Here is a 72089-nt window from a genome sequence, read left to right on the forward strand (position 1 = left end):
ACTCCGTAAATATAAAGGGTAACTTCAACTGTGACTCTGCTAATGTCGCATACCTTCTAGAGTGCACTGTTTGTAGGCAGCAATATATCGGCCAAACTGAAACGCCCTTCCAAATACGATTCAATAATCACCGCTCTCGTGCAAAACGTTGCCCTTATTTGCCCCTGTCAAGACATGTGAACGGTGCCGGCCATGCATTTGAACATCCTAAAACAACAAATGTAGAAGGCGCTTTCAAAACCCTCCACCATCGCGAGGTTCGGAAATCTTATCTCATTTACATGTTTGGGTCAGCGACGCTTGGTATTAATAAAAGTTACGGAAAACTAACGAGCTTATTCCTCGATTAAAATTGGCGACTTCATAATTTTTATCACATTCTTCATTAAACCTACCCTTTACTTTCCCATCGAGTTCGCAGAAACTTCCCAAATACCGTATCTTTATTAGCCTAATGCGACTCAACAATGCGATTGGTCTTTGGGAAGGAGGCCGCGTTCCCCCACCACTTAGAAACATTTAAGCCTTAGTTATCTATGGACCCTACCTATTTCCTGCTCAGTTGCTATCTCTTGTGCAATGCTCTTTTGTGTACCGTGTCTATTCTATCTATCCGCGGTGGGCACAACCAAAACACATTCTTTGTTCATGCCTGTATGGATCCCTCCGAACCAGTCTCCCCACCCACTGAATAATTATTGTGCACTTTTTTCTTCCTTTTGAAACCGCGATTGCAGCCCATGCCAGGTACGTTGCCCCGTCGTGGAGCAACCTTGACCGCTGCCTTGTAAATAGGACCCCTTCCTCTCTCTCTCCCTCTCTCCTTTCTCTCTTTTTTTTTTGTTCTTGTTGTTGTAACATAGGCTTAGCCCCACCACTTAGAAACATTTAAGCCTTAGTTATCTATGGACCCTACCTATTTCCTGCTCAGTTGCTATCTCTTGTGCAATGCTCTTTTGTGTACCGTGTCTATTCTATCTATCCGCGGTGGGCACAACCAAAACACATTCTTTGTTCATGCCTGTATGGATCCCTCCGAACCAGTCTCCCCACAAACTGAATAATTATTGTACACTTTTCCCTTCCTTTTGAAACCGTGATTGCAGCCCATGCCACGTACGTTGCCCCGTCGTGGAGCAACCTTGACCGCGTCCTTGTAAATAGGACCCCTTCCTCTCTCTCTCCCTCTCTCCTTTCTGTCTTTTTTTTGTTCTTGTTGTTGTAACATAGGCTTAGCCCGACTCCATACATACTCTCCGTTTACGAACATCTTCCAATCCTTCTCACAGTTTTCTGCAAATCTATATAAGAAATGTATATTATATATCTGTATATATAACTGTACTCTGTCCCGTTGCCGCTACGGAGGTAAACGTTCTTTGTTAATGTTCTTGCGGTGTATCGCACTCTTTACTTATACTAAATATATATATATATATATATATATATATATATATATATATATATATATATATATATATATATCAACACACTAATTCCGTAGCCATAAGTTTGTCAAAAGCTGTAGGAGCCCTTTTTCGGTGTCATGGCATTCTTGAAGTTATATAAAAAAGCAGATATACGAATTATTATTGTTATCTCATATTACATATTGTCATCCTGTATGGGGTACCGCATCACACAATAACATTGGTACAAATGTCAGCCTGCAAAAGAAAGCGATTTCGCATCGTTGCGGGCGAGCAGTACTGTGCTCATACTAAACCACTCTTCATTCGCTTGAAATGTCTACCCGTTCACATGATGCTGCAGTACATTATTGTTTCACTGTTCTCTTCGAGAACCTTACTCCGCACTACTTTCCTAATCAAAATGTCAGCATTGCAAGAACGCATACCGGCCTAATACTCGAAACACAGAAAAGTGGCTTCATCCCAGAACGCGCACGAACTACGGTCAACAAATGTTAATATATATAATACCGTACCCCTTGAACACTAATATAACCTTTTTCGATGGTCCCAAAAGAAATAAATTTTAAGCACAATTTCTTAGGGGTAGAAGATAGCAGCGAGTTCTCACATGGCGGGCTACACTGTTTTACTTTTTATTAGTCCGAAGCGACCTGTCGGATTTGCCTTTGAGTTTCATATATGCGCGTGCGGGTTGTTTTTTTTGTGTGTGTGTGTTCCCAGCGTTGCGTGAACGTCTGGATCTATTGGTTTTATTTTTTCTTATTTCGGTATTTGTCATTGTCTCTGTAGGTATGCATGCGTGCACTGAACTTTTGCGAACGTCATACGCGTGTATACTTCTTTATGCCGGTGTATATATGATCACACTTGTTCAAAATTTTTGCGCCTGTGCATGTGTTTATACTATGTGGGTTGCTGTGGTGTTATATTTATGCTTCTGCGTATGTAATTATTTCGTGTTATTTTGTTGTTATGCTTGGTCACAGGACTTTGGGACAATTTCTTTTTCTTCTCTTTATCTCCTTTTATTTTTTTCGAGTCCGCATAATATCTTGTATTCTGCCGCGGCCACCGTGTGTGTAGGGCCTCGGGCCTCGTCAAGCTACTGAATGAGAAGCTTTTGGTCTGAGGTCCGTTTTTCCTCAAAGGAAAATGAAAAAACATTTCTGTGCGTAAATATATATATATATATATATATATATATATATATATATATATATATATATATATATATATATATATATATATATATATATATATATATATATATTGGAAAGGAGACAGCCCACGCCTTGGTAGCCGGTTAGAGAGGGGTTTATTCAAGGTCGAGACGCGCACACTCGAGGAACGAAAGCAGGGTTCCGCGAGACAAGAGGCTGAGCAGTCTTCTGCTTCTTCTCCTTCCTACGCCGATGTTCCGCATACCCGCATAGGCGGATAGCGCTGCGTTAGGTCAACTTGCTCTGAAGCATCCGCTCATACTCTTCGGTACAATATCTACGTATATATATATATATATATATATATATATATATATATATATATATATATATATATATATATATATAAGACATAAAAAAAGCGTTGGCAGTCAAGAAAGCATCGGAAAGCAATGGGGAGGTTGTGGTGGGTCATAGAAACCGATGAAGAATTTTTTTAGTCAGAAAGAAAGTGGTGAAAAAATGCCCGCCGGGTGGGATCCGAACCAGAAAAAATGCCCGCCAGGTGGGATCCGAGCCCACGATTCGGGTTCGGATCCCACCCGGCGGGCATTTTTTCACTACTTTCTTTCTGACTCAAAAAATTCTCCATCGGTTTCTATGACCCAGCACAACCTCCCCTTTGCTTTCCGAGGTTTTCTTGACTGCCAACCCTTATTTTCCGTCTTATTTCACCGAGCCCCTCATTTTTCATTTCTGATTCGCTACATGCTTAGAGAGGGCCTCTGTTCTGGCAGTCTTGGTGCCAAGGGTAGCTTAAGACGGTTCAACGCTGGTCGACCACTCTCGACATGTCGTAGACAATCGAGTCACGGCCCGGGGGTTAAAAAGAAGGTTCCCTTCACACCGAGTAGTCCGAGTGGTGCTGGCTACCACCCCAAAGTGCAGGAATAAAAAAATACCTTAACATAAATACCCGAGAAAGTGGTGGGGCAACAGCCCCGCCGGTAGCGTAGTGGTTATCGCACCAGACCGGTATTCTGGAGGTCGTGGGTTCGGATCCCACCCGGCGGGCATTTTTTCACCAATTTCTTTCTGACTCAAAAAATTCTTCATCGGTTTCTGTGACCCACCACAACCTCCCCTTTGCTTTCGAAGGTTTTCTTGTCTGCCAACCCTTATTTTCTGTCTTATTTCACCCAGCCGCTCATTTCCCATTACTGATTCGCTATATATATATATATATATATATATATATATATATATATATATATATATATATATATATATATATATATAGCGAGAGAGAGAAAAAGAGAGGCATCATGAGGTTCGATGGGCCAGTATAAAAATAGGGAAAGAAGTCAACTGACACGTTTCCCATTTTTTGTTGCCAACAGTTATAACTCCGAAAATGTTGGGAACAAAAAACGGGGAACGTGCCAGTCAATTTCTTTCAATATATATATATATATATATATATATATATAGGTCGGCAGTCTACAACGCCAAAAAAGGCACAGTGGTGTTTTTAGGCTACTTTTTACTACGTTTAGTGAAGTTGACATTTTTTTAAATATACGTAAGAAAGAACGAAAGAAACAAAGAAAGAAAGACACGCGCCCAGAGTGGGGACCGCACCCACAACCCGAACTCACGAATTCGGCTATCTGGGCGACTGTGTTCTTCTTCACTTTCTGGGATATTCATATTTGCTTGAACAGTATCTGATTCTTGAGGCCGGTAGGCAGCGCCACTTTGGCTACACGGTGAGTAGGGGACCTTTTTTTTTAACCCCCGGGGCGTGACCCAAACGTTTACAGCCCGTCATGAGCGGGCAACTGCGGGAAACCCTTTTATGCTACCTTGGCGTCAAGGCTGCCAGGACCGATCCTCTCGCTGGGCTTTCACGGAATAATATAGTTTGGAAATGAAGGGCTCGGTGATTAAAATACAGAAAGATAGGTGGGCAGTCTACAACGCCAAAGGAGGCATAAGGGTGTTGTTGGGTTCTTTTTTTACTTCGGTTAGCGAAGTTAACATTTTTTAAGTATACGTAGGAAAGAAAGAAAGAAAGAAAGAAAGAAAGAAAGAAAGAAAGAAAGAAAGAAAGAAAGAAAGAAAGAAAGAAAGAAAAACACGCGCCCTGAGTGGGGACCGAACCTATGCCTTTCCATTTGATCTCGAATGCCTTACCAATTCGGGTATCTCGGCGACTGTGTTCTACTTGACTTTCTGGAGTATTTATATTTACTAGAACTGTATCTGACGCGTTAGGGTGGTAGCCCGCGCCCCTCTGTTTACACGGGGAGAAGGAGACCTTCTTTTCAACTCCCGGGGCGTGACTCAAACGTCTATAGCCTGTAATGAGCCGGCAACTGGCGGGAAACCCTCTTTTCATTCGGACGTACGGACCGCGTAGCGCATCCGAGAAGGATCCTTCTGCGAGTGAAAACGTGTGCGTGCAGCGTCCAACTGCGGCTTTTCTCTCCCCCTTGTTTCGTTCTGTTTCGTTCGTTTTTAAAACGGCGTTTGTTTCGTGGCTGCATGCCAAGCGGCTTGCAACTTCCCACAGCACATCTTTTTTTTTCCTCCGTGCCAGTGCGCGACAGAGCGACGTTGGGAGCGCGTTGCACGCCCTTTTGCCGAAAAACGAAGCTGACCTGGTGGCCTTCTGTCGAGCGCGCTCCTCGTAAAGGTACGTGCGTCCCAAATTCTGACAGCGTGCGCGCCGTGACAGCGTGCGCCAATTAATCTTACACCTGACATCTGCACTAAATTTATGATATGCGTTTGCGTAGGGCAGGAAAAGGAAAGAAAGGAAACAAGCCTAACATACCAAACCTATTGTGTCGCTGAAATCGAGCTGTTGAACTTGTTGAATAAATATAAACTGCCAAACCATTTCGAGCTTGTTCATGCTTACATGCGTCACATTAACGTTCGCAGATATAATGGACAGCGGGGCAGAGATAGGAGCTGGATGTCTGTAAAGACAGGCACATGTTATTCTATGGATGCGATGTGTGTCAGCGTCCATCGGAAGTGTCTGCTGCTGCCTATGCTGCAGCAGCGGAAAAAGTTTAGACGCCCTGGGAACCTCGTACGTTAGTAATACAAGCCTAAAATTTTGACACAGCGTGCCGCTGGAGCTATTCTGCGGATAGCCCGGAGGCGTTTCTCCTAGCTGCCTTCGTTATCAAACGGCCGCCGTGTGTTTTATGCGCCATTCAGTTACGCCCCCCGGATGAGCGAAGCGCCGGGAGAGGGCAAATCAGGTTTCGGCTGCGCGTGGCCCTAAATCCTGGGCATGTCCGCAGATGTGGATTAATATTCTATACATTTTCATAATCATCATCAACAGCCTAGTTAGATCCCCTACAGGACGAAGGCCTCTCCTAGCTACCTCCAACCGCTCCTTCACAGCGCTGCTCAAGTCCATTCTTTACCCTCAATTATCTTTTGTTTCGTCACTCCATCGAGTCATTGGCCTCCCCTTCTTTCAGTACCTCCTCTAGGTATCCACTCTCTTACCCTGATGTCTTCGTTTTGTCCCTCAATCGAGTTACTGGCCTTCCCCTTCTTCTATCCCTGTTTCTGGGTATGTAATATTCTACCCTGGTGGCCAACCGGTTCTCAGTTCGCTCCTCAACGGGGCCAGCCCCAGTTCATTTCTTTTTTTTTTTATTTCAACTATTATATCACCCACTCGTATTTATTCCCTCATCCAGCAAGTTCGCTTTCTGTCCCAAGTTTTACTCCAATTCTTATTCGTTCCGTGGCCAATTGGGGGCCTACTTATTTTGCTTTCCGATTGAGTGGTAAGGCGCCACATTTTCCCTCCCTATGTCATCACCGGCAGCACAAACTGGTTGTATAGTTTTGTTTCAAATGATAGAGGTAGCTTACTTTTCATTGTGTGGGCATGTTGGCCGAGTGCGCCCCAACCCATTCCTATTCTACGCCGAATTTCTGTCTCGGGGTTTGGGTCCGCTCGGACAACTTCTCAGAATAGTTACATTTTTCTGCTCGTTCTAGCGTTGCGTTTCCTAACATGAAGTTGGCGCTTTAAGCATGTTTATCTATAATTACTTTATGTTCATTAGTGTTGTTTTTTTAACCCATGGCCAAGCTTTCTTATTGGAGCTCCTGAAGCTATTTTTTTTCGAATTGTCTGCCGACGCATTGAGCATATATGTGTTTCCCGCAAATTTCAAATGGCTCAAGCAATCACCTTTTATTCTTAGTTCTGCGTTGTCCCAGTCAATCTTCCTAAATATCCCCTCCACACACTCTGTAAACAGTCTTGGCGAGGTGGAATCTCCCTGTTCTACTTCCTTTATGATTGCGAGCTTTTCGCTTTCCTTGTGAAGGATTATTCTATCCGTGTATCCTTTATATATGTCGTCACGCATTCTTATGGAAGTCCCCTCTCATTCCTGGTCTTTCAATGCTGGAAGCACAGCCGCGGTGTTTACTGAATCAAACGCTTTTTATTGTCTATAAATCCCACGTAAAGGGGCTTACTGAACTCCGCAGATTTTTTTATTACTTGATTGGCGGCATGATATGGTTCATTGTAGAATTCCTTTCCTAAATCCAGCCTGCTGTCTGGGTTGATGGAAATCAAGGTTATCACTTATGCTGTTAACTATTACATTGGCACACAGTTTTCATGCGACTTAGAGTAGGCTAATGGGTCTGTAGCTCTTAAGATCCTTGGTTCCTCCCTTCTTGTGAATCAGAATTACGTTGGCGTTTTTTCAGGTGATGGGTACTTTTAAAGTCATTGCGCATTCGCAAACTAGGGCGGCAAGCTTGTTTATACCGTCGTCACCTGCAGCATTCCCTCCTTTCATGGCCCTTAAGAGCCTTTTCAACTTTGTCTTTGGTCATTAGTGGGACTTCTCGAGCTAATCGTGTTCCCTCAGTACTTTCCCCTGATCTATCGTCGCTGGCGGAAAGCCTGGTGTAGAATCGTTCTGCTACTTTTTTATCTCGTCCACGATGGGCGTGTTGTTGCCCTGATCGTCTCTGAGTGCGTGCATTCTGTCTTTGCCGAATATAGCTTTCTCTGAGTTGCTTGTAAGCTTCCCCCTCTTTTCAACGTGTACTGATCACTGTCACTGTCATGTCGCAAGCACGAATGTCGTTCGTTTTACTTCTCTTACTCAGGTTTGACAGTTCTGCTAATTCGATCGCATTCGCTCTACTAGAAAATTCTTACGTTTCGCAATTCTTTCCTTCGTTTTTTCGTTCGTTTTCCAGTTTGTTTTCTCCATGGTTTATCTCCCACAGCTACTGCAGACTATGTGATTGCCATTGTTAGGTGTTAATTTAGCCTACATAAACCCTCCTCGTTCCCTTTTTTTAGAAGTGTGAATTCGTTTTGACGGGCTGTTTTGAGTTTCCGTGGCTCTACCTAATGTCACGCTGAGTTCCATACTTTTCACAAGTTTTTTTTCTTTCTCTTTATAGACTCAGCCTTCTTTGCATCTAACTATGCTATCATCGTTGGTCCGAATCTTGCTTCTTGCGGAATATCTGGGTCATCACTTAAGCAGAAGTCAATTTCATTTTTTGTTATACAATCGGGACTTTTTCATGTTATTTTTTTATGTAAAAGAATGCGTTAAACAACTTCAGGTTGTTTCTTCACGCAAACCCCACCAGTGTATCCCCTCTACTGTGGCGACGGCCTATCCCACTGACCTTTAAAAGCTCGCTTTTGCTTTTCACTTACTTTTGCGTTAAAGTCTCCCATCACAATCGTGAACTGCATTGTGGCCTTCTTCATTACTGATTCGACTTCCCCGTAAAAACTGTCTACAGTGTCATCATAGCTGGTTGTTGGCGCATAGGGTTGTACTATCTTTAACCTGCATCCCTTCTTTAGCTTGATCACAACAGCCGCGACTCCCTCGTAACGCTGTAAAACTCCTCCACGTTTCCTGCTATTTCTCTGTGAATAAAATATCCCACACCGTGTTCTTTCTTCTCTTAAAGGGGCACTGACACAAAAAATTTGCATCTTGTTTTTTTTTGTTGCGATAAGTAGCTAGTGACCTACTTATAACCTGTAAAAACCTCATTTGCTTCAGCGTGCGACGGTTGTTTAATTAGAGGCATTTTAAATGCGGCCAGTCGCAGTTTCGGTTTCAGCGAGTGCCGCGAAACGATGGATTTGTGGATTTTGTGTGCACAAAGCTGACCACGTGACCATCGGAGGGATATCACAGAGCAGAGCCGCCGTAGCACTGTCGAATCCGCATCGACGGCAGTTTCTGCGAATGCCCCCACGTACTGATCTCGTGAGGCGCTTAATTAAAAAGCGACCGTGGATGTGACGCAGGCGCTGCGAGTGCAAATGCTACCGCGGCTAAAGAACGACGGGCGACGCTCGAGACGGTGAGTGGCAAGACGCGCGCTGGGAGCAGCCGGCCGGTCTGCCTACAGGTCCGCCTACAGATGTGTTCGGCTTAGCACTGCGGCGGATATTCGAGTGCCGCTCTCGTAAGCGGTGCAGATGACAATTTTTAATGCAACCCGCCATCGCACCATTAACTCCTTTCTCATGTAAGCCACCATGGTCGGGACTTGGGGGCAATTTCGTGCAGCGGTAACAAGCTATCACTCGAGCTACCTGCGCCGGCCTGGGCCACTGCGCGGCCGTGGCCGCCGCGTGCACAGCGACCGTGCGGCTAGCTCAGTGGGCTTTTCGTGCCTCGGGCGCGTGTTCGCATCCAATGGTAATAAACAGTAATAGAAACAGAGTGCCTGGAATCGCTGTAGAACTTTGGTCGCGGCCAGCTGCCCCATGAGATGACGAAATCACGGCGCCTCCGCCGCAAACGATCGGGTCGTTCGTTCTCGAGAGCAGAAGCTCCGCCCTCCGGCCCTCCGATTGGAGTGGCGAGCCGGGCGAACCGGCGTAAAACACCGGCAGTGCGGAAGCGGCAAACACAAACTCGTGGCGTATTTGGATATTGTTTATTTACACGATATCCTCGGGATGTCGATTGCGCGTGGTCTTCTGCTGGCAGGTCGGTTCAGTTTCGCACACTTTAAAATTGATTTTAAATATGTTCTAGGCTGTATTCGCCGCTGATATTTTGCAGATGATGTATATGTGTTCCCACCAATCTATCTCCGAAGTTATCTCGCCTTCAAAATTTTGTGTCAGTGCCCCTTTAAGGTCCACTGCAGCACAGAATAGGCTCGCTAGTCAGATCCATGAAGCCTTCTCCTGTCCCTCTAACTGCGCTTAACCCTATAATGTCCCACTCGATGTCCGAGAGCTCCTCTAGTGGACGGCTAAGCTTCTCTCGCAAAACAGGGTGCGTGCGTTTGAACGTTGCCAGGGTGAAGTTCCAATGGCGGCCAGCCCGGACCCAGAGATTCTTAGCACCCTCTGCTGTATAGCTGTTCTGACCCCCGGTCGCGAAGGTGCTCTACTGCTGCTGGGGACTGAGGCCCGAGATTTAAATTGGTCTGTCATAGGACGGGAATCCCAACTAGTGCACCAGGGTGGTCAGAGCTTTCTCTAGTGAGGGATTGTTTTTGTTTGTTTTTTTTTTGTCCCAAAAAGCCTTTATACCAAGGTTGCAACTGCCTAATTGGGCCTCTCAGGTACCCGAGACGTTGGTTACTTCCGGAACAGCCGGCCCTCCATACCTGTATGGTTTGTGCTCGGGGAGCACAACAAAAAAAGCAGAAGAAAGAAGAAGGAGGAGAGATAGGGGACAAAAAAAAGAAGAAATTTCCTTGTCGCTAATACGCAAAAACTCAAGACAGGCAATGAGGAAAGCCATACCTGTCGAAATGCGACGTTTCCTGCGCGACGGACCACGCAGCCCCAGTCGTCGGTGACCGACTTTGCGGCGAGGCGATGCGCAGGAGACGACAACGATTGCGACTCCGAGCGACCGATGAGTTGCTGGAGGGCGCTGACACAGTAACATGAGGCACAATTATTCCTTCCCATTGCCCCTTCCCACTCCCTAAAACTTCCCCTACCAACAGTACGATGATCCATAGCAGCGCCAAAGCAGAAAAAAATAAAATAAACGCGTTTTCGCTCGCCGTCTCTCGGGGTTAGATCCATCTCCGTCTGACCTAACATAAACCAATTTAGCCCAAGCTAACTTTAGGTTTGGTAAGGTTGGTAATTACCCGTCGTTGTGGCTGAGTGGCAAAGGCGTTGTGCTGCTGAGCCCAAGAACCCCAGTTCGATGCTCGGGCGCGGCGGCCGCTTTTCTGATGGAGGCGAAAAGCGAAAACGTCAGTTTGTTCGAGATTTCGGCGCACGTTACAGATCCCCGCAAAGTCAAAGTTAATCCGGATGGCACAAACATTTTCCTGAACTCTACGCTCCTGAATCCGCTACACCTATCATACTTCTTGGCTGACAACCTAATGTTTTGTATTAGGCGTCTTTTTAGGTTTTTGGCAGACGTCAAAATTTTACAGTTCCTCACGTATCATGCATATTCATCCGGCCCTACACGCCAGCATCCTCATTGCCTTTATTTCGTTTCACTTTTATGTTTACTGTCATCACTTGATATTTACAATCACATCTGCGTCATTACATAACTCTGTCTTTGGCGCTCGTTGTCCTAGTTGGCTATGCGCCATTAAACACAAACCATCATCACCTGCAAAGTTAATCCGGAGCCCTCCACCAAGGTGCATTTGATTGCCTGTGTAACGTCGCCGCGTTAAACGCCATAATCAAGGTCAATAATTATCGTTCCATAGAACGTTGAATATTGTTGTAATTTTGATTAGTGATCTAAATTAATGTTCTAGTCGGGTAAGTTGATTTTGGGGTTCAAAAATCAAGCCTACAAGCTTTATACGGCGGATCATCACAAAAATTGGAGAGGGGAGTCCACGTTCTGGTTAATTTCATCCCCCACAAGTTGTTTAGCGTGTAGCAGACACTATGATGGTTTTGTATTTCCCAACGGTCAGAAATACAGCTTCCGAAACCGAGGATAAAATCTATGACCTTGTGTTCTGTAATACAACACCCTTACAGTGAAGCAGCATGGCGGGTGGGAACACAAAACTACCCCCAGGGTGTAGAGCATGGTTTTCCTGCATAGGCTTGCTGAAATACTTCCACGTGCGATGATAACTAGGATAAAAAAATACGCGCGTATGCTCCTTTCGTTGCAAATGTCGACAAAAGACGACAGTCTTTATCGACTTTTGCAAACTAAATGCCTCCCTTCGCTTTCCCGCTCACCTCTCATGTTGTTCTTCTTGCGTCGTGCTCCTCCCAAGATAAAGACGCCAAAGTTTCACTTAAATCATTTCAAATTTACCGCGTGCCACTGCTCCAGGCCGGGTGTCTCGATGCCAACGCTGGCGTACGGCGGAGACGCGCGTGAATCGAGGCACCGTACTTCAACGTTGACACATCCACGTTGCCTTACTCCACGTGCGTTCCAAGCAGAACGTGGAATCTATCTAGTGGAATCTTTCATAACTGTTGCGGGTTTATTTTTTCAAATGGCCCCAGAAGCTATAGTGGTGCGGGCGGCAGCAGGCGACGGCGGAGTGAATTTTTTTTTTCTGCAGTTGATGGAGTATTTATTTTCGCAAAAATCAAGCATATATAATTTATATAAAGGAACACTCCAAATATCACTTCTGTATTAATTTGTTGTATTATATTTGCGTAATGTTTTGTTCTTCTTCAACAATGTTGACAAGTAGGAACATTACACCGGACTTAGACGGGTAGATTTAGCTGTGAATATATAAGACTAATGCGCAGGCCCTGTTTACTCCGGCCGGGCAGCTGAATCGAGTCACAGACAGACAGACAGACAGAGCAAAATTTCTGGGTTTAAGTAGCCCAAGAAAGACTATCGTCTTTAAAATGATGATTTCTGCCATCCGAGAATTTCGCTTTGATTAAAGCTATACAGGAGAAGGGGCAAGAAAAGACGAAACGAAAGGGGAACTAACGAGAAAGAAAAATTGAAAGAGGAATTGTAGAGAAGGATATGACAGCATAAACGTAGTCAAAGATGCCGCCCTTGCGGATGTCGAAGGTGATGACCAGATAAGCCTGGCATGACGTCACGGCCATTCTTGATGACGCAAAACTCGCATCCGGCACTCTTCGTGGCTTTCTTAGCACTGTAATTTATTCTTTTCAATTAAAGTTTCACGGATTTCACCAAAAAGAACGTGCTGCGGCGCGTCACACTAGACATATATGGCTTTGATGTGAAGAACTATTATGCAAACTTCATAAACGTGAGTACCGCATGTGGTAGGGTTTTTCAGAGTTGCCAGGTTTAGTGATTTGTCGCCAAACTGGAGATTTTTAAAGGATCGTGGCGACTAAAATTTTTATGGGGCGACTTGGCTACTTTCTGGCTTCTTTGGGCACTGGTGATTATTTCTATATTCCCGCGCACTTCCGACAGATTACGCTCAAGAAAAAGGGCCGTTGTTTTGTCGTTCAGTGCATTTCAGGAGCCAAGATGAAACTGGAAGCCAATCAGAACAAGAAAATGGAGACGGTATGGCCAATTAGAGAATAGGGAGGCCCCAACGAGCCAGTGTTACATAAAAGACAGCACCGTACAGAGCTAATTACCGGTACAATACAACACTTGTGTTCCTTTTTAACTTTCCGTCAACTGCCGTAAGAATCGCGCCGAAGTCTTCAAGCAACGCCGTCAATTTCAAGCGGAATGCTTTGGCAGTTCACGGGTGCTTCAGGTTCCATGCAGACAATTAAGAAGCTAACATGGAGGTTTATAATAGGCGGGAAAATGTGAAGAGGCAGCTAAAGGGGCCAGAAACGCTGTGCAGCAAACGAACGTTCGATCACCTCTCATACTGTTTGAGTACATTATGTAATTCACACTTTTGCTTTGTTTGTAGGCATGACGACCAATTCGTGTTTTTTCGGCCTGTAACAAATGATTAATATTTTGTTTCTGAGAACCTGGCAACCATGCCGCTGACACACAGCGGATTACAGGCTCCTGCGGCCGTCTGCTTATCGAAGGCTCAAAAAAGTGCTCCACGCATTACGTTAACAGTAATAGCAAGCATATCAGCGAAATGCAGCTTGTGGATGCATGCCTCAATCTGGTGCGTGCTTTTTCCTAGACTTAAAGCAACGTGCGTGCAGCGATACATACACTGAACATGCTGCTTTTATGGTTTCGAGGTCTGGGTTCTCGTTACCGTTAGGTGGGTGGGTTTTTTTTACCCAAGCTTAAATAAAGCACGCTTGCTCAAAGATAGCCCAAGGGGGCGAGGAGCGAAAGTGAGCATGATCGATGCACGCGGAAGTTCCGTGCTGTAATATAGCCATTTGGAATGCGCTTAAGGGTTACTTTGTTCGCAAGCCGCTTCACACAAACGTGGGCAACAACGACAAATAAAACGCCGTGAAATTTGCTTTGGTTCCCTCTTTGTTGTGTACGAGGGCAATTATTTTTATTGATTATTTGTCTGTTTATTTCTTTATTTGTCGTTTTTATTATTCATTTATTCCTGAAATACCCAATTCGGGAGGTTTCATTACTTATCGGCTGTGGCACAGGGTTTGCTGGATATGCGTTTCAAACAGATAGGCGTTGCAGTGGTGCTCAAGGCTGATCATCCAAGTTATTCTCTGTTTGAACGAGAAAGCAGCGAAAGTATGCTATTGTGCAAGCTGAACAGGGGCTTTGTGGTGAGTGCGGGGAGAGGGGCCATATACGAGCATGGTTACACACATGTTCGTTATACAATGAATGGAATAATTTGTGAAGAAAGTCTAGTCGAGCGCCCCTGCGTTGCCATTCTAGGATCTGAAAATTGACTTGGTTCTTTAGATTAGCGATATGTGAGCTACGCAAGCAGTCTGAGTATGCAAACCTGCCCGCCATATCCTGAGGGGATTGTAATGACTTAGAACTGACTTGGTTGATGTGGGTCCCAGACTGCGCAAGCGTACTCAAGGTTCGGTTGAACGTTCAGCACGCTTGCGGCGTCTACGATGTGAATAGCTCACTATATTAAAATATATACAAAAAAGGGTGCAACGCAAAAGTTTTGTCAGAAGTAGCAAGACCTTTATTCACACCGTTAGAAATATTTTATGTTGGATAACGAAGTAAGGTCCGATGTTGTACTTACACATAAATACGTGTAAGAATACACAGCGGAATGTCAAAATGTTGGAGCTGGACAGTATTTCTTGTGATAAAAAAAACATAAGAAATTTTGCTCTTGTTTAGAGTCATCAGCCCATTTCTGCACCATGTTGCAATCGCGATTTGTAGGGCAGATAATTGAACGATAAACGACGCATTCATAGCTGCAAGTAAACGGACGTTTGGGTATATATTAGTAGGCAGGGCGTTACACTAAAATAGCAGTGAACTGAGAACTGTACTTTGAGGTGTACTTCAGACGGCATGGCGCAGGGATGGTCAGGTCTGGTTATAGTAAACTAACTGTTCTCGCTTTGTCAAAAAAAAATTATCCAATCAAGGAACGCAGGGCCAACGTTTAACCACTAAACGTTTGAAGGAGGGTGTTTAAAAGTATGCACCTTGTCGGACGTTTTTTCGAAGTCTAGGAGAAAACTTCAGCGCATCGCAGACCCGCATGTCCTTCCGGCATCTATGGCTGACTGCACAAATCGAGCGCGCTCGTAACCAGCTGTCTAGAAGTTGTCTGGCATAGCTGAGGTGAGGTATTTTCTGAGGTAAGGTATTTTTTATTTCAATTTATCGTTATTATATCGCAAGGCTGACGATAAAAGCTGCATAGAAGCAGCTTGACAAGCCGCATAGTCATCCGCATAGTTTCTTCCTGACAAGCTTGACAAGCTGGCATCCGCATAGTTGTTTCGCGGCCTCGGAAAACACACAGCGTTCTCACTGTCATGCGAGCTATGTGCGGTGCCTCCTCTTTTTTTTCTATGGTTTGTGAACAGCTCGTGTCGCCCATCCATGTAGACGTGTGTTCACGCAATTCTGCTTCGGTTAGTGAGAAGTGACTGATGCGTGTCAGCAGCAGACGTGCAGTGGTTAAGCCAGCACGATGTTTAGCGCGGACACAGGAATCGCTGCGTGACAATAATGGGTTCCCTCAATGCTCGACATAGCCATGCAGAGGCAACCAACGATTTATGGACCGCAAATCATATGCAAATGGCAAATGGCGAGAAATAGAGCTGTGGTTGGACTTTGGCTGTGGTTGGACTTTGACTGTGGTTAGACTTTGCATAAATAAAGGGTTAATTTGTTCATCAAGGCACGTTTGAATGCGAATGTGACTATGTGCCACAAGCATGAGGAAGTTGTAGGTGTCAGCTAAAGTTTTTTTTCTGGCGTCATTCTTGAGTTTACAACTTGTAAAGTCCGCCACAACTGATGCATACCGAGGAGGGTCGATTTGTGCATGGTGTACAACACCGCCTTTCTTCTGGAAAGGAGTCCGACATGTTTTAGTGAAGAGACGCTAGAGCCGAGTAGCATTAGCCTAAAAAAGCTTGCCAGGGGCGGGTTAATTATGTCCAGGGCGACTGTATTTGAAAGCGTGACGCCTTTCAAACAGTGCCGTAGGTACCGCTTCAAAGAGCGCTTTACAGTGGAACACCACCTTAGAGCCCACGCCGGGAACGGGACGTCCACTAGAGTGCTCAGAAGTTGACTAGTTGCTGTGAAATGAATAACTTCGAAACAGGACCTGGCTGTAATCGGCGCGATTGGCCTGCAACACACCATATCCGCCGTAGCCACGAACGGTGCACTTCTTGTGACCGCAATTTAATTCTCTCGAGAAGACGGGAGGATTCTGGACTGTGCATTGGGGAGGCCGGCGGTGCAAATGTCGTGGTGGCTGAAAATTCGCCGCTGCCTGGCACACTTTCGCGCAACTGGGGCACATTGCACATCTACACTGCCAGCCAGGGTGAGCAAACGGGCTGATCAATGACTTCTACATTGCCTGAGTCTCAGCGGGGCATCCACCGGCCGTTTCCAGTTCAAAATTGGATAGTAAAGTTCACGGGTTTGATGGAGTGCCTTAAATACTGCAGGAAGACGTCCGTCCGGCATTCATTTTTTATTTGCTCTCTATTAAACACTATGCGAACTACAGCAACGAGCTCATCGGTACGTGTGTAACATGAAAACTGACTTGAACCTAAACATTTCCTTAGAACCACGCCTAACAGTCATGACGAAATACTGAGAAAACGAGTTTTGCGGACTTATTTGCAATACTCTGAACTGAAAAAAGTGGTTTCTGAGATTGGCGTGACTTTCTGAACCGTCACACTACAGCTCTCAAAAAACGCACACAAGAACAAGAAAGGGACAACGCTGCGTATGTTTCGTTCTTGTCATTGTTTCATCTGCGCTGTAGTCTGAGTCCGGTTGAACCAAATCGCCCAAACTTCAACTTAACTGATTATATCTCTGAATCCCACCACCCTTAGTTGCAACGTACTTGCATATTTATGGTGTTGTCATGCCAATGATTTATTTCTTTTGAGTTTCTTATTTTGCTATTCGCCTGTTCGGAATGCTTTCGTCTCGTTTTAGCCTTTAAATTTTTCTCTCACTAGTCCCTATATCTTGAATTAAATAATTCCTCCTTTTTTTCTATAAATAACAAATTTGACTTGACTGTAGGGTTTAACGCGCCGACGCAACGCAGGCGATGAGGCGCGCCGTAGTGGAGGGCTCCGGATTAATTTTGACCACCTGGGGATCTTTAACGTGCGCCGAAATCTCGTACACAGGGGCGTTTTCGCTTTTCGCCTCCATCAGAAAAGCGGCCGCCGCGGCCGGGAAACGACCCCGCGACCTTGTGCTCAGCAGCGCAACGCCTTAGCCACTGAGCCACCGCGGCGGGTTATAAATAACAAATACGCACACGCAATCTCTCTGTTTTTCTGAATGTCACTTTCCGCATATTTTGGCGGATAATTTACCGCTTGGATGCCACAAGAGGAAAAACCAGGGCGGGCTCGTTGTTTCTTACCGTTTTCTTTCGTCGAAGGCTTGAGCGACAGAAAAGTTTTGTTTTATTCCCGCTGCTATACCATTTCGCAAAGCTAATGCCGTTTACATTGCTTGACCTGAACTTCTAAGGGGCTAAATCGATGACGTCACGGAAATTGCGCGTCCCAGGGAACGAAGATCACGCAAAGTGACTTGATGACCCTTTATTTATTCCGTACTGCGTGCCTTCTTTGCAAATGCGTCGAAAGGAAAAAAGAACCCGTTTATGAATCCGCCCCATGTAAGAGCCACCGCACTTCCCTAACGGCTGCCCGCGCTTTCTTCGCATGCTGTCGTTCAGGAGAGGGGAACAAAAAGAGCAGTGACCTCCCGCATTTTTGTGTGTTTGTATTGATTCCGACCACCCAATAAGCGCAGAGTGCTGGGGAAATAGAGGGGGGGGGGGGGGAGAAGGCGGCGGCCAGATTCCCCCTCCGTATCGTCTGCCTCAACGTCACCTTGTCTTTTTTTGTACGCATTTATTTTCAGAAAGCCAGGGGTCGCATGATTGTTTAGACCAATGAGTGTTCGCGTCGCGGCGACAGCTTATGTTTTAAACGAACTGGTTTTCTGGACGTACTAAGGCTGCGCGGGAAATGGGCGCTTATCGCTCGTTGAGTTAGCTCGTCTGTGTCGGTGTGCAGTGTGTTCCATGGAGTTGTGAAACTGTACATCTCGTGGTTTGCCCTCAATTACCTAAGCTTGTTTCATCACTGTCTGCGTGTCAGCTCGCCCCGTCTTATATGCGCTGCCGGCTCTCCGTGCGACGACGTCAATGACCATTGGATACCGACTTACACAACAGTGTGTGTACAGTAGTGTGTGGTACGTGTAGCGCTGCCTATTTTGTGCGGATTACGGGTCGTCCGCGCAAGGAGCGTGTTTTGCGTTGCTACCTGTAAGTACCGCGGTCCTGACTGTTGCGCAACAGGTCCAGTTTTGAAAAGAAATCTTTCGTGTTATTGAGCTGTGCTGTTTTTTTTTTTTTTTCGTTCGCGGAACCGTATCCTGGCATTTCTTCATCAGCGCTTTCACCTTGGAAATATCAGCTTGTTTTAACGGTGGCCTGCGGCGTGAGCGTTGCAGGTGACCGGCGCTGATGTTACTTGTACTCGTGTTTAATAAAATGAACGCGTTTTTAGACCACTCTCGCGGGCGTTGTTTTGGAGTAAAGGTTGCTAGCAAAAAAAATATATTATTAGAGCAGCTTTTGGCATGTTCAAGTTTCATTTCGGCGTAGCGTGGAGTGTGGGGTATCAATTGTCTTCGCAAGCGGGGCCTTGTAAATTGCCGCACTGACTCGCGACTCAATTCCTAGGTATGGAACTTCCTACCTGCACACAGGGCTCATCAAAAGTGACCTAGAGCCAAAATTCTCTTGTGCCGGGTAAGGCGGAACGTTCAATGGGAATTATCGAAAAACTTGCAACTTTCGGCGGCTTGTCGTGTTCACCACGGGTAAATTGTCCAACGGAACAGCTGTTCTTTTAAATAAGCCACTGTCTTCTCACTACCGCGAATGATTGCAAAGCGTTTTGGGTCGGCTTTTCGTGTCTGAGGTGATTTCTGCGCTGTTATTTTCATGGCCGTCTGAGATGTGCCTGAAACACTCTGCGCTGAAGTGTTCTCCAGACCGAGTGCAACGTTCCTTCAAAATTTCAGCTTTGATATCGAGAGCTTGCGTTGGGTTTCCGCCTGCGGAAAGCATTGCAGGCTAATGCCTGATGTGTATTTAGTAGAGTTCAACTGCCCCACTGTGCATAATTTCCCCGTACATTGAAGGAATCTTGTTTAACCGACCAGTGCCCTATAGAAACCCATGTATTTTTGTCGTTTGTTTCCCCTCTATAGAAATTTGACCGTGGTGCCCCCTAACTTAAGCGGCGCCACCTATAGGACAATCTCCTGGCCAATGCCAGCTTTGGTCCCCCACATAGTGATAACATCAAGGTCCGAAAGTCGTGTTACGTTGCGCCTGCTTCAAGGGCAGAGATCGCATCATTAGGCTCGGCTTACGCGCATGAAATAAGCTAGGTACGAAGTCCCTGCTATGAATTGCCACTCACACGTGCTGCACAAACCTGAAACATATGCCCCTGTAAACTGTAGCAACAGTTGCTATAAACAAAGCTTCAATTTACTTTTTGTATTATTTTGCAAGCGATGAAAACATAAATGCTGAAGTGTATGCGACGAATTTCGAGGCTTCATGGCCTGCTGCATGTACAATTCAAAAAACGAAAAGTTCGCCAGAAATGTGAAGTCCAGCTGACACTACCGACATCAGCACAACGGCTGTTAAAACGTCATGATCAATGTTACCATGCCTGAAGGAAGCGTTTTCGTTTGGTTACAGTGACCCACACGTGGCCAGTGCCACGAATTAGAAGTTTTAGTTGCCAGTGCGTTATAAAACAAACTTCATTACAGGACATGTCAGCGTTTTGGTGAGTTACTTCCTCGACGCAACTCCACGCTCTGAGTTTCAAACACGTGCCGTTTAAAAAGTTCCTTCACGCCCATAGCGACGTACGCGCGCCAACGTGCTACCTCAGGTGTGTTCGCTTCTGGAGTGTTTAGTTTGCCTCTGAAGAACAAAGGAAGAACATCACTTAAAACTTCAGCAACGGCTTGTTTTCGTATGTGATTTTTCTGTCTTGTTAATTGGGTTTCGTGTTTCTGGAGCTGATAAAGACGGATGTATTTGCCTTTGCCACAGAACCCTGGTGACCGGTCATGGAAGCCGTAACGAACACGTCGAATTCATCCCATGGATCCAAATACTTCGTGAATAGTGCGTTTATCCCCGACGAACAAGTCGCCAGTAAGGACAGCGAAAAAGTTAAACCAGAAAGTTGGCAGCCCACGCAGCCTGCCCCCGTTTCAAGTAAGAATGGCGTACTGGCGGTGGTGCTCCGCAGCAGGTGGATGATTCCATTGATCTACACGCAAATCTGGATGTCGGCGTCGTTTTCACTCATGCAGCCATTCTTCCCGCCGCTGGTGAGTTGTACACACTTAGCAGAAGCCCAACGTAACCTTCTGCAGCTTATGCAACAAATCCGTATTACTAGGTTATACAAAAAAAAGAACTGTTGTTAAGTTAAAATTGGCGAGCAGGCTTCGAGGCCTTGAAGAAGTCTATTGGGTTGAGAACATCAAACAAGTACGGGATCAATAATGCAAGAAGCGATTCCTCCCACTAAAACTGCACTTCATGACAGGCTGTGCACTTTTATTGTATTGCCAAAATTCCACGGCACCGCAAAAACGTTTTTCCAGGCTGTTTTTTCAGTCTTGAGAAAAATCTGTACAGTTGGAGTGTTTTTGTCGATAGTTGCCTTGTGACTATCGACTTATGCTACCCGGTTGCATGCATTTGTTTCGTACGCTGATACTGAGAACTTGCTTCAGTACGCAGAATTGTATCCATCCCGCTATTAGTTTATTTACGGTCACTCGCAGAAGCGTGCCTATCATGCATGCGGTGCTGGAGCACAGAAACAATAACACGAGCAGCAGAGTGTTGACCTGAAATAATAAATAATGTATGAACGCGCACCTGTGGCTGCAAATTCCACGCGTTCTAGGATGTGAAGAAACGTGTGAAAATTCCCTCATAAAGAGTCGCTTATTTAAAAAAGGCGATCTGGCGTTACGCGCATGGTTTATGCCCTCTGAAACATGCTGTCAGATCAAAATATTATCTTGGCCTTTACAAATACATAAAACCTGAGGCATAAAAAACTGTTTCGAGAATTTCTAGTATAAAAAATTGGCCGCGTATCTGCCCCTTTCGTTGCAAATGTCGTCAAAAGACGATAGTCTTTATCGACTTTTGCCAAGTAAATGCCTCCCTTCACTTTACCGCTCACCTCTCATGTTGTTCCTCTTGCATCGCGCCCCTCCCAAGGTAAAGACACCAAAGGTTTGCTTAAATCATTTTAAATTTCCCGCGTTCCACTGCTCCAAACCGGGTGTCTCGATGCGAACGCTGCCGTACGGCGAAGACGCGCGTTAATCGAGGCACCCTACTTCAACGTTTATAGAACCGCGTTTCCCTACTCCACGTGCGTTGCAAGCAGAACGTGGAAACTATCTAGTGGAACCTTGCGTAACTGTTGCCGGTTGATTTCTTAAAATGGCGCCAGAAGCTATAGTGGCGCTGGCGACAGCAGGCGACGGCGGAGTAAATTCTTTTTCTGCAGTTGATGAAGTATTTAATTTCGCAAAAGTCAAGCATGTTTGAATTTTTATAAAGGAACACTGCAAATATCACTTCTGTATTGATTTGTTGTCTCATATTTACGTAATGTCTTGTTCTTCTTCAACAATGTTGACAAGTATGAACATTACACCGGACCAAGACGGGTAGATTTAGCTGTGACTATATAAGACTATTGCGCAGTCATTGTTTTGCTTTGGCCGGGTGGCTGAATCGAGTCACAGACAGACAGACGGACAGACATACAGACACACAGACATACAGACAGACCAAAATTTCTGGGTTTAAGTAGCCCAAGAAAGACTATCGTCTTTAAAAACTGTTTTAATTGCTTTTGTCGTTGCTTTTTATGGGCGCCATAGGGGTCCAGGTAAGGTTTTTACGGTGGTGCAGGCAAATAACCGTGTGACCATGTTTCTTAGGGGTTCTTCTTACAACAATATAGGTAAAGTGCTGCTGTATTTATCACCGGTCTTCAAACCACTTTAAGCTGCTTTTCCCCTGATCCTAATACGACGAAGCAAAAATGAGCCCTTTGCTTAGTTTGTTCGATGGGAAATTGTACAAACAACCATAAACCAACAGTCCATTTCAGCTGCATTTGACACAAGTCTATTTTAGCAACCGCTTGTGAAAGATAAATCCATGCTCACAAAACAAAATGTAAGCTTTGATGCAGGGTGTTATCAATGACCGAATTCTGAGTTGTGTCAGTCCATTTTGCGTCCGTGTCAAGACATGAAGTAGTTGCACTTGAGAGACCCTAAACCTGTACCAATGCACAGGAACTAACTTGCCCGCCTTGACTGTCTTGCATCTCGTGCGTGTCCTCTGCATGTTCTGCTCTCAGCCCATCAGAGCTCGCTCGATGTGAACTCTTTGAAACAGACATGAAATGAACAAAACTCGTTATACCGTCCCTGGTTTGAGCCAAAAAAGAAAAGGAGGGGGGATAACGATATTTGCGAAAGCCCAGAATAGACCATTATGTATTACGTTCTTGGACATTAAAGGAGCATATGACAACGTAAACAGAGAACTTCTGTGGAGAATGTTGCAACTCCAGGGATTAGACGACGAGGTAATACAGGTCCTTATAGCAATCTACAAAGACAATAGAGTGCACCTTACATGGGAAGGACAAAGGCGCCCAGCAGGTCAACACCCATCGGGGACTGAAACAGGGATGCCCTTTGAGCCCAATACTGTTTATGCTTTAAATGGCAGGGTTACAAAAGAAACTGTAAGATAGCCAAGTATTTCCCAGCCTAACCCATATGCTGCAGGGCGAAGTGGAACAACAGCGTATTCCGGGAAAGTTATACGCAGACGACATTGCTCTTTTAGCTGATAACCAGACCGATATGCAACAGCTAATAAATATTATCGGCTAGGAAGCCACCGACCTCGGGTCGGTGTTTTAGCGCTGAAAAATAGAAAATAATGGTTTTCAATGACGCTACCACTGACGCAATGTCTATCCAGAAAGGTGAATTGCCCAGACTGAAGGAATGTAAATATTTGGGAGTGTGGATAAACGAACGAGATAACTACTTAAGAACTCCCGAGGAGCAACTTAAGGAAAAGGGAAAGGGAAATCGAAACGCAGCTATAATGAAGCATAGAGCTCTGTGGCGGTATCACAAATATGAAGGTAGTAACAGGAATGTGGAAAGGAGTAATGGCTTCTGGTCTCAAATATGCGAATGCTGTACTCTGCTTAAAACCAAACGCTATATCAGTGAAGTGAACCAAAGAACGATAGGCCGTTTGGCCTTAGGCGCGCATGGAAAAAGAACTAACGAAGCAGTACAGAGAGATATAGGCTGGGCGTCGCTTGAAGTTCGAGAAGCACAGAGTAAAATGTGTTTTGAGATGAGGTTCAGAGCAATGAACCAACGAAAGTGGGCAGCTAATGTTTTTAGGTACCTAAACTTGAAAAGGGTAAACACGCAGTGGTTAAGGAAGGCTATAATGCTAACGATGAAATACGGAAACAACAGAGGAGAATCCAAAACAGCCAAGGTAACCAAAAAAGAGGCAAGGCAGATTGAAACAAATAAATGGAGAGGAAAAATGGACGCTAAAACGTCGTTAGAGATGTACAGGGCCGCGAAATTCTACATCAGAAATGAAACTTTCTACGATTCTTCCCAGGGCAGTGCTTTGCTTTTTGAGGCTAGAGCAAGTTGCTCGCGAACTAAGAGCTTTGTGGGGAAGTATTCACAAAATGGTAAGGTATGCGTGATCTGCGGAAAAGAAACAGTAACTATGCCGCACATAGTGTTAGAATGCAGAGGGTATCCATACAATTCTACATGCGGGAAATATTCTGCTTCCAGAAGCCCTAGGATTAATAGTAGCACAGACGAAGTTAACTTCAAGGCTGTCGAGGCGACGAAAAGAAGATTAGAATGCTGGTGGACGAAAAGCAGAGAGGGGAATATTGGTTAGGGCAGTTACCACCTGTAACAGAAAAAAGTATTTTCTGCCTAATAAGCTTTTTGTGCCTGCCCTACGCGGCGCTATTATTAAACGAAGAGTATAAAACATAAGTATATTAGTCTTTTTTAGTAAGATGACATTTCATCACTCCGCTACACAGGGGTAACCAATAGCAATCAATCAATCAATCAATCCATCAATCTATCTATCTATCTATCTATCTATCTATCTATCTATCTATCTATCTATCTATCTATCTATCTATCTATCTATCTATCTATCTATCTATCGAGGTCGCAGTAATGTATCATCATCATCATCATCATTTATTTACCCTTAAGGGCCCCTGACGGGGTTTATATAAGGGGGGGGGGTCGAACAATCATACACAAAGGCAATTTCAGACCAAGAACATAAAGTGGGATACAATACAAGAATTGGAATTACAGGGCAATAATAATAACAGAACTCGTTATACAACTCATAGCACGATTCAAAGTGGCATAAAAATGTGAAAAAACAACTGGCTACACACAGAAATTACGACGGTGCGGTTGTAAAATGAGTTTCGAGTAAGGTTTTAAACTTTAGAGTATTACGTTCATTGGCTATTGCATTTGGAAGCCGATTCCAATCCGCAATTGTTAACGGAAGAAAAGATTTGTTGAAAGCGTTAGTTGAACCTTTTAAATTTTGGACACTCAAAGAATTAAAGAGACGGCGCGAAGTTCGAATTGGTGGGAGAAGCAGGGAGCCATGTAAGTAAGCAAAATTGAAATACAGTTTGTGAAATAAACAAAGGCGTGCTATTTTTCGTCTAAGATCCAGGGAGTTGAGAGACAGTGATAATTTTATAGCAGTAACACTTGTGCGAAAATTGTATTTGGAGGTTATGAATCGAGCCGCGCGATTCTGAATGGCTTCAAGGGAGTCTATTAAATAAGATTGGTGTGGATTCCAAATTGGAGAAGCATATTCGAGTTTACTACGGACGTAGGTTTCGTAGGCGAGTTTACGAACTGAGGCCGGTGAGCAGGACAGGGACCTTTTGATGAAACCTAATGTTTTGGAGACATCGGCCGTAAGCTGTGCGATATGGTCAGTCCATGTTAGTTTGCTGTTGATGAGTACACCCAGGTATCGGTACGATTCTGCTAGAGTGAGATGGTTAGACTGCAGGGAATAAGTATAATTTATTGGGAATTGCACAATGTCTCCCTTGGTTAGATAAAAATTACATGTTTTCTTCTATTGTATTTCTTCTCTGTCCTTGCAAAAGGCTTCTTCTGCTGGTCTCGAAGCATGGAAGTACGGTTTCTTCTTCTCCGCCACAAAGATTGCAATGTTGGTGGGAGCCGTGCTGACTGAACGATTCGTAAGTACGCTGCTTGTAAATACAGAGAGACTCATTTCAAACGGCTTTTTAGAATAACTATGTAGGAAATGTAAATGTGCCTGAGTCGTCATAATTCACAATTTCATCCCCGCCCTTTGAAGATGGTGATCGGATCCCCACGGCGGTGCTATATAGCGGGGCAGGTTGGCTGTATACTATTCACTCTATCCCTTGGGTGAGTCCTGTGCCAGTTTTTTCCTACCACTTGTGCTTAGAGAGATTAGTGTGCGATGAAATTGAGTGCCATGTGCAAGTCACCTTTGGTCCTGTTTTCACAAACGGTACCTTTAAGGTTATATGTAGCATTAAAGGGCAATGGTGATCAGTAAGTCTATCCTGATGTTACATTACGGCAAAGGTGCCTTCGAAGTGCTGGGTACGTGGCAGTTGCGCCCATAGTGCAGCTTCGCTTATAGCGTGCCTCAGTCTACAGAATTTTACCTGTGTTGCGCCAGAGATACGTGAACCAAATTTCCCGGCTGCTTTTGTCGTTCGCAGATTACTGTACTGGTCACCAGGTGGTGACGCATTCCTGGCCATATCCCTGGTACTTGCCCTCATCGGTGGTTTTTTCTTGACACTGTACTTCGTGTCGTCGTATTCTGTTGTCACCGCAGCGTTCCCCGTCCATACCGGCATCATTATAGTAAGTCATGTGGCTTTCACACGGACGTAAACTGGCCTCTCTGACTTTTCCGATTTCTCTAATTGGAAATTGGCACAATGTCTCTGGGTTCAAATTGGCTCAACGACGGAGCCAATTTGAACCCAGACATTCCAAAGGCACTCTGCAACCGTTAATTCCTACAGAATTACTGTAATAGGGATTGAACTTGCATCAAATAAATGCATGCTAGAAAATAATTTTTGCTAGAACGACGGAAGCCCCATACAATAAATAAAGCTGCGTACAAATCTTCGCAGCGAAGTAAATTGGGGCTGGGTTCTTACACCGCAAGTTATAAAAACGTTTGACAAGAGACAGGTCAATTCGATAATGATCGTCACAATAACATAATAACAAAATATTACGTGAGTTGAGCTACAGAACGCGAAAACCACAGGCCAAAGTTGGTTTAATGTATCTTTAGTTCAAGCAGAGGAGCACTCAGACTGCCGAGTCTGCATACGTTTATGTAGCAGGCGAACCTGCGTTTTACAAAGCTACGGAAATGATGGTGAAACCTATTTTACTCTTTATAATAACTGAAAACAAACACCCCTCTGCATTATGATCCCGAAATCCAAGTTCACAGGGATCAATGATGGGGGTCATCACTCAGCGCCCGTGTACCAACACATCAGCAATATCAGCGCGAACGCTATTTAAAGATGACAGTTCAAAAGAAGTCCTCTTTTATTGAAAAGCGGCCTTTTTAAACTACCAGCTCTTGTTTAATTTCCTCTTCTCCCCATCACTTTCTTCCGTCGTGGCAAGTGATCCTCCTATTCAAGTAAAGGTTCTTCTACTACCATACTTATATCCGCTGACAGTCGGCTAACACTTCTGATAACTGCTCACTGCCCACACGGGCGCTAACGAACATGAAAGTAAGCAAGCGAAAGCGAAGTCTTACTTGACTCCTACATGCACATTAAAAAACAGGAATAGAACATTTTTCTATTCTATATTGTATATATTCTATATTCTATATATTCTTTAGAAAAAAATAGAATAGAATATGCAGTAAACTGCACAGTACTCATTCAACTACTGTTGTCCTGAGAACATTATCGCTGAATGAACGAGCGCGACATCTGAGCCTCCGTGGTAAGATAAAGTCGCTTTCTTCGATGCTGTGGTTCGAACTCAAGGACGTTGTTATTCTTACAGGCGACGATGGAGTTCATGTGGGGTTCTGGAAACATGCTGGGGTCTGTCCTCGGCGGAATACTTATTGACGTAAGTTCTGAACGTTGTTTTCAGGCTTAGCCTGATCAACTGGGTTTTGCCCTTGGTTAGATTGTTTATTCCTCCTCCCACTTGATGGTGATTGCTGTCGCTTCCATGGCTTTTTATAGGCATGGGAGCACCCCCTGCCTTTCTTTGTGATGGCAGCACTGTCGTCATTTTCTCTACCATGGACAGTTCGGTCGAAGAAAATATCTGCTAGTCCCGTACAAGGCAAGTCAAAAAACGACAGCCGTTCTTGCAGAGCCCATAGTGTGTGCGTACTTTTTTTTTGGGTAAAAATTGCAGTTGGTTTTACAGTTGCATCATCATCCCTCCATAAGTGACCCACGTGGTTACGAAGCGTTCATTTTCATTCGGGGAACCATAGCTGAAGCCCTGCTTAAGCGAGCAAGCACTTTACTTACAAAAAGGCAGGATTTCCGATTTCTGGTTGTGCCAGAACTAAACATTCACGACTGAGGAACACCTTCTACACAAAACGTTCAGGCATTCACTGTTGCGAGGCGCTTCACCCAGAAACATTGGATTCTTTGTATGCATTTATGTTAACAGAAAAACCACTGAAACTTTACGCATTGCCTGCACGGCAACAAAGCTAGTGTAAGGAAGAATAGGTTAAGAAAAACAACGCAGCAAGGTAAAATGAACCTTTGGTAAGGAGTCTGGTTAGTCTGGTTCAGCGTCTGCTCCCGATTTCGTACGTTTGCACCGCATTCCCTAAAAACCGCTGTTCAGAAGGCTTCGATAATCTCACGCTCGCGCTCGTGGTTTTGTTTCTTGCTTGCCTCCTTGTGTAGTAGGGTGTGGCTTTACTGCGCATGCGAAAGCGAAGGAAATTTGTATTTACCCAGGGGAGTCCGTTTCCAATAAATCCAGTGTAGTGCAGTGTAGTCCAGGTCTGTATTCTCTCCATGTGTAGTGTCTTAACACTTTTCACTGGTTGTCTAGTATTAGCTTGACCGTCATGCTTACTGCTGCTTCAGTGACACACACACGGTATACGCATTATGTGACACATGTATATTTACCACGCGGCTCCGGCACAGCGTCACCAATTGCCTCAGAGCTAAGCTGGTTGCACACGGGCACGCCGGTGTTGCTACGACGCACGAGGCAATGGTTCCACCCCAGACCACCCCTCGCGTGATCATCAAGCGGACCGGGACGCCATGGGCCGCGCTTGCGCAGCATGGCTTTTTAGGAGCCACGCAAAACTGCTCAACCTCGGCCAGTGTAGCTCACGCTACAAAAACCTTTTCATCTCTTAGAACATTTCTCATCCATGCCAGAACTAACTGTCCCTATTCATTCCCATTTGCCCATCTTTTTTTCATTTTTAACCCACGCAATAAAAAAGCACACTGACGAAAACTTGTCAACCTTCTGCAATTTTTCTGGGCAGTGTCGGAGTCCTTACGGTCCGTATTTCTCTGCTCATTCCAGCGACCGAGCACACTGATGTTGCTGATCCTCCACATAAACGAATGAGCTTGTACAAGCTATTCATAGACCCGGTGTTCTTGATTGATATGGGTACAGTGATGCTGTGCTGGGTGATAATGGGATTTAACGAGCCGACACTTGAGCCCCATCTTCAACAGGTACCAAAATGTTACTCAATGAGTAGAGAAATGAAGCTGATGTACTTTCAATGCGTTTACCGTTTTACCAAATTGATTTTTTGTTTCTTCCAGTTCGGGATCAACACAACCCAGCTAGGAGTCATCTTCATGGTACAATTTGCGAGCTACACCATTACGTGCCCTGTGCTGGGTATACTCTGCCATTTCAAGGTGAAGGAGTTTTCAAATTCCTCGTATTAACGAGGTGTCACCAAACCTTTACCAGTATAAACTGTTTCTTCGAAGCCTCTGCGTACCTCTACGATTATTTTGAAACTTTTAATTACGTTGTGTCACCTTATGGCCCATTACGTGTCAATTAAGGACAGTGAAGCAATATGGTTGAAGCATTGTGTACTGTGGATGTGTCAAAGTAACAAACACAAAGCACGAGAGGGCCCATCGTTTTCTAATGCCTTACCGCGAAGGTAGTTTAAAAAGCAAGCCGGCATTTTTTGCAGTTTTTTTCCGATACCAATCTGTATCTGGCTTGTGGCTACTGTTCTGTTTCAACTAACAAATAGAAATTGGTCGGGCCGTGGAAATAAGTTGTTTCTTCCCATTTTTTTTGCATACTTGTTGCCACTTCTCATAATATAATAAATAGGCTGAGCTTTCCAACCAAACCAGACTAAATGAATAATTTCGCATACCTTTCTCGGTGGTATAGCAATGCAGAATATCACCTTCACAAAGCAATTAGGCCTAGAATTCATCTCCGTCTATTGTTGCTCAATGGTAATCATTCTTTGTCAGGGAAAGTTATTGCTCGTTCTTACCTCACAGGCATGCACAGATGAGATTAAGAAATATGCAATTCGACCAGTGGGAGCTGTACGTGTGGTGCGAAAATATATATATATATATATATATATATATATATATAAGGTTAAATAGTAAGAAGGGGTGGAATAATACACATAACTTTAAATCGACGTTTCGTCCTTTACTCTTGATAAAGGGGATGGTCCCCTTCCGAAACGTCAATGTAAAGTTGTGTTTCCGAAGTAAACGTGTTATGATTTTTATTCCGCCCCTTATTGTCAGCTCTTCCCTTTTGTTGCGCTTCGATAGCAGTTGCCCGTTATCACGTATTCCTTTGCCTCCACCCCGTTGTCAAATTAAACAGCGTACACAGCAGGCGCGTCACAAATGGGAGGAGCTTTGAGTCGGTTTTCACTGTCTTGCATGCGTAATCATGCCAACGGCAATTAAACTTCGCAGTTCGATATCTCGGAGTACGGCTGCGATAGAACAATTCTGTCAAATGAAACAGCGTGGAAACACGATTGCGCCCAACTTTTCAATACAAACATGCCGGGTAACTACAGCCACTGAAAAGTTCCCTATTAAATTTTAGTTAACTAAGCCACCGACATCAATAAAAACCACCTCATTCTGTGTCCCCCTGGGCGCATAACCTCACTGTAGGGGTGGTCTCTACGTAAATAGAAGCGCGTAATTAAGAAAATCTGTCGACGTAACTTTGATCACCCGGTATATGCGCGTATGTATGTATTTTAGCTATTCTTTCACTAACGGCGACTATTACGACGTATTGTCAATCCCACTCGTAACACGAGTAAAGAAACCCAGATGGCCTTAGAAACCCGGAGTTCTACTCAAAATTTGTTTCTCAATATAACCATTAACTAATTAGAACGTCATAAGCCACAGGTCACACTCAATCTGTAATATTTGATGATAAAGTTCAACCTGTGCTGCTATTGCCGTTAAACACGTGTACAGCAGAGGAACAAAACATATCCATTCAACAGTGCCGCTTAATTCTGCGCAGCTTCCATCGCTCCGCTCACTTCTGTCTTCGCTTCTTGAATGGAATAAAACGGAGTGCGTCAAGGTAGTCTAGAGTGACACTCCAGCACGTTGGAGTGCACCTAGAGTTTAAAAGTACCAAATGTGTTGAAATTAAACGAACTTTTGCTCCACGCAGAAGCGAACACAACCACATTCCCGGACATGCATATCAATTGCATGTATACGAGAGCCGATATGTGGGTACTAGATTCAAAACTACATTCCCCTATTCTGATTTCAGATGGATGCGTTCTGCGCTTTCGTTTGCCAATGCATTGCAGTATTTGCCTACCTCATACTTGGGCCGGCTCCTTTTATTCCAAGTGAAACGTAAGTCAACAGAAGTAACGACTACTGGGCTAGTTTTTATGGTGACATATTGATAAAGCAGCTCGACAGAACAGAAGACCGAAATAGTAAAACGCACAGGACGAGCGCCTGTCCGAGGCGTTCGTTCGGCCTGTGCATTTTTAAGAGCGAAGCTCTTTTGCAAATCGTAATTTTTCGTGACCGCAGTTACAAATACCAATAAATTGCCGAGTGCGCACATGTGAGCGCGGGTTCGCGGCGACCGCCCGGCAGTTATAAACAAAAAAATGCATTGCACTTATGAGTGCGTACCTCGCGACGACCGCCCGGCCGTTAACAAAACCAAAAAAATGCATAGCGCTCATGTGTGCGTGTCTCGCGACGACCGCCCGGCAGTTAACAAAACACAACAAATGCATAGTGCTCGTGTGTGCGTGCCTGGCGACCACCGTCCGGCAGTTAACAAAACACAGTAAAATGCATAGCCATCGTGTGTGCGTGCCTCGCGACGTCTGGTGGCTGTTAACAAGCCAAAACATCCATAGCGCTCGTGTGTGCGTGCCTCGAGACGACCGCCCGGTAGTTAATTAAAACTAAAAAATACATAGCGGTCGTGTGTGCATGCCTCGCGACGATTGGTGGCACTTCACAAAACGAAAAAAGTCACAGCGCTAGTGTGTGCGTGTCTCACGGCAACCGCCCGGCAGTTGCAAAACTAAAAAATTCGTAGCGCTCGTGTGTGCGTGCCTCGCGATGACCGCCGGGCAGTTAAAAAAACCAAAACAATGCACACCGCTCGGGTGTGCGTGCCTCACTACAACCGCCCCGCAGTTAACAAAACAAAAAAATGCATAGCGCTCGTGTGTGCATGTCTCGTGACAACTGGGCGGAAGTTAACAAAACCAAAAAACGCATAGCGGTCGTGTGTGCGAGCCTCGCGACGACCACCCGGCAGTTAACAAAACCAAAAAATGCATGGCGCTCATGCGTGCGTGCCTCGCGACGACCCCCCTACAGTTATCAAAGCCAAAAAACTGCATAACGCTCGTATGTATGTGCCTCGAAACTACTGCACGGTAGTTAACAAAACAGAAAAATGCATAGCGCTCGTGTGTGCGTGTCTCGCGACGACCGCCAAGAGTCCCCTGCGCATGTTTGTCAAGCGAAGTATATTCACGTAGGAAGATTGGCCAAGATTGCAGTGACCACCCGGAAGTTTAAAAAGCCAAGAAAATTCCGAGAGCTCCAGTATGCGGGCCTCAGGGTAACCACCCCGCATCATCGGCGCACGCGTGCAAGCCAAGCATACGCACTTGGGAGATGTCCGTGATAGGCAAAAAAAAGGTCCAGTGTTTATCGTTAGAGTGCAAACACGTGCTCTGAATGAGAAACGCAGGAAAGTGCGTACGCCTTTTCAAGTTGATGTCCTATGATTGTCACTTCCGGAAAAATGCAGGAAGCTCATACTTATACCAACAATGATGAAGTAAACAGCATAGAAGAAGCAAATCGGCTGCAATCGTGCTCATGAACTGTGGTGATTGTCTTTAAGGTAGCGTAAAGCTTCGCTAGCTTCAAGTCTTACGCGTTAGTGCTAGGTTCCTTCATGTTTTCTTCTTTGGCTTGCGTTAATCGGGCTTCACCTTCGAAATGCAAGTGAACAGTTTTCGAATGTAAATTTATCTGTTTATTCCAACAGAATATTTTATTTGGCGATGACACGTACTTTTGTTGATGTCTCTATTTGACACGTCGAAAAGTAGGCACCTTTAACAAAGCATATTAGACTGATTTAGTAATAAACACCGAAGTCCCTCAGCAGCACTTGGCGTCTGTCTACCTGAAATGGGGAAAACGGTTTCAGTGCGAACGTCCTATAGCAAGCATTGATTGTATGGAGGATCATTTACGTTCCGATTATTTTGCATCCATCTTGTACGCCGGAGAGATTACGCATCAACCTCCGATATAACCTAAAATAAATTGCTACCTTTGAAACTTATATCTACTTTTTTGTTTGTCGCGTAAATAATGCTAACGCAAGGATTGCTTTTATATCTCACACTCTTGGCGAGCATGCGTCCGAGTTCCGCAGATTTTTACAGGCTCCTCCGCTCAGTCCTAAATTTGTCAGAATCTGCACAAGGATTTGTCAGATTTTTTGTGCAAGCCCTCTCGCAGGCGTCAATGTGGCGATGAGTTGAACTTTGGAATGACAGAATATATCGCAATTAAACAAAGGTGGAGCGAACTGAGACCCCTTCGCCTGGACCCGCACAGCAGGTAGGCTTGCACAGACGCAAGGACGCTTTCAACACAAAATTGAGGTAGTAAACTTAATTTACATGCATACGAACAGTACTCGCGTTGATGCAAATTTCCAGTAAAGAGAACTAGCATGCCTAGTGACGACGCAAAGTTGAAGTGGAGGTGTATTTAATAGTACGCGCTCATAAAAGTAACCCTGTTTTGTTAGGAACCTGCAGTTTGATTTTCTTGACGGAAAAGCTGCTAATGCAACCTCATCAGGCATCTTGAGCGCTCGTCAACGCCGCTAAAAACAAAAAATTCGAAGTCCCCAGATCCACCACCCTCTCTTGCTATCCAAAGGGACATGATCGTACCACAGGAAGTTAATAATCATCATACTACTATATCCCTATACCAGATCGTGAGGAATAAGGTCTTGATTGATTGTAGGGTTTAACGCGCCTATGCAACGCAGGCGATGAGGCCCGCTGTAGTGGAGGGCTCCGGATTAATTTTGACCACTTGGGGATCTTCACCATGCGCCGAAATCTCGTACACATGGGCGTTTTTGCTTTTCGCCTCCATCAGAAGAGCGGCCGCCGCGGCCGGGTATCCAACCCGCAACCGCGTGCTCAGCAGCGCAAGAGGAATCACGTCTTAACTAACAATAAGTCCCAATTCCTTTTTCCCGAATTTGTATGTCTCACACACTCCCTCACACTTAAAAAAGTATTCTGAGTCCGAAGTGTATTCCCACTAGCAAGGTGGTGCTTGTATTGCCAGCGACGCCGGCATACGTTATTTTTTGTTCCAACCAGTAAGGGCAAATGAATAAATTGTAGTCTTCTTTAATTAATTATGGCAATGAACACTGAAACAGTCGACGGGAAGGGGGACAGAGATACCAAAAAATGTGGCCGACCCTTCTTTTATAGGAATCGGTAAAACACGAAATTGAAATGTGCCTTCACAGGAGCATTTGAATGTTTATTTTGCTTCGATATGAACTTGCACATCGCTATTTATATTTCGTCGGTATGGCACCGTTAGGCGCATCGACATTAGACACTGAATTACACGTGCCTGAGCATTGCGTAAATCCGATTGAAACCCCAGGTGCTCGCAAACCGAGCGAATGAAACCAAGCGGGTTGTCAGCGAATTGTTTGGTGAATTCACAGATGCTACAGCCAAAGAAGCATGATTTGCAGGTCGGCAGCAGTCTGGTGTGTGCGCGATTGGAGAGAGACGTCCTGCTGCCCGGTCGGTTAGGCAAAGGTGCGACGACATTGGTCCTGCTTCGTGGAGTGTACGCCAGACGCTTGCGTTGTGACAAGCTCAGCTTGTGGAACGCGACGGCGGCGTTCCAGAAGCTGAGCGGCGTTCCACATTTATAGGCGGTGGACGGGTAAACACAACAGCTTCCGCAGCTACACGCTCACTTATCAAAGCGCCAACTATCGGTGATCATTAGCGCCATGACGCAGAAATTCGCTTCATTTCTAGACGCCAGCACCGTCCCAATGGGCAAGATAGAGGGACGGACTTAAGGCGTGTTGGTACAGCTTCCCAGTCATGACTACATGGCTGTCTCCTAATGGCTTTTCCGTCGTAAGATAAGGCCACTAATCCATGTAGTCACGCCCGGGAAGCTGCACTGACTGCATCTTGTCATCGTGCGACAAGGCTAGCACCACGCCTTTTGGAGATGAGAGTACTGCACTGTCGTCTGACATAACAGATAATTTTGGCTTAGTAGACTTGGGGGAATGCTTAGAAGGCGAATGTGATGTGAAATTTATGGATTTTCAGGGAATTAGCCACGCCAGACTGGATAGGCTGTATGTAACAATCGAGTTATCTCGAAATGCGAAGGGTACACCGTAAAACCCATATCCTTTTCTGACCACTGCTTGGTTGTATGCAATCTAGGTTTTAAAAAACGGACCAACCCCTTTAAAGGGACACTGAAGTGATATGTAAACATTGCGGGATTACTAGCGCAAATTGTAGTCCGGAGTCCCCAGGCCATGTTTCGACCACTCTAGGCGCGTTTACGCGATTTTATTTAGTAGAAAAACTAATTCGAAAATGCTGTCCTCCTCTTTTTACGCTCGCCCATTTTCTGTGGAGTTTTCGTGTGACGTCAGGAGGGGATGAGCTGGCAATTCGCTGCGCCACGGCTGCGCTACTGCACGGCTCCCCGGCCGACACAATCAGTCGGCCGAGCGTTTCGTCCGCCGGCCGCCGGCGGGTCGTCGCAATCAAGGAGGTTAAAAAAAATTGCTTGGTCGCTTAGTTGAAATGAAGCCAGGACACGTTTGTGAATGGAAGAATGTTCCTTTCTTTACTTGGTTTGTTTGTACACTGTATCTAGCTCCAAGTCAAGGTCGCTTCACACAAGCGCTGCACAAGCGCACATGCGACGCTTCGCTGACTGGTACGCCAGTAGGAAAATATAAGGCCTCTTGAAGGCGGGAGAAGAGTCAGCGAAGTCAATATAGGTACTAAGGAAATAAAATCAACTGATATTTTTACCGTACACCGTAAAACTAGGGCGCGGGAAGCACTTTTTTGCGCTGGGCGAACAAGCACAGCGGTCAGCAGCACGACTACGCATCTGCGAACGCTTTTCCGTCTACGAAATGTAATTGCTAGACGTGAGCTACTGTGGAAACTCGGGCGACGCTTACTGCACGATCGCAGTACAACAAATAGTCACCTAAGCTGCTTGAAATGCCAAAACTAAATTAAAGTGTAAACCAGTTGTGCAATATATACCCTATGTTAGGAAGGCCTGCGGATCCGGCTTCGTGGCCGAGTGGGCTGAGGCGTTATGTAGTTCACCGCAAATGTTTTGCAAGTCACGAGTTCGAAACCCCGCGGGTACGTGCTTTTTTTTTGTAAGTTAACTTTTATGTTTTCCGCCGATGTTTTCTATATTGCGTTCACCTTTTTTGGGCCGCAACGTTCATGTCTACACGAACTAGTTCACAAAACACGCGCAGGCTGGCACTGGCGCGCTAGCGAGTTCTCGTTGGCGTGCTGTTGCCATAAGCACCGACTGCTTGCAGGCAGTGGGCACAGGCCAGAATGAACAGACCCTTGGCCTGGTGCGAACGCGCTCTTTACGATACAGGCATGAGGGAGACAAGCTCCAAATATGGGGGAAAAGCGCGTGACATTTGGGCGTCTGCGGGTACGCGGAGGGCGTTCATGCACTGCGTAGGTCTCGGCTAGTGAATGCTACGACTACAAGCCGTCCTGGGAGTCTTATCTTGTGCATTTAACAGCCGACAACATGGCAGAAGCGCGGTACGATGATTACTGAGATATTGAGAATGCCCATCCAACAACGCCAATGGTTATGGTTTACAGAACCGAAACCGAAACCGAAACTTGTGTGATTGCTAACCTTGGGCATCGTCCAATCATGGCGCCCCTCCTCCCAACGTCACAACCTTAGTTGGTGCGGCCGCCGCTAACCGCGCATGGTAGTTTTTCTTCTTTCGCGCTTTGTAAAATAATTACCGATTTGTCAACCGGATAAACGATGAAAAGTGTGCTAATTTGAGCCAGTCTACGCAGTGCAAGCAAAAACGGGAGCTTGACAAATTCACTTCAGTGTCCCTTTAGGTGGGAGCTATGGAAGTTAAACGAAAAAGTTGCTTCTAGACGGAGACTTTGTGGAACCATGAATTGTAAAATACGGAAAATAGAGGGGGGGTAAAATCTGCGAACAGTGTAAGGAGTGTAAACAGGACGTGAAACTGAGGGCCATAGAGAGGTCCACTGTCATTGAATACGAACAAAAAAGAATTGAAAAAACGCTAAGATTTAACCTAGAGAAACTAACCCGCGAAGAGTGCAAAGCGCATGGGGTGTTCAAAGAAGATATTACAAAAATTAAGCAGAAACTTGTGCTGGATGACGAACGCTATCGGGGAGCTCTCGTGCGTGCGAAAGTGGACCAGTTTGCGTCCGGAGAGACGCCTAATAAGCGTGCGATTGGTTTAGAGCGGGCGAACGCGCGACGCAACGAGCTAAGACAGGTAGGGTTTGAGTGAAAAGTTACGGACGATAAGCATGAAATCGCGCGGGCGTTTTTCGTCTACTACAAAGGATTATTTGCATTTAGCAGGGTTGATTTGGAGGCCTTTAAAACAGAGCTCTTGGGCACGATGCCGAGAATCGATTAAGACAGTAAAGAAAAGTTAGAGCAGCCCATAACACCCGCAGAAGTTGAAAGTGCCATCGACAATCTAAAATCAGAAAGTCGCCAGGACTTGATGGGTTAAGCGCGGCTTTTTAGGGGGCGTTTATTGCTGAGCTTCCACCACTCTTGGCAGTACCTTTTATAAGGCTCTGGAACGTAAGGAATTGCCGCTATTTTACGCACAGGCACACAGGATACTAATACCTAGAACAGACAACGCAGATAAGCTGAAACACGTAACAGCATATCGCCCAATCTCTTTGACAAATGTAATTTATATGATCTTTATGGAGGTGCTTTCCCCGCGATTAGAAACAGTCATCACTCAACTTCTAGGAACCCATCAGACGTGTGGCATAAAGGGGCGCACGATTTTTTCCAACACGCGTAAGGGAAGGTGTGTCGTATAGTTCATACCACAAGCTAGGTGCAGCACTATGGAGGCTACATAATTGTCAACAATGCGCCCACTGAGGGCGCCTAACTCGCCGTGAAGGGGGTTCTGAAAGGACATTCCCTTCTCCCCTGTCGGCAAGTGGAACCGCAAGGATCCGACACCTTTTGTCGCTTCCTTCGCAGTGAGTTAGGCGCCTTAAGGGGATGGGCTCTTCACAACAAAGTTGCCTCTCCACTGTGCTGCACCTAGCTGGTGGAATGCACTATAGAATGCTGCGACGCTGCCCGAGCTCGCGTAGCTGTTCTCCAGCTCGACCTGGAGAAAGCCCTTGACTGTGTCTCCCATGAATTCTTGTTACTTATTTTAGACTATGTGAATGTAGGGATAGTCATGAAAGAGGGTGTGGCTCAGGATTAACGGAAGTGCACCAGGAGAATAATTGTTAACAACGCTCTGGGGGCCTCCATTAGCGTGGAATGGTCGGTACGCCAGGGCTTCCCTCTAAGCCCACTTTTATTTTGTCTGTATATTGAAACGTTGGGTTTAAAGACGAAAAGGAACACATTCGTGGTTTTCGGCTGTGTCAGGCGGAAGTGAAACGTCTCCCATATGCTGATGACATTGCTGTATTTTGCATTACGAAGGAGGGTGTTCAAACAACCCTAGACAGCGTCAAAAGTTTTGGGGTAATTACGGGAAGTGGGGTAAACTGGCAGAAGTGCTTGGGTTTCTGGTAGGAGGACTGGCCATCGACACCAGACTATTTCGCCAACATGACTTGGGAAACCAGCCCCGTTAAGTACTTTGTATACGCCACTTGAATGCTACAGGCACCCGCCGCGGTGGCTCCGTGGCTAAGGCGTTGCGCTGCTCAGCTCAAGGTCGCGGGTTCGATTCCCGGCCGCAGCGGCCGTTTTTATGATGGAGGCGAAAACCAAAACGCCCGTGTGTACGAGACTTCGGCACACGTTAAAGAACGCCAGGTGGTCAAAATTAATCCGGAGCCCTCCAATACGGCACGCACCATCGTCCGCGTTGCGTCGGCGCGTTAAACCCGCAATCAATCAATCAGCTATAGGGACAGCGAACTGTACTGGCGCGTCCAAACGCAGGACATACGGGAAAAGAGGAAAATTGGAAAGGGGCCTTTCTGTCAATGTTTGCGAAAGCGACGGTATGTAACTTATTTTTTGTTGCCGAGCTGTGGTGTGTTATGCAAGTATTACTTAGCTCACGTGTGAATGTGCAAAGAATGCACCGAGCATTCGAAGTGTTTATCTCGTCTTACACTTGGGAAAGGCGTTGCAGGGATAGCCTGTTTCAGCGGGTCCAGGAGGGCGGTCTTGGATTGGTCGATCTGTTTGTCCGCAAGTTGGTGAGCAGGTTCTTTCTGCGAGATACGAGCAATCCATTTTTGCCGACTGTTTGCAAAGTGCGGCTGTCTGAAGCGTTGCCGGAATTTGTTGTATCATGTGTGCAAATTTAGGGGTGGATTTTGGGTTATTGTAAAGAGGTTGTGATATCAGTAAGGTTTTTATCAACCCGTTTTTTTATGCAAAACTTGCGTACAGTGTCGCGGAAAAAATGTACAAGGATGTGTGTGGAAATCTGCTCTCTGTTCCGTGCTACAGAGCACTGTACAGTGGAGGGCCAGGGCAAGATGTACTCAAGAGAGTGAAAAAGATGCCGGTGCCGTCGCGGGTCAAGTCTTTTGTCTTTAAACTTCATTCAGGGACACTTACGGTGAAAACATGGTTAGAAGAAAAGGGATTACAGTCACTACGGTGTACAGAGTGCACAATTTGGAAACAACCAGAGAACATAGAACACCTTTTCATACACTGTTGGAAGTTGGTGAACTTTTGGGATGTGATGCAAACAACACTACACAAAGACTTTCCACTTAAATCACACTGTATCCGGTATCTACGCACAGTCAATGAGGAAGGGGTCCCCTACGGCTTAGTGATGCTTTTCGACCTCCATAGCACCTGGCTCCACGGCGACGCGGATTACTGTGGGAGAGCGTTACACAATTTGTTTGGGGACAAAAAACACGACAGCCATTTCCCGAGTGATTGGATTTTTTTGAAACTGATTGCTTTTAAGTAATGAACCAATGACAAAGCCAAGTCGGAGTCACGACTGGCTGCTTTTAGTGTGTGTCTGTATGTGGTCTGTCGAATGACTTGGTTATGTCGAATACCTGCAATAAAGAAAAAAACTACATGGCTCAGTTGGCAGAGTGTTTGCCACCTCCCTTTGCGGCCAGGGTGATCGTGGGCTCGAAAACTAGCGCCGCCGCACCACTAGAACTTTTTCTGGTGATGTCATTTCCGTGACGGACATGAAGTCGGTGAGGTTTGTGTACCCAGGCATAAAACACTTTCGTGTTAAAATAAGTTGAAGCTTTGCGCGCCAGCCTCTATATTGGTCCACGTAACGTGGTCAGTATAAAGGTCTTAGTCTTTTTTGTACATGGCATACTCCTGCAGCACAAGCACGCTACCAAAAAGTTCTCAACTTCTCTAGTATTCCGCGGCGCGTCATTGGCCAGCAACAATGATTGGGCCGATGTAAGCGCATAAGACCTTAGGACAAAGAAAAGAACTTTTTTGCTGCTTGAGTGTCATTGTTACTCACTATATTGTCCATCAGCAGCAGCGCATGCAGAGTGTTGTTGAGGGCTAGGTTCATTTCAGCTTCCCAAAGAAACTAGTATCTTTCTGTTAAAGCGCAGAAATAAATTATAAAATAATGAAAGACGGTAAGGAAGGCCGGAAATCATGTTTCGCAACAATAATACCTTTTTGAGAATTGTTTACTACTTTTTTTGTGTCACTACCTTTAGGACTCTGTGGATGGTGTACCTGTCACAAGTGTTCACAGGAGTCGGCATGGCGGGACAATTCATATGCGGTTACTGCCACGCTCTGAAGCACGCAGTGTAAGTAAGCCTATATAATATTTAGTCAGACAAACAGCACAAACAAAAATTCCACAAACAAGTACGCTTTAGGCATTATTCAGTGTTGGTGTTCTTGATATTATATTCGATGTGGCATAAACTTAAGCACGAATAACAAGGTTACATAAAACAACGCAGTTTAACCTATTGCAACTGAGTGGTATAGGCGGAAAAGTGCAAAGAAAAACGAGTATACCTTTGAACGTTGAATAAACTTTTGTCAGTTTAGGCCATGCGTTGAGCTACGCCAGTTTAATATGTGTACATTTTGTGTAGCATTGACTGGCAGGTCTTTGCAGCCTGGCTATCCCTATCAGAATGAATGTTTCTATTATCGTTTCTGGAATTTCATATTACGCCACGCTGCCTAAAATATCGTCTTTTTGATCCAATGACACTATAAACTGCATAAATGTCTTTTTAAGTAGGTAAAACCTACACACAAACTCCATAGAAATGCATCAAAACCCTACAGAAATTCGCCCACCAAGCTATCTGTAAGAACTCTGGCCAATTTTCGTGGAAATTTGGAAGTGGGAATGGAATTTGGCGCGGCGAATGCACTGGGAACATGTGGTTCACGGACTTTGCTTTCTTCACCGTACAGGTGTCGCTGGATTATGCACCTAGGGCCTTATCATCGTTTCCCACCGCCGAGCCGTTTTACCAAGATAAGTCACGACAGCGAAATGGCTTCGACGTCACCGTCATCGAAGGGACGCAGCTGCATTCTCGGCCCGAATGCGTCACGTTAGTCGTAACCAACGCTATAAGAACTACACTGTACCTCAGCATCGACAGTGGGCGCGGCAAAAGCACTGGGGACATGTGGCTCCTGGCCTTTCGTTTCTTCATCGTACAGGCGTCGCTGAAATTCTACAGCTGGGGACTTATCATCGACTCCCACCGCCGAGCCGTTGTATAAAGGCAACTCACGAGAGCGAAATGGCTTCGACGTCACCATTATCGAAAAGGCGCTGCTGCATTCCGTTCCGGATGCGTTACGTCAAGTCGCCACCAACGCAATAAGAACTGCGCCGTTCCTCAGCATCGACAGTGGACGCAGCGAAAGCACTGGGAACATGTGGCTCACTACCTTTCGTTTCTTCATAATACAGGCGTTGCTGAATTATACAGCTGGGGCCTTATCATCGATTCCAACCACCGAGTCGTTCTGTCAAACAACTCACGACAGCAAAATGGTTTCGACGTCACCGTCATCGAAGAGGCACCGCTGCATTCCCGGTACTCAAGGATTACGTCAAGTTGCAACCCACGCGATAAGAACTAGACCGTTCCTCAGCATCGACAGTTGGCGCGGTGAAAGCATTGGGAAAATGTGGCTCACGACCTTTCGTTTCTTCACCGTACAGGCGTTGCTGAATTCTAAGCTGGGTCCTTGTCATCGATTCCCACCACAGAGCCGTTTTATCTAAACAACTCACGACAGCAAAATGGCTTCGACGTTACCGCCATCGAAGAGATGCCGGTGCGTTCCCGGTCCAGATGGGTTACGTCAAGTCGCAACCAATACTATAAGAACTGGAGCGTTCCTCAGCATCGACCGTGGGTGCAGCGAAAGCACTGGGAAGAACATGTGGCTCATGATCTTTCGTTTCTTCATCGTACAGGCATTGCTGAATTCTACAGCTGGGGCCTTATCATCGATTCCCACCGCCGAGCCGTGTCATCGAAGAGACGTTGCTGATTCCCGGTCCGGATGCGTAACGTCAGTCCCAACGAACGCTATTAGAACTGGACCATTCCTCAGCATCAAAAGTGGGTGCGGCGAAAGCACTGGGAATATGTGGCTCATGACCTTTCGTGTCTTCATCGTACAAGCGTTGCTGAATTCTACAGCTGGGGCCTTATCATCGATTCCCACCGCCGAGCCGTGTCATCGAAGAGGCGTTGCTGATTCCCGGTCCGGATGCGTAACGTCAGTCGCAACCAACGCTTTTTGAACTGGACCATTCCTCAGCATCGAAAGTGGGTGCGGCGAAAGCACTGGGAACATGTCGCTCATGATCTTTCGTTTCTTCATCGTACAAGCGTTGCTGAATTCTACAGCTGGGGCCTAATCATCGATTACCACCACCGAGCCGTGTCATCGAAGAACCGTTGCTGATTCCCGGTCCGGATGCGTAACGTGAGTCACAACCAACGCTATTAGAACTGGACCATTCCTCAACATCGAAATTGGTTGCGGCGAAAGCATTGGGAATATGTGGCTCATGACCTTTCGTTTCTTCATCGTACAGGCGTTTCTGAATTCTACAGCTGGGGCCTTCTCATCGATTCCCACCGCCGAGTCGTTTTATCAAAAGAACTCACGACAGCAAAATGGCTTCGACGTCACCGTCGTCGAAGAGGCACCGCTGCATTCCCGCTCCTGATGCGTTACGTCAGTCGCAACTAACGCTATAAGAACTGGACCGTTCTTTATCATGGACAGTGGGCGCGGCGAAAGCACTGGGAACATGTGGCTTACTACCTTTCGTTTATTCATAATGCAGGCGTTGCTGAATTATACAGCTGGGGCCTTATCATCGATTCCAACCGCCGAGTCGTTCTGTCAAGACAACTCACGACAGCAAAATGGTTTCGACGTCACCGTGATCGAAGAGGCACCGCTGCATTCCCGGTCCTCAAGGATTACGTCAAGTCGCAACCCACGCTATAAGAACTAGACCGTTCCTCAGCATCGAAGTTGGCGCGGTGAAAGCATTGGGAAAATGTGGCTCACGACCTTTCGTTTCTTCATCCTACAGGCGTTGCTAAATTCTTCAGCTGAGGCCTTATCGATTCCCGCCGCCAAGCTATTTTTCAAAACAACTCACGACAGCAAAATGGCTTCGACGTCACCATCATCGAAGAGGCGCCGCTGCATTCCCGATCCCGATGCATTACGTCAAGTCGCAACCAACGCTATAAAATCTGGACCGTTCGTCAGCACTGACAGTGGGCGCAGCGAAAGCACTGGGGAAATGTGGCTCACGGCCTTTCGTTTCTTCATCGTACAGGTTAGATATGAATGTTCCATACGTAGTGAGAACAGATTTCTTGTTATTTTGCCGTGGCCACGCGCCTGCTCTCTTATTGCGTATGAGTGCTACTGTTCTTGCAAAATTATTCTTATGGGGACGAGGAAACAAATCCTCGTCCTACTGCTGAAAAAATGTTTCAGGCAATCCTGGATGGACAGAAGGAGTTCAAGGCAGAGATAGCTGACTTAAAAACTCGTCTTGGAGGTACTGAATAAACTATCTAGAGTTTTTGGTCTGCGCTAATATGCCCTTGAAGCTAACGTTAACGAAACCGTTGGAAAACTAACCACTCCCGTTTCAACTGTTTAAGAGGCCGTTCAAACCCAGAACAAGAAGTTCATTGGCCTCAGATTTAATTTGGTAATTTTTGGTATTGCTGAATCTCAGAATGAAACAGAATCGGATCTCCAACGTAAGGTTATTGATGAAATGCTTGGGAATAAGTTAGGTGTGAATTGCTCCTCTGTCGCTGGTATTCCCAAGCTTGGACGCAATAAAGAAAACAGGCCAATAATTCTATATTTCTAAGACTACAGGGAAAAACAGGCTATCTGGAAAAACGTTTCAAAACTTAAAGGCTCTTAGATTAATATTGAAAAAGACTACTGCGCGGAAACGAGTCGGGAACGTAAATTTCTTTGGCGGTCAGCAAAGGCAGAAAAAGATGCCGATAAAGAAGTATTTGTACCCGCCGCGGTGGCTCAGTGGCTAAGGCGTTACGCTACTGAGCACGAGGTCGCGGGTTTGATTCCCGGCCGCGGCGGCCGCTTTTCTGACGGAGGCGAAAAGCAAAAACGCCCGTGTGTACGAGATTTCGGCGCACGATAAAGATCCCCAGGTGGTCAAAATTAATCCGGAGCCCTCCACTACTGCGCGCCTCATCGTCTGCACTGCGTCGCCGCGTTAAACCCTACAGTCAAGAAGTATTTGTTGTTGAAGACAGGCTTCGTATTGGTACCAACCTTTACATTTGGAACGACTCTTCAAATTCTCTACAATGGTTGTCAAAGGTTAAAAAGCACCCTGCTAAGACATAGCAATTCCCAACGTTCCAGCTTCGCTTGATATCTTTTATTGTTAGGAGCCTAGCTAAAAACGTCGATAAGCTTGAAAATCTTCTTTTAAATGACCCGCATATATGCGTCATTACTGAGACCTGGCTACATGATCTGATGAGTGATAACGGAATATTGTTCTGCTTGGATATCAAGATTTTAGGTGAGATAAATGCTCTCGTAGTGGTGGCGTGGCGATTATTGTAAAGTATACCATTGACGCCGGTCTCACAGATCAAATTGCTGATCATTAAAGCCTTTTTTGAAAATATCGCTTGACCGTGTTACCTTTTTTCTTTGTGCTCTTTACCGTACACCTGATGCAGATTATATGTTTTTGAACGAATTATATGAACGACTTTTAGGTTTATGCGGGAAAAACGTATTGTTAACAGGTGATTTTATTTGCCATCGATTGTTTGGGACGATTTAAGCTATGGCTGCTCTCCTTCTGGAGACTCAATTCTTGACATCATGTTTTTTCTCAACCTCAAGCAAGCGGTGGATGTCTGTACTCGAGGAGGGTCGATTTTGGATTTACTATTTTAAGTGAAGTCTTTTCAGATGGCTATGTTGTAATGAAACCGGGCATTCCTGATCATATACTGATTTTTTTACTTGGAATAGGGCTTTAGATCGAGCTAAAAATACTCAACCTGCAACACTTATAAAAATTTACTAAGGCGAATGATGTAGCTATAATTGACTACCTTGAAACCCATAGCAGATCCTTGTTACACAATGTTGACACCTTTTGTCAGTTGTTTGTTAGAATCAAATGTGATTGTGTTGAGAATTTTGTACCGTGTTGAAAAACTCACAAGCACCGTGCAAACTCTTGGATTGGCCGGGAAATAATCCACATGAAGCGTAAACATCAAAGGCTTCGCAAGAAGCATGTACTAATTATACTCCAGCTTAACGATCTGAAATACAAGCTACAAACAAGCTTGGAACAAGCAAGAAACCATTTTAATAGTGTTACGGTGACATAATTTCTTCAGATTAGCCCTAAAAAATATTGGCGGTATATAAGTGAGTCTAAGGCCGGGATTATCGAAATGAAGGTTAATGGTGTAATAATATTGGGCGTTCGTACTATTTCTGAACATTTTAATGCATTCTTCCAGAGCTTTTTTTCTCAAACCAATGCTTATGATCTTGAGAATTCATGCGTTGACTCAGACAATGACCTATTAGTGACGCAAGAAGGCGTATGGCACATGCTTTTAAAACTTCATCCCGAAAAATCTCCGGGGCTTGACGGCATTCCTAATGCTTTTTTAACCGCTACGCTAAGTACGTATCGGAATTCTTATAACTGGTCTTTTTAATCTTTCACTTGCTACGGGGGAAATACCGGCTGATTGTATTATAGCAGGTTTTCAACCAATTCAAAAAAGTGCCCCTTTGTCGTTTGATAAATACCACCCCATTTCTATTACAAGCACTTGTTGCAAACTTCTTGAGCACGTTATTGCTAATTACGCCTGTGAGTTTTTGAGTGAACACAATGTGCTATCAAAGCATTAGCATGGCTTCAGAAAGGGGTTATCTATTGTTACCCAGTTAGTTACAACTGTCCATAAATTTTCACGTCTGCTTGATGTTTCTGGGCACACTACTGTACTGTTTTTAGATCTTTCTAAAGCCTTTGATAAAGTGCCACACGGGAAGCTTTTATGTAAATTACAGTGTTTAGGATTACCTACAAAATTGTTCAGTGGATTCAGGCTTATCTTCAAGATAGACGTCATTGATCGACGTAGTGATTAACAATTTTTCATCGACTGTTCTTCGTGTGTCTTCTGGAGTCCCACAGGAAAATGTGTTGGGGCCATTTTTGTTTTTAATTTATGCTAATGATTTAGATTCTGTCATTCCTGAAAATGTGTGTGTGCGTTTGTTCGCTGATGCTTGTGTCATTTTTAAAAAAATTTTCTCTGCGTGTGATTGTGTGGCTTTACAAGAAGCACTTATCGATATCGATAACTGGTGTCATAATGGGGACATGCAGTTAAATACTAAAAATACTGTGCCACTGCGTATCCACAGGAAACTAAGTCCTAGTCAGTTCCACTATACTCTAAGAGGCAGTAACAAAAATATTGTAGACAAATATAAGTATTTGGGGGTCATTCTCACAAGGAAGCTAACTGGGTCAACCCACATATATGACATTACCAAATCCGCATTACGTAAGCTATGGTTTCTAAAAAGAAAAGTAGGAACTGCACCCTCGCACACTAAAATTCTAGCCTATAATGCCTGTGTTCGTTCAAAGCTTGAGTATTCTTCCATTATTAGGGATCCGCATACCAAGAAAGATATTATGAATCTGGAATGTATAAACAGAAAGCAGTTAGGTTTATTTTTGGCAAGTATCGCATGCTTCATTCCCCGACCACCCTAATGCAATTAAACGACATTTCTACTTTAGAAGATCGGAGAAAGTTCAGTCGTCTTTCCTTTCTTCACAAGTGTTTGTGTGGTAATGTTAAAATTTTAAACTGTGGAGGACTGGAATTGATTGCCCAGTGATATCTTTCATTCTAATAGGCTTCTTGGTGACCTGGAGGGTCACCTTCTTTCTTTACTTTTGTTTCTTTTGTATCATTGTCTTTTGTTTTTTACAGTTATGTTTTGATGTACCCATCCTGCTTAGACAAGCACATTGGCCTGCAGTGTTGTGAAATAAATAATTAACTCACCATGATTTTTAAAGGGGCCACTCTAGCAACAAACACGTTTGTTTTATTCGAAAGATTTGGTTTTTATCATGCCCCCGGGCCTCAGCTCTTGTCTCGCAGCAAACGATTCTTTATTCACTCAGGAATTAATCAATGTAAGTTAAAATTTTCATTGTCCCTCCAAATCCTGTGTCTCTTTACGTCTGCGATGACGCAAAAAAACACAGGTCTTCAAGTGAACGTTAGTACGCCGTTTCGTCTGCAATGTACTCCGGAAGTCTTCTTTCCCGCAATCTTCGTAGATGGTGCCACCATACTGCGCAGGACCGCTCTCCGCCCTCGCTCTGTTCCTGACCGTATTTGCCGCTAGCTTGTTTTTGTTACGCTGGGTAGTAATCGTTTTGTGAAACGTAGGGTATGCTCGACAAACAGGGTCACGTCAAACAATGTCGGCTACGTCATTCGTCCACTGTCCTGTCAGACAACCTCAAAGCGCAGTATAGGTCGTTCTGCAAAAATAGGTCGTTCTGCAAGCTTTTTCACCTTGCCAACTTGCATTCGCTTTTCCCGGCCTCAGCCAATCGCATTACTGTGCATACTACGTCACAGGTTCTAGTGCGGGAAATGAGCTAGTGAGTGGCATAGTGATTTTCTTTTTCCCTAATTCGGTAGCTTATTTGAGCGAAGTTAACGTTAAAAGTGCCGTGAATATGATTCTAACGGAGTAATCTTTCAAATAAACTGAATTTGTATTTTATATGCGTAGCCCCTGTTAGAAAAAGTCGCATAGTGATTTCCTTTTTTCCTAATGATATAGCTTAATTGATCGAAGTTTACGTTAAAACTGATGTCAATATTCTCCTAACGAAGCAATCTTTCAAATGAACTAAACATATTTTGTCTGCGTGGCCCCTTTAAAAAAGCCTCCACAAACTCTACGTAACTTTGAAAAAGGGGGAAGAGAGAATTCTTTACAAACAAATTAGGAACATGATATAAGTATTTGTGAAGGATCATTGACATTCTCGACCGAATCAAAAACTAACAACTTTGCCTTCCCTCCTGCTTAGAAATTTACATAGGTGTAATTAGGCAACTTAATTGCGCAACGCTAGCCTGTGCATTTATACGAATAACGTCATTAGAATTGTAAGCTTGATATATTAATTTTGATTGATTGCAGGGTTTAACGCTCCGACGCTACGCAGGCGATGAGGCCCGCCGTAGGGGAGGGCTCCGGATTAATTTTGACCACCTGGGGATCTTTCACGTGCGCCGAAATCTCGTACACACGGGCGTTTTTGCTTTTCGCCTCCATCAGAAAAGCGACCGCCGCGGCCGGGAATCGAACCCGCGACCTCGTGCTAATATAATAATTTTACATATAAGACTACATGCACGATTATTACGTGGCTACATAGCACAGAAAGAAAAATGTAAATGTAAAACTGGCTTTTAAGATAACGCGCGGCGGAGGAGCAGAAAAATGCCAGAAAATTAAGCACTATTCGCACAGTGAATCTTCGTAAATTTGCCCTAATTTATTAGCCCATTACGATGAACAGGCACGTAGAGAGAAATGCTGTGATGTGCTGATCTCCTGGCAAGCAAAAAAACACCCATGTGCATTGACGTAGCGTCAGAACTTGTAGAATTTGGCAAAGCGAAGACACAAAGGATATTAGTCAATGACAGTTGAAACCTGCCCAATTATACCAGTCTCAATTTCGTTTACTTCTGCTACGGTCAACCCGCGTTTGTTCGAGCTTAATTGTTTGGAGAAAAACAGAGGTATCATCAGTGAATAAGGCGAAGTATTTGGCCGACGGTATTTTTCTTCCCAATCGTATTCACTAGATTTAAGAGGTACCGCCAGATTAATCAATGTAGTCACAGTCGACTATACTCTATACGTTCTTGAGGAAATCGGCCCCACATCGGTTATTGTAGCCAAACCACGTTCTTTTTCATGTTAACCTAGTTCATGAACTAAATTTTCAAACACATACCGGCTTACGAGATACGAATAACGTCCAATAATATTTTTTTGTGTGTGGGCAGCTAGATCTATAAAAGAGCAATCAGGAAAACGTGCTGATGGCATTATCCCATGTACTTATTTTAAGATCACACTGAGCTTATTTTGTACAGTAACGTCTTCGCTAGTACTTTTGCCTTGTTGTAATTACCGCGTTACAAGCCCTATTAGAAAATGCGTGCCATGGGTTAGTTCTAAACTAACAAACGGCAAGGGGTGCACATTTGAAAGATGCGCATTGGGTGCATCTTTTGAAACCTACAGAAAACATAACTGCCATTGCAGAAATAGACCTCCCATTTAGCAGTGCTGGTTATGTAATCGCTGCCATCCTTTTCAAACAACTTGAATGCTTCAGAAGTGTGCAGCCGTTTTATGGCAGTACGTTAAGAATATGTGCATGACGCCTGTGGCTAAAAATTGCGCATTTTTTTTCAGGGCAAAAGGATATTCCGACGATCTAAGGACAACATCCTTCATTTCAACTGTAGTATGCACTGTAGTTGTTCTCGGGTGAGTACATACTACTGAATCACGTGTGTTTTCTCGTCATAACTAAGGACTTCCCGTGGATAACCTGCAGGGGTCTACACTAGGGTATATTTGTGGGTGCACACTAGGGAGGCGCTAGGAGCGGGAGATTTTTTTGCAGTTATGATTATGATGACGATATAACAGCCGTAAATGCTGGTAATAATATGGTTACTATTATTTTTAATTTCATTTTATAATAATGATAAAATTACTAGCAGTGAAAAATTCGGCCACCTTCACAACTGAGACGTGAAGACTGAGGAAACAGTCTTCGCTGTCTCTCTGAACTAAGAAAACACCTGCACGTCAGATCTTACGTCATCACCATGTGGAGCCAATACCCGAAGCACGCCTCCCCACCGAAATGTCTGCTCCGCGACGCGCGCTCCCCACACCTTCTCGTCCTCTCCTTGCCTCCTCTCCACTTCTCTCACAATTCTTGGCATGGCATTTTCCTCCTCTCGACTTTGTTCCCCCGGTTTTTAGCGACGCCAGGCAAGGATAGAACTTAAAGGAACCATGAAGACATGAAGGAACCATGAAAGGAATCCAAATTTGTTTTGTTCGAAAGATTTCGAAAGTGCCTCCAGCGCTTCTCCGAATGCAAACGATGCTTTTTTTCACTGAGAGATAATTAAACTTAAGTTAAAATGTTGATGTTCCCGCTAAATCGTGCGTTTTCCTGGTCTGCAATAACATCGCAGGAGCCGACCGCTCCGCAGCCGATTGCGGAGCCCCTTTTTTCGTTCGTCAACCTAGAAGGCGCCACCATACCGTGGCAAGCCGTTTTCTGCCTTTGGTTTGTTTTTGACTGTACTTAAACCTGGCTTGTTTTTGTTCAGGGAGAAAATACTCCTTTCTTGAAACATAGGGCTCACTCGACAAATATGGTCACGCAAGATGCCGTCGCTTGCGTCACTCGGCCAGTGTCGTCTAAGGCAACCACAAAACCCCGCAGTACTGTGCAGCTAAACCAAGCATAGTGCGCGCAGTAAAAACAGCAGTACGCATCCGTACTTCTACGCTTACGTGCGATTTCGTAACTTCAACGGTTTGTCCCACAATTCTTACTGCATTAAAAAGAATGTGCCCTAAATTTAAGCGCAAATAGCTCCTCCGGCAAGCTTATAAGCTCTGCCTAATTGGCGTTTGCTTCTGCCGGCCTCCGCAATCGCAGAGCTGGCTGATATGGCATCATAGGTTCTGCTGCGGGAAATGAGCTAGTGAGTCGCATGGCCATGATCTTTTTTCCTAGTTATATAGCCTATTTAAGCCAAGTTTAGCTTAAAAGTGGTGTCACTATGATTCTAAAGAAGGCAATATTTTGAAAGAATCAAACCTGTGTTTCATCTTCATGGCTCCTTTAAGCTTAAACAGTTTATCACGCGGAAAAGGACAGCCAATAGGCCCTTATGGGCGTCCGAAACTAAGTTCTTAGATCCTTTTAGGTCGCCTGTTATCCTACTGAAATTTACTAGTGGGATAACCCGGGAAGTCAAAACTTGCAGCTCTTGGGCGACTTGTTGCGCCCATGTATCAGTGAGAAGACACGTATTGAGTTGTCTTAGGCCACCTTACCTGAATGCTGTAATGTAATGTTATTGTTATTGGTGCCAGAACGAATAATTTGATTACATAATTGGAATTCACTTACCATGAAAGAAGGGCAATAGCCACACAGGACAAGCGTTCTTCCTTTGTATTTTTGTATTTAATTTTTTGTTTACTGACCTGGGCATTTGTATTCAAATAGAAAAGGAACATGCAGATTTGCGCGCTCTTACTAGACGTACGTTCAATAGGTCGTGCTGGCAGTATTCACATGGGGTCCAGAAAAGACCACATGTGAATGACAATCAAGGGGTGCTATTGGTGAAGTGTCTATAAAAGCGCCCATTTGTTGGCAAATTCAACAAGCTTCTGTAAGTTCTGAAGGGCCCGTGTCAATGGGGAGAAACACGATACTTGCGCAGCTGAATAAAGGGGTAAATTTGCATTCAGAATAATGACAGGACAAGTGTGAACTATAGGCACGCCTGCTAGCATAGCTGGTCACTCAGGCAAGATGAAAAATTCAAGGACGCTTGCACTGATGCGCAAGACTTGAATAGCGGAGCTGATGAAGGTTGATCATTGACGGACACGAAGTTGAGTTTTAGTATCGTTGTGGTGTTGTGGTTGACGTCAATGACCACATGTTGTGAAGGGCCAGAGTGAGCTCGTCGTTTTGGTCGATGTTTTCGTACGCCACTATACAAGCGCGACTTAGAGTATCTAGCGGATGTTTTGCACGACGAGCCTCTCGAAGCGTGACCTTTTTTTTTCGGCCGTGCGAACTACCCGCCGCTGGGCCATGTGCAGTCAGAGATCACTTACAGCAGCTTCGACATTCAAGTGGCGGCTCTTCGGTGGTACAAAGCGCATGCTCACGACGACACGAGGATGAACGAAGGAGGAGCCTACGCTACGACGTATCTTTCTTGTTCCGACCAAGTGTGGCAAGGACATGGCGAACTCTGGAGTTTTGTTGTGGCTAATGTTGGCCAATCTCCCTAAGTGTGTATGCTTAGATTGACGACCGTGCGCTCAAGACACGCGTACACGAGCGCTCGGTATTTTTTTTTGTATGCGGACACCATGCTCAACAGCTTCGTTGTTAATATAGAGGCTAGCGTGCTTTCCCTCCCGCCTGTGCTTTACTACATGACTGTGGAATAGAATGCACGCCCTTGGACTTACAACTTACAACTGAAGAATAGGCTGTTGTGTTTACCTTCCCACACCCCTCCACAACCGCATCAACCCGTACAGTTACACGTTCTATCAGTTCAAGCGCAAATGTTCATTCACCTGCGCTTGTCTAGAAGAGAACGCCATCATAGAACTTGCCCTGAATATTTTTGTTCCGATGTGTTATACCATGGAGATACGCGCTCACCGCTAGGTTCTTGCATTTCTCTATTCGTGCCCCTTTCCCAGTCCGCCTTTAAGCCCCAGCTCTGTCTAACTCTTCACCTAACCTTGGTCTAACCTTTCTAACCTTGGTCTAACACTGACGAAAACCAGCCTGTTTTAGACGCAATGATTGGTTATAAAAGGTGATCGACGTTTCGTGTTGACAGGAATGTGTAAATGCGGAAGACGGTTAGTAATTATCAGTATTTTAATGCTTTCGAGTTACCGGACATAAGCTACGCATTGTTTCTTTTTTGCTATCAAGGGGAACACGGCCAGCACACACGGTTTTGTTCAAAAGATAGAAACAAAGTGAAAAATTGGATATTCCCCGAACAGGGCCTCTGGGAGTGAATTTAAACCGTTTTCTTCTTTGTGTGAAACAGAGGATATCAATGAGGGCTTGTCCTGTTTATGGTGTGAAAAGCGCTACGACGAGGATGACAAGCAAGTACACGGGACAAAGGGCTACTAAGTAGCGCTTTGTCCCGTGTACTTGCTCTTCCTCGTAGTCGTAGCGCTTTTCCCACCATGAACATTTACCAACAAGCACAGCTCACAGTTCTTCTAACTTGTTCAGTTCGTTCTTTCATCCTCGTCTCGTCTGTGCGCAATGCGACTGCAGTCTCATTGCACGTTTTCCTTAGTTACGTCAGCCTATACTTATCAAGTACCGTATAAAAATCAAAAATCTTATTCTTCCCTACCTGTTTCCTTTCTGAAAGCGCACAACGAGCTCTGGAAGCATAATGCTTCAGCTCTTGGGTGCAGCCACCAAATCGCTAGCTGTAACGTGGCCAACCTTAGGGAGAAAACACGCCAACAACGCGTATGCTTTTTTTTAAGACGATAGTCTTTCTAGGCATGATTAAACGCGAACTTATTGGTAAGTCTGTATGTCTGTCTATCTGTCTGTAAGTCGATTCCGCCCCCCGGCTAGTCAGACATTGTTGAACAAGAATAAAAGATTGCATAAAGGCGAGGCAGAAAATCAATACATAAGTGATATCTGCAGTGTTCCTTTATAAAAAATCCATGGATGGTTGATTTTTTGAAATCCTACATTTACTGCAGAAAAAGACTCACCCCATCGCATGCTGTCGCCCGCCCCATAATAGCTTCTGGCGGCATTTTAAGAACTGAAACGGCAGCAGTTACGAACGGTTCCGCTAGATAGGTTCTACGTTCGGTTCGGCTTGGAACGCACATGGAGAAGGGCAGCGTAGTTCTATATGCGTTTAAGTAGGTCGCCTCGATTCGCGCGTGTCTCCGCCGTACGGCAGCGCTGGTATCGGGGCACTGGGTCCGGAGCAACTACGCGCTAAATTTAAATTGGCTTGAGAAAACCTCCAGCGTGTTTACCTTCGGAGAAGCGTGACAAGAGAGGAACAGCTCTAGATGTGAGCGGGAAAGCGAAGAGAGGCGTTTACTTGGCAAATGTCTATCGAAATGTCGACGAATCGTCTTTCGTCTACATTGCAACGAAAGGAGCAGATACGCGGCCATCTTAAGTCTTTCTCTGTCTCTCTCTCTCTAACTTAGAACGTATTGTACGCCCGGTTTGAAGTGAATAATCAACCTTCGCATGTACGTGCGTTCGCCCTTGAATACCCATCGTCATTGTTGAACCTCGTCATTGTTGTTGTCCTTTATTCTTCTCAAACCCAGGGCAACGATTATGCCTCCTATCGCTGGATACGTAGTGGAAAAATTTGGATATAGATCTGGGTCGATGTTTCTGTTCGGCATTCTCGTGTTTTGGGTGAGTATAACTATGTCACCAAATTACACCCTTCGAGTGTACTTGAGCTTCTGTCAATGCTTTACAACATCTAGAAGCAGTCTTCCGGTACAGGTGTCGCACATTAACGCAGTCTGAAAACTATTGCATCTCTTAAAGACCTCAAAGGATGAAATCGGGCTGGTCTTAACCTGCGCGTGCGACGGCGGGCGGGTTCGCCCATTTTCAAATGTTTTGGTGTTCCTTTGAAAATAAAACAGTGAACAACTGCTAAAAGTGTCCGCAGTAATTTCACCACTGTATTAAAAGGCCAATATTACTTTACCCGAATAAAAATCGGTGCTTGGACACACAAGGCAAGGTCTGTGAAAAAGGCATGTGCAATGGTAGACCATTTTAAGCGTTCTCCGTGGACAGTCTCTCTTTGCGAACTTGTGTCCACTCAACATGAAACAAAAAAAGTTTTGTTACTGAGCATGCCATCTCTGGTTCGACTCCCGGCCATGGAGCCTCTTTTTGGTATTGATGCACACAATCAAGCTACCAGTATGTCGATTATTCTCTTCATCTTAATATCGCCCGGCCGCAAAATGATTGAGTTGCCTTCTGCTACAGCGTGATGACTAATCTGCAATAAAACTCGGTTTTTTTTCAGACCCCAGTGACATTCTACCAGTGGGTGAAGCCAAAGTGCGGCGAAAAAAGTAAACACGCAGAAGATACAACGGTTACTGCGTAAATTCTTCAAAAACGCGAACAATTAATTTATATTAGCTCCAAGCGTAAGCAGGGAAAACTCGAGTTTTTTGTAACGAGAAAACTTGGTGCACGACCAAGGGCGTCAGCCAAGAAGTGGACCACATTGCAAAACATACGCAAATATTTTTTTAGGAGAGCGCAGTTCGTGTTTTACCCAAAGAGATGCGGCCTACCAAACATGTTAGAGTACTACATGGAAGCTCAAATTCTTGACTGCTCCCTCTGGCGACCATTTATACAGTTTCATTGCCAATGCCATCCATACCTTCACATGCCACTCTGCCTGTCGCCCAACCATTGACCACCCCTGAGCAACTCATAAACGCTTTCGAAGAACGCTTTGATTTGGCTGCCTTTCTTTCCAGGAAAAATAGTCAAAACAGTGCAAACTGCGGCGACAAAATGCTCCCAAAGCCCTCTAGGCCAAGCTAGTGAAGTATGTAACACTGTAACCAAGCGAGAATTCTGGAGGAATTGAAAAATATTAACTTCGTTTCTCTTGGATAAAAGGGTCAGTAACCTGACAGCCTTCCGCTCCTAAAACCACCCAGTCTTACAAAATAAATAGGACACGCTACATTTCGCCCGTAACTGGAATGCTTTTGCCAAGCTAGCACAAGAAAGACAACAAATTTACGCTCAAGTCACCGCGTGCGAGCCATCCACTGCCTTTGACACTAATGCATTGTAGTCAGGCCTGTGTAAATCCTACCTACACCGCATGCACTCCGAATGCGGTAGAATTCAGGAAACGAATTTCCCCAAAACAATTATACAAGAACCTTGAAACATATGCAACCCACAGCAATCACAATAGCATATGAGGTATATGCCATTCTACCTTCCCGTTTCTTCGTGACATCAAACAACCTGCTTCTCCAATCCAAACCCGTCCAAGTAAATTGCGCTCTCATACCTCTGCAGGCCGTGCGGCGACAGGAACTCGAGATGCACGACACCACGTAGCAGCGACGTCTTCTACAGCTGTGCAGCGCAGAGTTAATTGAAGTAATTATGGGTTACGCGCTTATTCCCCAAAGTGCAGGGTGATATAGCAACCGTGGTGTCCATAACAAGGCACTACTCAACCGCCTCTTCAGTGTATGCTAGGACAACCCGTCACTGCGTGCCGCCACGACTGGCAGGTGACGTCACACCAGCTTCCTGCCTCTGTCCCTCACCCGTCACCTCGTTTCAGTCTACATTTTACCGTGCGTTCCACATACGTTGGAGGATGACCGGCCCCCGCACGTAGCCGACACGTCCCACCTAAAAGAGCACAAAAAATCATAAACAGCCTAAGGACGTGCCCTTACAAAAAAACGACCACAGGTGGTTCTGGCCGCGTTCGAAAGTTTTTCTATCACCACGCAGTGCTATCGCCCACTGCCACCGGATTCTATCCGTGTCCCTGTACAAGACAACCTTTTACGGTGGTCTTGAGTACGTTGTCATGCAAAACGCCATGCCAGCTAAACTTTTCTAGGTCGCAACATTATTAAACCTTGCACAGTGTCCTTGGCCATCAGGGCAGTCTCCGTAGATCTCGATGTTTTGCTTTGGGAAACACCGCCCTAAATTGCCTGCAAAATTTCCACCTGGGCACGCACAACCCACCGGTAAAATCTTACGACGCCGTGCAATAGGAGTACTGCAAAGCACAGGTGGGTCCATACTGACCTCCTGGTGGTTTCGTAAGTTGGTAAGCGAGCGGTTACCTTGGAGCATTGTCAGCGGGGGCAGATGGCACTAAGCTTGGAAGCACTGGTGTACACACGGAGGAAAGACCGAAAAGGCCATGGGTGCTCTCCCCGCCCCGCTACCCCCTTACTAAGATTCCGCAGATCAGAAAGAGGGTATGACGGTATAGAGGAGGCCTCTAACTTTGCTTATCACACATTAAAAACTACCAAAAATTGTGTTCCTACCTCAGGTTATGCACAGCCCTCATGGGACTTCCATTTCCGGTAACATCATGAACAGCCATTTGTCAATTCCGGTGAAGCAAATAGCAAAATCATTACGGGTACACCAAAGCTCTCCTCCAGATGCAGTTAATGCGCAATTTCTAGTGTCCAGTTACCGAATGCTTCCTTTAATTTTCCTGCATAAGAGTAGGGGTAGTTGGGAATAGAACCAGGACCTCCTAAATTGTAGACGAGCACGTATCGCCAACGCTACCACGGCTCAATGGACCTGACTAACTAAGGATGGACCGAGTGAATGAGTAGGGTTCTTGTACTTAAAAACGTTCGTTAGAGACATTTACTGAGGCTGACACGTGTAATTTGAGCTCTAAAACAGAAGTGGAAATCAGAAGAGTAGCAAAGTACACTCCCGTTAAATGTAAGCTCTTCTTGACAATGCGAACGCGGGTACGGTTCAAGTCATACTAACGCGGCGAAAAACGAGCAGACCCAACGGGAAAAGGGTGATGGTGATAATGAGATGATACATTGGGCATTTGAACACAAACGCATGGTATAATAAGAGGACACGCTTGGAAATCGGACAGAAATGCCTTCTCGTTAACTGCTTTATGAGAAGTGTTTAGGTTACCTTACAATTGTGACCTTAAATTGATTACTTTTCGCGGTTTTTACTTTTTGCGCTAACTCTGTTTTCTTGTTCTTTCTTTCCCTTTTCTTCTTTCCCTTCCCTCCTGCCCTGCTCCGGAATGAAATCTTGTGAGCGCTACTGCCCGGAATCGCTAACGTCAAAGGTCTTTTGGGTAACCATTAACACCCACACCATTCTGAGTTCCCACTGTACGGAGAGTTTTGATATTTTTCTGCCTCCTCTATGACCACGACGGAATTACATAAATCTCTCAATCAAATATTACACGTCTGTGACACTACATGAGTACAAGGTTACTCTATAATATTCCAAAGTTCTTCAGGGGGACACCAAACCCATTGGGTGACGACATTCAAAGCAGAGAACAAGTGTATCAGCGATGTCATGACTCCCATAAAAAGTACATTGAGTTGAAACACTCAATAATTAAGATATTATTTGGCTACAAGCTGCCCAAAAATACGACCACGCAATGCGTATTCACAGCCAGACAGTGATGGCATGAACAGCAACGCATCGCTCCAAGCTACTAGAAGTGTCGGCAGACACGAAGAGAAGTAGGACATGGTATGAGAAGCAACACACATGCGAAAAGAAGTAGGAAATGATATTAAATGCAGCACTGATGAAGTAAACGGTACTGCGATATTTTATACTATTGTGCGCACTACAGTGACCGGTGAGTTTTTATTTAACGAGAATCAAAAGCCATACAAAATACCACTGAAAGGCATAAAACTGCGAGAAATTGCGACTGCTTGCAACAGCGTGGAATGAAGGGGGGCGGCAATCCTCAAACACTGGTCGCGAGGGTAAGAACATTAAAATCAGGGTTTGAGAAAATCATTTGAATATATTCGAGGCAAAACGAGTGAAAGCAACAAAGCTCGATCGTCAGCAGTAACGACTTTTTTAGCTCCAGGGAGGGCACCGTGTTTTCGCTTCCTTTACTGTAGCATCGAATGCACTACCAACGTTCGCTATAAAAACCACCAACCAGCAACTTAGTAGTGAAGATACAAATTGAATCACAAACACTGGTGAAGCTGTAGCCTCGAAAGAAACTCGCCCAAAGCGACGCGCGTATTCACTCGTGCAAAGAGCATGCACGAAACATCTCGATAAAGTCTTCCCTCGCTCAGGAAAAAGAACCGCGACGTTAACAGCCCGCCACTTTTCCGAAGTTTCCCTGCGAAAGGCAAGGCTGCCTATTACGTTGCTGTGTCGCAACCTTACGAGAGCGCCGGAAAAATCTTGATTCCTTGCTTGGAAAAGACAGCTTAATAAGAAGTCCGCATCGACGCACAAAATACGGACGGTAGAGAAACCGGACGTCATTGAGTCAGTAGGCGTGCTATTAATGCCATCGGGACAGTTGAACTTTGTAGGTTTGAACGCACGTGTGCATTTCCCGCCATGAATGCCGCCGGCGGGAGTACTTTACAGAAAAGACGATGAATATTAGTGGATGGCAGTTGTGGGATTATTAAAGAAGGATTCCTACTCCTATTCAATATTCCTATTGAGTTATTTTCACCGTACCCGCAGCGCCCCGGCATTACACTTGGGGGTGCTACCTACAGAGGTAGGAAAGAAAAAAGTCGTTATTGGGGCAGGGCAGACTTTAGGCCATTGCGCTGCAGCCATTGAGATAGCGCTAGAACATAAGTTTATTCGTACAACATACACAAACGCATGCAGACGCACATATCGTTACAACGCTCGTCCTCTTCCTGAAAAGACAGTAAAGTTTTAGTTTCATTTTTTAAGTTTTTCTCGTGTTTCCCTGTGTCTACTTACATTCTTACATTATTTATTATTTTTTTCGCGCTCTGTGTGAGTTTTCGTTTCCAGACTAAATATATATATATATATATATATATATATATATATATATATATATATATATATATATATATATATATATATATATATATATATAGAGAGAGAGAGAGAGAGAGAGAGAGAGAGTATGAGTAAAAAGTCGGATACACAGCAAGAACACGAACAGGTTTACTCACGCAGCGGCAATGGTACTAGCCTTCATCAGAGTACAGATACATGGTTTCGCTGTGACAAACATTTGGAACACATTTCTTATATACCATTTCGGAAAACTGCGAGAAGGAAAGGAGGATATTTCGGAAACTGAGAGTGTGCATGCAGTCGGGCTATGGCCATGGTACAACAACAATAGAAAGAGAGAGAGAGAGAGAGAGAGAGAGAGAGAGAAAACGGTTGAATTAACAAGGCAGCTCTCAAAATTGCACTTCAGACAGTGCGGAACCCTGGACAATCGCGGTTTCGAAAAGAAGTAAGAAGTATGCAATAACGTATTAATTGGGTGGTGAGACTGGTTCGGAAGGATCCATGCAGGCATGAACGACGACTGCGTTTTCGCTGTGTCCCCCCCGGATGGAAAGAATAGATACGGTGCACAAAAGAGCATTGCACAGTGACCTAGCAACCGAACAGGAAGTAGATAGGGTTCATAGATCACGAAGGGTTTCTAAGTTTCTAAGTGGTGGGGAAACGCAGCCTCCATCCCAAGGACAAATCGCATTGTCGAGCCCCATTAGGCTAATAAAGCTGCTGTATTTGGAGAGTTTGTGTGAATTCTCATGGGACACTCAACGGGTAGGAATAATGAACAATGTGATAAAAATTATGAGGTCGCCAATTTTAATCGAGGGATAAGCATGTTAGTTTTCTGTAACTTTCAGAATACCAAGCGTCGCTGACCTAAACTTATAAATAAGTTAAGATTCCCGAACCTCCCGGTTGTGGTGGGGTTTAAAAGCGGATTCCAAATTATTACTTTAAAATGTTCAAACGCGCGACTGGGACCGTTCACATGTCTTGGCAGGGGCAATAAGGGCAGCTTTTTTAATGAGAACGGTAATTGTTGAACCGTATTCTAAAGCGAGTTTCACTTTGTCCGATGTATTGTTTCCTACAAACAGTGCACTCAAGAAGGTACACGACATTAGCGGAGTCACAGTTAGTTACCTTTTATATTTTCATAATAGTCTGAAGTCTTGCTGGTGGCACGCTGTGTAGTGGTCATGTGTGGGAATCGATTTTTATTACAGGGCATGCAACCATTAGTTTATGGTCGGCTGATACGACAGTTAGAAAGTCAACTAAATTCATATTACGCCGGTAGACAACACGTGGTGGTTAGGCAAACATGGGTTTTAAGCGTTCACTTTGAATTTAGATACTGTCATATTTTCTTAGTACGGTTGACACTCTTGCACCGGAGGCTGAGTGGGTTAAAATTAAGTTTGTTTGCCGATTAACGTTCGGGGCTTTTTTCCTAAAGATTTCATTACAATTTAATTGGCTAGCTCGCACAATAGCGTCGTCGGAAATTTGTTCCGGGAATTTTTATTCAGGAAGGCGGTCTTGAGTTCTCCGCAGTTTGAGTCAAAGTCGGCTTGGTTGGTGCAAATTCTCTTGAAACGGTGGGCTTGACTGTAAGGTATTGCTGTCTTGCAGTGTCTGACATGGCTACTTTGGAAGTGCAAATACTGCCTCGAGTCTGCCGGTTTTCTCTACAGTATAGTTTGGAGCCCTTGGGAAGTAGTAACGGTAACGTCCAGAACGTTTACACTGTGTTACGAATAGGAATGAGCAAGTGAAATAGTAGGATGGGCTAGGTTAAATGCCTCAATGAAGGTAAAGAGTTCCGCGTCACTGTGCTGCCATATCGTCAATATACCTGTTATAGTACAGTGGCTTTAAATTTTGAGTGTCAAGAAAGTTTGGTTCGAGGCGAGCCGTAAAGATATTGGCGTAGTTGGGTCCAATTCGAGCTCCCATTGACGTTCCGCTGACTTGCACGTAATGGACCCCGTCAAACTCAAAATTATTACGATCAAGAGTAAGCCTAAGGAAAGTTTGGAGAGTGGAAGAATCGGTAGGTTTGTCGCACGACGACTGCTAATATGCGAGAGATATAGCTGTGATGCCATCTTTATGGGGGATCATCACCGCTTAAGCTCTGCACTGTAAGCGAAGAATAAACAATTAGGGGTATAAAATAAGAGTACCAAGGGCCGAGACATCACAGTGATGTGATCTTGGTTCTATTTTCAAGATGGCGCTGAGACGATGAAGAGGCATGACAGGCACCACTGATGATAATTGCATCGGTGCCGCGAAGATGATAAAGTTTCAAAAAAGGGATTTAGGCAACACTAATATTGCGTTTTCTCCCAGGGGTTACGTTGTTTCTAAATTCTTAGGGGTTGCTTGTCACATGTCAAACTCTTTTGCGATGCCAGTATTTTTTATTGTGTCCCTTGTATGTTGTTTAAATGTAAATGGTGTATGTTTTCGCATGTGCTTGTTATGTCTTTGGAAAAATTGAATACTGTTATTTGTATCCAACGTAAGCATTTTCGAAGTTGTGGATCTTAAAGCAATTTTGCAGCTGTTCTTTAGTTTTCCTTGTGTGATGCATGCATGCGCCAAATGGAGAATCACAAATATTGGCTGGCTTCTAAGACTGCTCACGCCCGGTCTATGGCAAAGCATTCTTGAAATATAAAATCATATATCGCTATGAGCTTCTAGGAACCGCGATAATGGCCGTATGCTCATACCCTTTAGAGAATATTGAAAAATTGAGAAGGCCTAATAGATCTCTGTATAGTGAAAGGTAACGTTATCATAACCAGACCAACATATCTCAGCGTAGATAGTATTTGCGCCATGGTGGTATCACCCCTCAGGTATGCCCTTTACTGTGAAAGCTAAACCATCGTTTTGTTCTATTTTGGCGTTTTTTTTTCGATTAGAAAGCGTTGCATAGCTGCTTCAATTGAACCAATCCACATGACTTCTTCGATGCCTGTCGTTATTTTGTCCTTTGAGGCCACATTCGTGAGATTCTGACAAAGATGTGTGGTTCCGGAAATTCAGGAGTACATTTTGGACACCAGGGACCTTCTGTTTTAACCAATGCGAATATTGGTTTGTTCCACATTCTTCTCAACAATAATATAATTCTATATTTTTGTTCCCGTTCTATTGTGTAATTCCGCGGTGTTCTGTTCATTTCAATCATAGAGTCTCATTTTTATGTACTTTCAGTTGGGCACTTTAACCCTAAAAAGTCATTCTGTTTCCTGGCCAGTCCCTCACGTGGGTACATGCCATAAGGGAAGGAAAACCCAATGGCTACGAGAATCTTTACTAGGACCATGGCCTGATGCGGGGCTTCAAAATAACGTTGTTCGTGCCCTGAATGTGTTTTTACCTTAACAGGAATAGTGACAAAGTATTAGGTGACATATTAGATTTTTTCGTGACTCAGTGACCACCAACCCAGGAGGACATTTTACAGACAACTTTTAGTACTCACGAAAGTGTGGTGCACAGTGGAGTAGTATAGCCGGGTCTATGACCCTGTATTGGTGAAATGGAGTAGCCGGGAGCAGATCCGCTTCCAACCTCTCCACTCAATAAACCAGTTAAACCACCACACAACAACAATATCGTGTAGTGGTACCTTCATGAAATTAAAACAACCCTCGCTATGCAGCATTAATTATTAGCAGGGAAATTCATTTTTTTAACACTCAAATCTATCAATCGGATTAAAGTGCGCTGCTAAAACCTAGTTCCGTGTGTCACGGCCATAACGTTGCGGGTAAGTCATTTGCCTGCAAACGCTTTTCCCTGGATTTCATCTAGTTCCTTCCACTGACTGCAGCTGTCATTGTTAGTGACCAATCAGCCGTAGTGTGAGTATAAACAGCCTAAACTCCATTGGGAACTCAGTGCTGAGAAGGGGTGGATATCTATCGTTTAACTTCACGAAACGGCCACGACGCGCACATGACGTAGGAGTAAATATTCCCAGGTGAAGCCACAATGCAACCGCATTCCAAACGGGTATACGGCGTTAAGAGCATGTCAAAAATTTCAAAGCCCATTTCTTAAGAGAAAGATGGTTAACAGGCAAAACTTTCTCCCATGCAACTTGAAAGTCAATGTCCGAAATCCAATCTTCTCAGAAGATGTTGGAATGCTGCATTACGTAGACGTGTGCTTCTTAACCCCAGGAACGGAGGTCCGATTCCGACCAGAAAGAATTAGTTTCTTCAGGCGCTTCACGTGCCTTCGTTTACCGCCATGATCTCTTTGTGAAATCCATTGCGTAAGGTTGGCTTTCCTACGGAACATTTTGGTGATACATCGAACACTATCTGTGAGGCATAGCAAGCTCCACCTTGGGAATGCTCCTCGGGGGGAGCAGATGTTGAGTAGTTTCCAAGTGAATTGCCGCTCCAGCGCTTCATAGTTCGGTTCCCGTTCTTCTCTTCGGTCTTTCTGTTGTAGTGGGGTAATGGGAAATTTGAGGTTCATATCCCAATTTTCAGGCGCGGATTTTCATCTTATACTGCACGTAATACTCTCGAAATAATAAATCACGTCGAATCGAATCAGGCAGCTCCCATTTCTTGAGGTTCGGCCGGTTTTACTTCAAATGCAATATTCGTTGTTTTGTTTGTGTACCAATACCGAAAATTTGGAAGACGTGACATCGTCCTTGTTATCAGGTATCTTTCCTATCGAAGCGAATACGTAAGGTGCATCGGCTCTGGTTAGGAAGGAACGACGACGGAGCGGTTTGTTGGCATTCTCCGGCTACTCGTTGTTTTCGTCTAAACAGGCTTCATTCCCTTGCTTAATCCCTCCCGCTCGTCCCTGACGCAACTGCAGTCCTCCTCCTGGCACCGATACGCCACAGCGGCAAGCTCAAGGATGACCCCGTGGGACCGGCCGCAAGCTCGAATCCCTACTTTCGGCCGCTAAGCCTAGCCCAGCATCATCCGACCTGCTTACGACCAAGACACAGCCTTGCTATATCGGACGTGTTAGAGCAGCAACCATCGACTGCAACACCGCAGCTGCCAGAAGCATCTGCTGCAGCTGACGCTGCAGCTGGCCCGACTGATGACTCCGCCCCTGATGGAGGTAACCACCGAACCTTCATCGAAGCGATCTGCAGATGAGCCACATACTGACGTTCAGAGGTCGGCGAACTCACTCATGAGTTCACTCACTCAGACTCATTTGGACTCAAACTCACGCGTGAGTTTGAGTTTGAGTGAGCGCGAGGCTAGTGTGGCATGGTGAGTTTGAGTTTGAGTGAGTTTGAGCCGAGTGATCCCGACTGAGTTTGAGTCCGATTGAGTTTGAGTATGCCTGAGACCTAGTGAGTTCTGAGTCCATTTTGAGTTCTGAGTACATTTTGAGTTTGAGTCCATTTTGAGTTCTGAGTACATTTTGAGTTTGAGTTCATTTTGAGTTTGAGTCCATTTTGAGTTTGAGTCCATTTTGAGTTCTGAGTACAATTTGAATTTGAGTACATTTTGAGTTCTGAGTACATTTTGAGTTTGAGACCATTTTGAGTTCTGAGTACAATTTGAGTTTGAGTCCATTTTGAGTTCTGAGTACATTTTGAGTTTGAGTCCATTTTGAGTTTGAGTCCATTTTGAGTTTGAGTCCATTTTGAGTTCTGAGTACATTTTGAGTTTGAGTACATTTTGAGTTTGATTACATATTGAGTTTTGAGTGCATTTTGAGTTCTGAGTACATAGGAGTTTTGAGTCCATTTTGAGTTTGAGTACATATGAGTAGCCTAGCAGGCAGCTATGGTTGGCTGTTTAGTTTCATGCGTCACTGTGGGCTCGGAATTCAGGTTACCTGCGGGTACGGCACCAATCGCGATCTGCATGATCGGTTGGGAGGGAGGGGGTGTCTGATTTTTTTTACTTTCTTGTTGAATTTTCATGGCCATAAGCACTTGCTGTATACCTAATTTTCGCGGCTGGGCGCGTGAGTGATAATTGACTGGTGAGGTCATAAAAAAGGGTTGTCATAACTTTTCCTCCTGACGGATCCACTAAGAGCGTGGGAAAGGGTGGTGGGAAAGCACACGGCGGCGCTGGCGTGCTGGTTGTTCGCCTGCTACTGTTAACGGCCTGATATACTAGGCATCACAAAGGAAGAGGTGAGAGCCGGGGGGAAATGGGGGCGGGGGCTGTCCTTTCTGCTGTTTCAAATGAATTAGCTGATTTGACTGGGCAGCGCCCCTTAGGACAGAATAATGACCACATTAGATTGGGTGAAAAGTGAAACTGATGAGGCTAAGGCGTGTAAGGTATCAAATGAAAGGTCCGGATTAACGGAATCAAGCGGGGTAAATAAAAAAAATGCTTCCTGATTGTAGATTGGGTTAAATAGATTGGGTTAAAATTCACAGTCATAGATTGGGTTAAAATTCAAAATGACGCTGCGAGAGCATGTGGGGAATCAAATTCAAGGTCTCGATGTGGGGAATCATTCGGGACGAAAATGAGTTATGGATATATCATGACGTAGTCATGGTAAGTCATAAATTCGGTTAAAATTCAAGTTCATGACGCTAGGGCGTGTGGCGTATCAAATTAAAGGTCTCGATAAGGGTAATCACGTGCTTCCTGATTATTATCATGACATAGTCAAAATGGGTCATAAATTAGGTTAAAATTCACACTGATGCCACTGGGTGTCCTGGGCATCAAATTAACGGTTCCGATAAGGGAAATCACGTGGGAAAAAAATGTGGTAGGGCTATATCATGAGATAGTCATGCTTAGTCATTGATTGGTTTAATTTAAAATTGATTCCGCTAGGATGTGATGGGTATCAAATTAATGGTCTTGATGAGCGGAATCACGTGGGAGAAATACAAAAATGCTTCCTGGTTATAACCATTAGATTGTCATGGCGAGTCTTATATTGGGGTAAAATTCGAAGTGACCCCGCTAGGGCGTGTAAGGTATCAAATTTAGTCTTGACGAGGGGAATCACGTGGTACAAATAAAAAAAGGCTTCGTAGTTCGAATCATAAGATAGTCATTATGAGTCATAGATTGGGTTAAATTCAAGGTGAGGCCGCTGAAGCATGTGGGGAGTCAAATTGAAGGTTCCAGTTAGGGGAATCACGTCGGACGTCTAAATAATGCGTCCTGGTTACAGTCATGAGAGTCATGGTTATTTTGACTGGTATAAATTTCATATGACCCTGCTAGGGTGTGTGGGGTATCAAATTAAAGGTCTCGTCGAGGGGGATCACGTGGGACAAATATAAAAATGTTTTCGGGGTTTAATTATGAGGATATAGCAAAAGGTATATAGCAAAAGGTCACATTCACACTCACACTCACACACTCACACTCACACTCACACACTCACACTCACACTCACACTCACTCTCACACTCACACTCACACTCACTCTCACTTTCACTCACACTCACACTCTCACTATCAGTCTCACTCTCACTCACACTCCCACTCACACTCACACTCACACCCCTCCCACTCCCACTCCTCCCACTCCCACTCCTCCCGCTCCCACTCCCACTCACACTCACACTCTCACCCACACTCACACTCACACTCACACTCTCACTCTCACACTCACACTCACACTCTCACTCTCACTCACACTCACACTCTCACTCTCACTCACACTCACACTCACACTCTCACTCTCACTCTCACTCACACTCTCACTCTCACTCACACACTCACTCTCACTCACAGGGACACTCATACTCTCACTCAACTCTCACTCACACTCACACTCTCACTCAACTCACACTCACACTCAACTCACACTCACACTCACACTCTCACTATCACTCTCACTCACACCCACACTCTCACTCTCACTCACACCCACACTCACACTCACACTCACACTCTCACTCACACTCTCACTCTCACTCACTCTCACTTACACTCTCACTCACTCACACTGTCAATAACTCACTCGCCCTCTCACTCTCAGTCACACACTCACACTCTCACTCTCACCCACACTCACTCTCACTCACACTCTCACTCACTCACACTCACACTCTCACTCACACTCTCACTCACACTCTCACTCACACTCTCACTCACACTCTCACACTCACCACGGCCTCCGCGATCGGCTGCCGGCGGCGCGCCGTTGCTCCGGCCGTCCCATTCGGCGCGTCCCCCAGCAAAAACATGTAATGCGGCTAACGTCTGAACGCGCCGCGAGATGGCGGTGTTAGCCGATGGTTGGGAAGCTTGCACCGGCTCCCCTGGACGGCTTTGCGGAGCCTTTGTTGCTGCGTTTCTTCGCTGCCTGGATCAGGCAGAACTGTGTTGCAGCTTTATTTTTGTTAAGCTGACCAACCGAACGACCAGGTTATGAAGTCCGCTTGTCTAGGAGCTTCGAGGAACAGCACTGAAACCCAGGTATGTCACTGTGCCGTGAAAAGTTAATCGCGCTGTGATTGTTGCGCTGTGATCAGTGCACGACATTTCGGTGCGGGGAGATTTGGGGACGAGAACTTTTCGGCAAGCGAATTATCGGGTGCCTGCCTGCTGGAACAGCCGTTATATTTTTATTTCCGCGTAGGGTGGGTTATGGACAACAATCAAGCGCAGTGATTGCATTTTTATACAGGTGCCGTGTTTGATTTTTGGCAGTTATTTTTAGAAATTTAATTTTTGTATATTTCGTGTTTGAAGCCTCGTTCACGGAACACGTGTTATGCAGCCTATTGATTATATGATTTTGCCCATGCTTTTTTTTTATTTACGACAAGATATTTATATTCGTTGTTTGCGGCATGCAGCTATTTGCGGCGCATTGTAAGTCATTTGAAGAACCCGCGCATGTAAGCAGCTGTAAAGGCTGGCCTGAATATTACACTGCTGAAATGGCGTGCAAAATATTGTGAAGCTTTCGGCGCTCCAGCTTGCGAGCACTCGTTGCTCGCAGGCTGGAGCGTGATCTAGATTTATGTGATCGAAAAAAAACGACAGCGATGGGCTGAGAAAAAGCTTCGAATAGCTTGCGAATATCCCGAATAGCATTCATTGAAGCGCCGCATCCGACTTTAATTAAAGGATTCAATGCAACTGGCGTTGGTGCAAAATATGGATTTTTTTTTACCGAAATCTCGGCATAAACCATCGTTTGACTTTTACACTTTTTTTTTTTCAGCCACTGCTTGCCAATGTTGGTGCAACTGTCACGGACAAAGCCGCGTACCGCAAAAAACTGGTGCCCAAGCCCCTGCATCGCAAAGTGCTTCGTGTGTGAACTGTTCCGTTTTTGAAGACATGCAGATGCCTTGAAAGTGTAGATTTGTGAATGTAAGTGCAATATAGTTTGTAAATAACTGTTTAATAAACTATGCAGCTCTTGAACGAGTGTGCAGTACACATTTGGTTTCCAACTTTTAGTGTGTACATAAGTGGCTAATGTCCAAAACAAACATGAAAGCTGTCATCATTGCTTAGCACATAGTCGTGCTTTGAAATCAGTAATTGAAAATTTAAATGTGCCGGGTATTCATTCCAAAATAGGAAAAATGGGCTTGTCTGTGGCCACCGAAATACGTTTAAGAATACAATGAAATCAGAGTGCACCTGACTAAGTTTTTTAAATTTGTTGCGACTGAAATTGAAACTATTACTTGCTTAACGCGCATGTGTAGAGCAGATTGCCGCATCCTTGAGGCTATCGCTCAGCGTAATCTCCTTAAACGCGTTAATTCTAAAAATAAGACGGGTGCTTTTCTGCCAAACAGGCATTAATTCGAAGGCTAGATAAGAGCACAGCCATCTGTCGTGGGTACGACGCGATCGCGCCCCACGCTCTACTGAACTGCATTATCCATGCAGACTATAAAAAATACATAAGCCGGGATAAGAAATACCAGAAAAAATAATGACATTTTAGCGAACCGAACGTTATTTCGGCGCCAGAAATTTCCCATCGGTGGTAGCGAATATTGTCCGTGCGTCGAGGGCATAAAGCGGCACAGCCCATGTTAAATAAGTCGCATTGCTGCAATCGCAGCTAAAATAAATGCATTTTCAGGTTCTATGAGCCGCTTTGCACCCATAAAATCAGCTATGCTTTCTTTTTATTGTGATAGGAAGCGCGAAAGTTGACGAAAAGCCATTTCGATGAGCGTTCCAGCATACATGGCTTTCGTTCCAACCATCGGCTGCGCGCGCCGCGGTGCGGCCGCATACGCGGCCACGCCCCCTTTTCAACTTACGCTCTCTCCGGGCGATTGGGACGGCCGGAGCAACGGCGCGCCGCCGGACGCCGATCGCGGAGGCCGTGCACTCACACTCACTCTCACTGTCACTCACACAATCTCACTCACGCTCTCACTCACGCTCTCACTCTCACTCTGACACTCTCCCTCACTCTTACTCTCACTCACACTCTCACTCTCACTCACAGGCACACTCATACTCTCACTCAACTCTCACTCACACTCACACTCTCACTCAACTCACACTCAACTCACACTTCCACACACTCAACTCACACTCACACTCCCACTATCACTCTCACTCACACCCAGACTCACACTCTCACTCTCACTCACACCCACACTCACACTCTCACTCACTCACTCACACTCTCACTCTCAGTCACACACTCACACTCACACTCCCCACACACTCTCACTCTCACTCTCACTCACACTCACACTCACACTCTCACTCTCACTCTCACTCACACTCACACTCTCACTCTCACTCTCACTCACACACTCACTCTCACCCTCACTCTCACTCACACACTCACTCTCACTCACAGGGATACTCATACTCTCACTCAACTCTCACTCACACTCACACTCACACTCTCACTCAACTCACACTCACACTCAACTCACACTCACACTCACACTCTCACTATCACTCTCACCCACACTCACACTCTCACTCTCACTCACACCCACACCCACACTCACTCTCACTCACACTCTCACTCTCACTCTCACTCACACTAACTCTCACTCACTCTCACTTACACTCTCACTCACTCACACTCTCAATCACTCACTCACCCTCTCACTCTCAGTCACACACTCACACTCTCACTCACACTCTCAATCTCACTCACACTCACTCTCACTCTCACTCTCACTCTCACTCACTCTCACTCACACTCTCACTCACTCACACGCACACTCTCACTCACTCTCTCACTCACACTCTCACACTCACACTCACTCTCACTCTCTCTCACTCACACTCTCTCACTCACGCTCTCACTCTCACTCTGACACTCTACCCCACTCTTACTCTCACTCACACTCTCACTCTCACTCACAGGCATACTCATACTCTCACTCAACTCTCACTCACACTCACACTCTCACTCAACTCACACTCACACTCCCACTATCACTCTCACTCACACCCACACTCACTCTCACTCTCACTCACACCCACACTCACACTCTCACTCACTCACTCACACTCTCGCTCTCAGTCACACACTCACACTCTCACTCACACTCTCACTCTCACTCACACTCACTCTCACTCTCACTCACACTCTCACTCATTCACACTCACACTCTCACTCACACTCACACTCTCACTCACACTCTCACTCTCACACTCACACTCACA

General features: G+C 45.1%; 1 protein-coding gene across 1 annotated transcript; it reads left to right on the forward strand.

Moving 5' to 3' along the window:
• Positions 1–5063: 5063 nt before the first annotated feature.
• LOC144175116 (MFS-type transporter SLC18B1-like) lies at positions 5064–56355 on the forward strand. Its single transcript, XM_077704196.1, has 14 exons — positions 5064–5294; positions 20357–20640; positions 25587–25682; positions 25805–25878; positions 26202–26349; positions 27538–27606; positions 27726–27828; positions 29062–29219; positions 29313–29411; positions 31300–31388; positions 41081–41176; positions 50466–50540; positions 55185–55278; positions 55913–56355. The coding sequence occupies exons 2-14, from the start codon at positions 20374–20376 to the stop codon at positions 55994–55996; spliced, it is 1452 nt and encodes a 483-aa protein (XP_077560322.1). The 5' UTR covers positions 5064–5294; positions 20357–20373; the 3' UTR covers positions 55997–56355.
• Positions 56356–72089: the final 15734 nt, after the last annotated feature.

The sequence above is a fragment of the Haemaphysalis longicornis genome, unplaced genomic scaffold (assembly GCF_048455015.1).
Source record: "Haemaphysalis longicornis isolate Haplotype H1 unplaced genomic scaffold, Haemaphysalis longicornis Haplotype H1 scaffold_3, whole genome shotgun sequence".
Lineage (NCBI taxonomy): Eukaryota > Metazoa > Arthropoda > Arachnida > Ixodida > Ixodidae > Haemaphysalis > Haemaphysalis longicornis.

What these genes read in the sequence shown, in the direction of transcription:
- LOC144175116 (XM_077704196.1), top strand. Translation starts at nt 20,374, where the DNA reads ATGGAAGCCGTAACGAACACGTCGAATTCATCCCATGGATCCAAATAC. An exon ending in AGCCATTCTTCCCGCCGCTG is followed by an intron (nt 20,641 to 25,586) that starts GTGAGTTGTACA and finishes TCCTTGCAAAAG; the next exon opens with GCTTCTTCTGCTGGTCTCGA. An exon ending in CACGCTCTGAAGCACGCAGT is followed by an intron (nt 41,177 to 50,465) that starts GTAAGTAAGCCT and finishes ATTTTTTTTCAG; the next exon opens with GGCAAAAGGATATTCCGACG.